Source organism: Coloeus monedula (genome assembly GCF_965178545.1).
Source record: "Coloeus monedula genome assembly, chromosome: 24".
In the NCBI taxonomy this organism is placed as follows: Eukaryota; Metazoa; Chordata; class Aves; order Passeriformes; family Corvidae; genus Coloeus; species Coloeus monedula.
The window spans coordinates 1194142-1263549 of record NC_138804.1 but is presented as its reverse complement, the minus strand read 5'-3'; the positions used below and the strand labels follow the sequence as shown (position 1 = coordinate 1263549).

Sequence of the window (69408 nt, the reverse complement as noted above, 5' to 3'; positions counted from 1 at the left end):
CCGGCTCGGCACGGAGCGGCCCCAGCCCCCGGGGCTGTCCGGAGCTCTCCGGGCACCGAGAGGGAGCCTCTGGCCCTGTCTGGGGCAGGGGATGGTGCTGTGCTGCAGCAGCGATGCTCTTGCATCAGGGCAAATCCCATTCCCTATCCCAGCCCACGCCCTTTCCATCTCATTTCATTCTGCCCTTACCCAGCAACAGCCGCGGAGGCAGAGGAAAGCCTTCCTCCGGTCTGAAGGAGTGTTTGACCTGCAGGAAAAGCAGAAGGTCAGGGCCTTCCACTGCCCCTTCCCTTGGGTGATTTGACAACCCACACTTCTGGCCTTAAATCTCTCCATGTAAAACCCTCCATGAACGTATTTGAGGAGAGGAATGTGGCACTGGTTGCTGCAGCTTCCCTCTAGTTTGAGCCCAGAGGAGAGCAGAGTGGAGCAGACATGGAAGCAGCCATGGGCTGTCTGTTGTGAAAGAGGATTTTTAGCAGGCGAACCTGTAGTTATGAAATGAAGCCTGCCTCAAATGTAAGAGAGGAGGATCACAGAGGCAGTTACTATAATTACTCCTAATGATACTGACACTTAGCCATACGTTAGTTCCATATAAACCTTTTTTATTCCCAGTGCAAACAATGAATAATCAGCACCCTCCATCAGTGCCTTTTGCAGGATTACATCATGTTCCCCGGGACAAAGACCATCTCTTTGAACACCACTTGCACCCACATTTCCAGGGCGTTGAGTGCCACTGTAACAAAACCTTGTCAGAATTGCCAGTGGATTCATTAAGATCAGGAGGGACAAGTTATCTGTAGGGCAGAACTGTTCCCAGGGACCTTTTCATTAGGTTTTTATTGGAGTGTGATTTTCTAGGCTGTCATTTCACTTTATGGAGGAAATCTGTTTTAGGCTTCTTTCTTTTGCCACTCAAACTGTAGGGCACAAGTTTAGGGGCTCTGCCGGGAGAGTTTTGCTGTTTCTGGATGTTTTGGCATCCACCTGCAGTTGTTTCCCTGTGAAATACCTTTCTCCTACCTCTGTTCTGGCACTTGCTCAGCCCTACGTGAGGGAAATGCCTCTCTCAGCCTTGATTAGGCATCAGGCATTTGCTTGTGAAAACAACAGCTCCGTTTGCCCTTCCAACATCATTTTTCCTCCAGACAAAATTGGATTTATTGCATAAACAACGTGTTCACTGTAGCTAAGGTGAGTTGGTGGTTAAAAGCAGCTGTGGTTTACATCCCTTTTCAGCCCACCAAAGCCCAGCCCTCTGGTTTGGGCTGAGGCATTCCCGCTGACAGCAGTAATTTCTAGTGACAGATACAGAAATGTCCTTAGGGAAAATACAGCAGTGATGGAAGTTTCCTGTGGGAAAAAAGTTCTTTTCTTCTACTTTTTTTTTTTTTTTTTTTTAAAGTGCTTTCACCTTTTCTTTCTTTTCTTCTTTTTTCTTTAAGGACAGTTTCATGACCGGTGTTGGAAAGCTTTTCATCCTCTTAATTCCCCTCTGGTTTTCCCTGCACCTTACGAGGAACAATCAAGTTCTTTTAGGATCAAACCTGAAAAATTGGCTGTGCTTTCCAACTGTATTGGATGTAAGTGCCAGCTGTGGCCTGCATTTGCTGCAATCACTGCAAAGGCCACACCTCTGTATGAAACACTGTCTTTTGCATAGCAAGTGATACTGGGAGTTAAGTTGGATTGCACAATTCTGACTCTAATCTTGACAGCACCGATAGCATCAATTCTGAGTCAGAACCCTGTTTTCCCGTATCTCAGAGCCAGGATATTTTTTGCACAGCAAATGGCAAAAATTTACATGTATGTAAATGAGTTTAATTTTGATCCCACCACTCTTGAGTGAGTCGTGGGTCAGGGAAGTCTCCCACTGGATGCAAATGGCTCTTTATGAATCCCAGGCGGAACAAAGGTGGTACAGCCCCGCTTGAACCATCCCAAAATCTGAGGGATTGCAGTAAACAAAGGGGAGGAGACTCCCAGGGGAGGAGGGAGGTTACAACAGCACAGATCCTGAGATTCACCTGTTGTTCTAAAGCATTTGGTTGGGTTATAGTCCAGAACCCGACAGTTTCATTAAAACAACATTGCAAGGTGATAACATTGTACCTACTTAGAGCAGGGTAAATTAGCAGCGTGTCAGAGCACGGAAATGAGTAAGTGAAGAGCTGCCCACAGCTCCAACCAGTAAATAACTGCCCAGCTCAGGCCACGCTGCCTGAGCCTCTCCTCGAGCCACCAAAGGGTGCAGCTCTCTCAGCCTGGGAGTCCATCAGCCTCATGAAAATCCCAGGAGCTTGTGCTGACAGGAGAAAACTTGGCACAAACGTCCACCACTTCTTCTCTCAGTTTGTCTCACTGATCACCCCAATTTCACTAAACCCAAGAACGATTTTCTTGGCCTGAAAACAGCTTGAAATTTGTTGCTTTGAGTCAGATGTAGATGAGTGTTTGAGTGCCCAAAAGCATCTCTGTTTTGCAGGGGTTTAGGGAAGATAACGCTTCTCACTTGGACTCTGCCTCCCTGAAACGCCCTGTGAAATCCTGGAGAGGATCACTGCTCCTCGTGGCCACACACAGTCAGGATTTCTGATGTGTAGGGTATGTGCTTCAACATCACATCCTTAATTCTGCCCTGAAAATTATTGATCTTGTTAACTGATTTAGCTCCTGCAGCCTTGATGCCACTCCCAGAATGTTCTCTTTGAAGCAACATGGAAGAAAATCATTCATTGATACATTTACTGCCTTTGTGTATTTTGCTGTAATAATGGCAACTATCACCTCTGCTAATGAGGAACATGTATCTTAATGGGAGCTTAATTGCTGTTGGAGCACAGGACCCCTGTCTGGAGCTGGACCAGCTCAGAAATCCCTATCCCAAAGAGCTCAGCTACTATGGGATGTGTCATCCATATGCTCCTGAAGCTTTCTTGCTTCTCCTTGGAGTGTTCAGTGATAGAATTCCTGGGTTTTGTTTTGATCAGGCCAGTGACTAAGATATTTATGCTGTAATTGCTGCTTGTTTCTCTCTGATTACAGTGTGTGTGATGTGAGGAGCAGAAGGTTGATGGCACATGGAGCAATCCCTTGTTTTGGTTCTAATTGGTGAAGCTGTGCAGGGGAAGTGACAAACACCCCTCTGGGAGTCTGGATTAACTCTCAGCTGTGTCATTGTCTCCACAACTCCCTGGCAGGAGGGGGCAGCCGGGGGGGGGGGGGTCGGGCTCTGCTCGAAGGGAACAGGGACAGGAGGAGAGGGAACGGCCTCAGGCTGGGCCAGGGGAGGCTCAGGGTGGATATTTGGGAATTTCCCCATGGAAAGGGTGCTCAGGGATTGGCAGGGGCTGCCCAGGGAGGTTTGGAGTGCCCATCCCTGGAGGTGGCCAAGGAAGGGCTGGAGGTGGCACTCAGTGCTCCGGGCTGGTGACAAGGTGGGGATCAGGTACAGCTTGGACTCGATGACCTTGGAGATATTTTTCAACCTTAATGATTCCATGATTTTGTGATTCTGTGGTTCTAAGCTGGGTCTTTTTTTTTTTGAGACATTTTCAGCAGGATTCCCTAGGATGTTTTTTCTCAGCAGACAGCCCATGGTGGATCCTGTAAACTTTTGGATCCTGTTTGCTTTACATCTGAATCATCCCCGCATTTTGAACAAACTTAGCTCCAAATAAACTAGTTGGGATGGAGGGAAAGAGAGTTTTCCTCAAAGACCTGTATAAAATGATCCTCAGAGACCCTGGGATCTGGGATAATGCTGCAATTCCCAGGTTTCTTCCTGGCCACGAGATGCTTTGGGCTGGGATCTGCGTGGGAGGAGCTGAAGGGACGGAGCCGCTGCTCAGGGAACACTACAGTTACTTTAATTGGGACAACTGTGCTCCAGGATTCTGATGAGGCCCAGTGTGTTCATTAGAAATGGATGGTTATTACAATTAATAATACACTGAAATTAATTACTGGGAAGAAAAATGATGGCCGTGTTGATCCATCCATGAGAATGAGAGCAGAGATTCCCTCTGTGGCACTTTCTTCTCTTGCTGTTTGTGCTGTTTTCCAGGAGGTTCCCAGTTAATTCTTGGAGTGACAGTTGAATGTATTTATCTGATGTAATTCGTTCCCCTCTGCAGCCCCATCTCCAAACAACAAAGCAGGAGAAAATAACTGCTCAGCCACCCCTTAATCCACCCCAGTCAAGGCAGAGACGCTCTGAACTGGCCTGACAGGAATGATGAGCGACAGAGCTGGGGGCCCTGCAGGGAAACCTGGTCCCATAAACCACCTAATCCCTCTGGATCTCGGTGTCTTTGGAGCTGCTGGAAGTGTTCTGGGGCAGAAGATGTTGATGGGCTCTTGAGTCCTGATGTCTGGGGCTTTATCTACGTATTACAGGGGAGCGAGTGCCTGAGACCTCGTGAAAATGGGATTTGATTGGGATGTGGAAATTCACCCAAAGCAGGCAGGAAAACTGAGGCAGAGGGACTTACCCCATAGGGAAATGTTGAAGGCACTGGGCAGGAAGGAGGCTACTTCCAGAATCATTTTTGGCCTGAATTTTATGCATTTTTTTCAGTGTGGACTGATAAAATCTGCCGACTCTTATCCGGATTTTATCATCAAAAGCAGGGGAGGGTCAGGGCATTCTCTGGAGAGAGCAGAGTCACCCTCAGGACCAGAGCAGCAGACGACACAGGGCATTCAAAGCACAAAAATGCAAATTCAGATGTTCAGGGATTAATAACTGATCAGCTACAAACTGGGGATGTTTAATTTGAAGGCAACAGAAGCAGGGAAGGGCCTGGGTGTGCTGTGGTGATCTGTGGGCACCAGGCAGGGGGAAAAGACACTCTTCAGAGGAAGGACAATAGTGACAATGAATTTAAAGTGAATTTAGGCTGCCACTGAGAGATTTTTCCTTCCACCAGAAATAACACATTTTGGGGACATCCAGCAAACTTCCTGCCCTCTGTGTGTGAGATGAGGAGTGTTTCAGGAGGAAGAAGAGCCCAGATCCAGCCACAGATCCAGCCTTCAGCCACCAAAGGTGGGAATTTAAAATCAATTCCCCAACCAGTGGCTTGTCCAGTGCAGGATCTTCGTCTTTTACCTGGTATTTCTATGGATGGTGAAACTCCTGCAGAATGTACCCAGCCACTTGAGCAATGCTGTGAATGGGAGGAGAAATTCCTCCCTTGTCCCAGAGGCCCCCAGCTCGTGCCCTCAAGCAGGAGCTTTCATTGCCCCCATTTTTTCCCCTTGGGTTATAGCACTGCCAGTGTTATTTGCAGTTGTAAAATTTTCCAACTCAAGTTTGAAACCCAAACGTTGTTTGTCTCAGTCTCCTTCCTGCAGCTGCAAATTCCTGTGCTCTGGACACAGCTCCCTGTAGGAGCCCACCCTGTCAGGAAACCCTGTGGAAATTGTGGGATTAATTTCATTTTATTTGTTCTTTGGTTCTAGATTTTATATTCGTTTCCAATAAACAAGGCTGAGAACTTCCTTCCACCCTTTCCCTTCCCAGCTGAGGGGTTTGCAGGCTCTGGGTCTGGAGAGAAGCATGTGAAATGTTTTTATTCCAAAGGAAAAATACTATGGAAAGCAAAAGCATCTACTACGATGCTCTGGTAGAAATGGGAAGCACGAGCAGCTTCCTCAGCACATGGAAAGTCCTGTGGGCCAGGACTGGCACTCCTGGCAGCACACGTGGCAGGGGAGGGCATGAGTTGCTCTGTAGCAGGTATTTCTCTGAAGTAACCTACACAGAAGGGAAAGCAGCAGGATGGAAAAAAGGAAGAGATCCAGAGATTTAGGAATCCAGGGATTTGCTCCCCATGTCTCCCCTGAGTTTCTCGATTCACAGGGGCAGGGACTGGAGCTCCTGTAGGCGCCCCCAGCAATATCCATGTTTGTTCTCCCTTGGAGAGCCGGATTTGGGAAGCACCAGGGTGGGAAGGGGCTCGACATTGAGTAAAGGAAGGTCCTCAGTGCCCTGGGATGGAGGCAAAGCTGGGAATTCCTGCTGGAGATGCAGCGGTGGCAGGGCCCTGGCAGCCCCAGCAGGTTATGGCTGGGAGGCAGGTACCCACCTGCCAGCCCTGCTGGCACCCACAGCTCCACAGGCTCACTCAGGGGCTGCTTTATTCCATTTTTTTCTTTTTTTTAAGTCTTACTTTTGTGTTTTGCTGCCCTGCTCCCCTCCTGGCAGTGGCAGTGAGGGACTGGCTGGGTCTGGTGCTTTGCTTTTTGGCACCAGCAAAGCACCAGCATCGGCTCCTCAAAAGCAAAGCCTGGCAGGGCTGCAGATGCAGAGGACACAGAAGCATGTGAGGAATGATGGATTCGGCAGACCTGGGCTACCCTCATCCTGCAGCAAGAGAAGGCTCTGAGACTTCTCAGGACAGGCAGGTAACTCCCAGAGCCCAGCTGAAGGCTGAGGATGTTTTTCCCTGCACGGCTCTGTCACCATCGCAGCCTTTTGCCATGGCAGGGGCATCCCTGAAGCAAACCAGGCTGAACCTGGCCATGGTTCTCCCCTGAAAACACAGGTTCAGGGTCAAGGACGTGCTTTGGGAGCAGAGGAACCGAGTGCTGGTGCAGAGGGGGTGTGGAAGAGACAGAGACTCTGACCTTCAGTGCCACGAGCACAAACAGAAATCCCCGGGTGCGATGTTTTTACTTTCATCAGGACTCTCCAGATGTGGAGGGGCCCCTCTCAGATGCTTGGCAGCGATAACTCGGAACATGTAAATAAATCCATCGCTGTCTCTGCAGAGATCCCGGCTCAGATGGTGCGGGCTGTAAACGGCAGCATTTGTAGCTCTCATTTACATGATCAGATGGGGAAGGCAGGCAGGTCGGTAACAAAGGCTGCAGCTGCCTGCCCCACAAACTGTCTCCGAGATCAACAGATTCCATCACCCCCCGAGGTGCTGGAGTCTTTAATCTCCAGCTCCATGGAGATGCTCCATGCAATTAGCACCTATGCTCATTACTCCCTCTTGCTCCATTCTTACCCAAAGCCCTCCAGATAAAAGGGGAGACGTTTAAAGCCCAGTTTTCTGTGGCAGTTTCCTACTCGGTGCAGTTTTACCCCGCCTCTCCTTTCTCCCCGGCTCTGAGAATCTCCCAGATTTGTTTGTGGTTTTCATTTTTCACAGGAAGTTCAGACTCTCCTTTCCCTTATTAGGAACGTCTGTAATTCCGTCTCCTACACATCCATTTTGCCATCCTTAAAAAACTTTTCCTACACACCTTTCTGCATCCCAGCCCCAGCTGGTTATGATCTTGTTCCCCCACTGGGTGGCTGCTCATGTGTTTATTTGCAAAACTGGATGCAGGTCTTTTAAGAGGAAGATATTTTCATTTCATTTCCAGCTGTCATTGCTCTAAAGAGAGGCAGAAACTTTGCAGAAGGAAGATCTGAGGATTTTTTTTCCCCAGTCCCAACCAGAATCTGAAAACAGGAGTTGTTATCTTGGCTCTGCTCCCAGTTATCAATAGAACCAATAATTGATAAATATCCCAGGGATGCTGGAATCTTGAATTAGGTAGAGCATTTCCAATAGGCAGCTCTCTGAGGCAGAGCTCGCTGGTATTATCCAGAGAAAAAATATTCTGGAGGAAGTCCCGACTCTTCCCAAGAGAGAAGGAATAAAGGGATGGGGATCAATTCCTTTGAACCACAGGCTCCCAGGGGATTTGCATGGCTTCTGCAGATGGTAACTGGGAAAAAGAAGGTTGTTGTCAGTTGGCTTGAACTGGTTTTATAGAGAAGAGTGGAAAATTTAGAGAGCTCCTCATCCAAGAGAGGTTGAAAACTCCTGATGGCTGGAAATGGGTCAACATCGGGGTGGAAGAAGTCAACAAAGACTTGCTCCAACTTTCATGTCAGTTCCTTTGTGACTCTACCCCTGTGGGGTGTTCCGGGGATGGGTCAGCTCCCGAGAATAATCCTGGAACTGGTGAATTTTAAGGAGCTCTGATTTTAATTCATATAGTTTAGTTTCTGTGGTTTACATCAAAAGACACCAAAATGCTGGGAAAACCTCGGGAGCAGCCACACCTCAGTTTTGAGCAGGGCAGTTCATTCACACCTCCTCCAGTGCTCTTCCTTTTAAGCTGTAGTAATTGTTTTAATAAACAAAACAGTTCTCATTCGAGAGCATTCTGCCCTTTTAGCTGCCAGTCCCTTGCTCTGTCTCCCTGTGCTATGAATTGTTTTGTTTTTTCTTCCTCTGACTCTGGTTTTAGATTTTTATTGAGTTTGAGATGGGTTTTTTTGGGAGTCCAGGTAATTCAGTCCTTTCTCAGAGACGTTCACTACTCTCAGCTCTCCAAATCCCACAGCTGGACACCCAATGGGGCAGGGAGCCCTAAAAATAGGGAATTGCTGTCTACTTACCTGATCTACGTGCACAAATTGACATTTTTATGTGCAAATGCAGCTTCTTAGATATGTAATTGGTCAGGTGTATATTTAATTTCTCCTTCAAATACTCCACGAGTTCCTTCTGCCGCTTTCACTTGCTGCAAATTAGGGGGTCAGTGTAATTAAACTGCGTCTTCAGTGAAAACTGGTATGAGCAAGGAGAGAATTGAGTTTCTTGTCTGTGTGCTGTGCTGGGGTAGTTGACTTTGCTGCATATTTGGGATATTTCCCGTTGTGAGTGTAGGAAATACCTGCACAGAACCAACCCCAGTGCAGGCAGCAGGAAGGTGCCACCACCAGAGCCCCGCGTGGTGCTGACGAGTGAATTCCAGATGGAGCTTGGAGAAGTGATGATTAATTTCCAGCAGTCCCAGAGAGGAAATTATCCTCGTTAAATCAATCCAGGCGAATTTCAGCCCTTGCATAAAAGGCAGCCTAATTGCCTTGGTGAATTGAGGATGAACTGCAGGACAGTGACAGGAAGTTCACACACGCCTCGCGCTGTCATTAACCATTGCACAAGAGCCTGAAATGTTTACTCACTCGGCCAATAACATGTTTGTGCTCCCTCTTTATTTGGCTTTTTTTGACCTTCTTTAATTGCAACGGGAAGGGGGGGAAGCATCCAGCCTCGATGCTCTGAATAAACCCTGCCCGGCGCTGCCGGGTCTCTCCCAAATCCCTGCCGGGTGTTGAGCCCCAATTCCATGGAGCAAAGATCCGGCTCTGTCTCGGTGCTTGGGAACACCAGGCGAGGTTTGTTGTTATTTCCACCCTGCCCTACTTCGTGCTGTCACTAATCCTGGCCAGGAGCTGGAATGGGGCTGAGGCTGGAGACTCCTTTGGTTACGAGGCGCAGCTTTCCCTTGGCTGAGCCTTTCCCAGGCACGGGGGCAGTGAGACATTTAATTTATTGGCTGTGCAGGGTGATTTACTGACATCACATTAATCGCAGTTAAACTCACGAGGAGCCCGTGGAGCAGAAAAGCAGCTGAGGAATGAGGCAGCGAGTGTTTTGTGGCTCTGTGACTCAGCGGGTTGCAACTGGGTCATGTAGGGGAAGGAAGGGGTGGCCGCTGTCTCTTCCCGCTGGGGACAGCAGTGGAGCTGCCTCGGGTTCTCTGTGGGGTGTTAATTCAGGCTGGATGAAGATTTTTCCATCCCCCTCTGTCCGGGAAGGGCCGGGGTGGGGATTTGTCAGTGTCCAGGCTGAGTGCAGAGGGTTGCGTGTGGTCCCTGTCGCTTTATGGGACTTGGGTAAACACCCGTGGCTTTGTTATGTGCTGAATAGGAAAGTCAGCCCCAAATTAGCGCTAATGTGAGGTCATTTAACCCTTATGGGAGGTCTTTTGAGAAATCATAATAGAGCCAAGCAGGAGTCAGCCCAGCCACTCACAGACCCTGCAAGGCTGACAAAGTGCACCATTATCGTGCTGAGATGAGGTCACAAATGTAAATACCCTCAAGAGCTGCGGAGAAAACCTTCCCTCCTGCTGGGCTGGTTATTCCCAAAACAGGTGCTGCTCCCAAATCCCCGTGCAATGGCTACAAGCTCCCCGCGTTATTCCTGCAGGAGAATTAAAAGTGAATCGGAGCCGGGCTGAGCGTCAGCATCTCTCAAAGCAGAGATTTCCTTGACACAAGGAAAGGTCAGGGCAGCTCTTCCTCCGATTTCCTTGTCCAGCCCTGGAACCAAGAGCTGTAATTGCCATGGACAATAACTGTGTGCGGCTTGGTTGGGATGTGGGGCAGCCTGGCAGGGAATGGGAGCTCCCACAGTGGGTGCAGACACTGCTGCCCTCCTTTCCCGGGCATGGATGGGCCGGGCAGGGGCAGATTTCCAGCTTGCCTTGCTCCTGAGCAGTGGGAACAGCGCTGGTCCTGACGTCTGATGTGGGGTCTGTACATGGGGGGGATTTTGATTCCAAGCAGGGTCCGCCCTGGGTGAAAGCTGTGATGATTTGTGGGACTAAAACTACCTTTAGGAAGGAATTCTTCCCTGTGAGGGTGGGCAGGCCCTGGCACAGGGTGACCAGAGCAGCTGTGGCTGCCCCTGGATCCCTGGCAGTGCCCAAGGCCAGGTTGGACATTGGGGCTTGGAGCAGCCTGGGACAGTGGGAGGTGTCCCTGCCTGTGAGAGTGCTGGGAAGAGAACACATTAAAATGTGGGCCACTGCAACAGGGCACCTGATGGGATCAGAGGAGATGGAGATCAATCAGTCCAGACCCCTGGAGCCCTTATCTGTGCACTGGCAAAGGGAAGAACTCAGCCTTACCCAGCTGGCTCCTTCCAATATTGAGCCCATTTAAAGCTTCCATACTTTAAATCCAAATATCAGGAGAGAAACCTTGGTCCCTCTTTCCTGGTGAAAACCTGGCTGTGCTTCCCTGAGCGCCAGTGAGCTCTCTAATTCCAGCCTTCCCAGGAGGATTCTCCAGGTTGTTGTTGAGAAATCCTTCCCTGCCAAGCAGTCAGCAGGACCGGAAGCTCCGGATACCTTCCCATCTGGAAAGGCAATCAGACAAAATGCCAAGCCCAGGGGGCAAAATTTCAGTCTTGGTGCCAGTCTTGCTTATTACATATCTGGGTTCTGCAGCCTGCTAGACTTTCATCATATAATTTATTTGCTTCTCAACATCCCTGCAGTTATTAAAAGCACCGTGCTCGGAACTGCCACCCAAGGTTGCTCTAATTGGTACATCTGCCTTTCGGGGCACTCCAGATTGTTCACTTCACAGCCTCCCCTCCGGCCAGAATTCGATCTGGGTTCCTGGTAGCCAGGGGGGCTGCCTGGGGTCCTTGGGACGCAGGAGATCACAGGGACAAGGATCAGATAGTGCAGGGACTGGCTCTGGAGCAGTGTCAGCCAAATGTCACGCTCGGGCCAAGGGGGAGAGTCTCTGAGTACCCTCACCTGCCACGGTTTGTCCTTGTGTGGAAGGAAAGGATAATCCCCAACCCAGAATCTCCCTGGAGAAGGCTCACAGGGCCCTGCACTGCCCTCTCTGGCCTTGTCTCCACTGAAGGTTCAAGGCTGGGCTCCCCAAAGAGCATCTCACAGGATGGGATTAAGTAGCTGGCAGCAAGGAAAGCTCCTCAGGTCGTGTTGTGTTCCCCATCCATGGTCCTGGGCAAGGATAGGAAGTGTAATGCCATTAGTCCCATCCCTGGAATGCAAAGGCAGTGCAGACCTGAGGCAGGGAATATCCCATTCCTGTCCCCTGAGCACCTTCAGGTGCAGGAACCCAAATGGAGACACAGGTGGGAACCTCAGATCCCATTTCTCTGACCTTTTATTCAAGAATGGATAAAATACATTTAAATTCTTACAGTAAGGCTTTCAGCAACCACCTGGCATCCTTCACCTGAACCCAGTCTTCAACTTTCCCTCTCCACTGAGCTCTGAAGGTTATGTGTTGTCCTAGGTCTGACTCAGATTAGATTTTTCTAATTTATCCTAAAATGATTTCATTCTATGCTGAAAATCAGAGCAGCAGGCACTGCTTTCACTGGCAGTGATTAATCCTAAAGCTGCTGTGGGAGCTCACAGGAAAAGGTCTCACTGTCAAAGCCATAAATCCTCCAGGCTCAAGTGAAATCGGAGCTTCCTTTTGTGCCTTTTTAGGACTCAGCTGTGCTTGGGTTTTGGCCAGGAGCACCAGTTCCTGCTGCAGCAGAGACACAGTTTGTGCTGGTGCAGCCTAATTTGTTTGATCTAGTTTCAAACTGGGGTAAAAATGCATTGCTATAAGTCACATCTCCCCCAGTGGTTTGCGTGGGTGAGGAGACACTCAGGGTAGGCAAATTCTCCTAAGACTCGCATGAAATTACTCCCAGTAGGGTCAGGACTGCGAATCCCATGAGAGCCCCGGGGGTGGCTCCTGTCCAAGGGCTCCATGTGGGACTGCCCAGACAGGCCTGGGACTGGAACGGGCTCAGAGGTGCTGGGAGGCAGAGCCCAGGCACAGGGACATGGAGCAAGCAGAGCTTGGGGCTCCTGATTCCCACTGCAGGGCCTTGGTGACAGCCCATGGCAGCAGATCCTCAGATTCCACAGCTCCCAAAGCTCCCAAAGGACAGCTCTGATCTCTGGGACAGGGACAGGACCCAGGGAGCGGCTGGAGCTGTGTCAGGGGAGGTTTAGGTTGGATTTTAGGGAAAGGTTCTTCCCCAGAGGGTGCTGGGCACTGCCCAGGCTCCCCAGGGAATGGGCACAGCCCTGAGGCTGCCAGAGCTCCAGGAGTGTTGGGCAGCGCTGCCAGGGATGCCCAGGGTGGGATTTTTGCAGGGCCAGGAGCTGGAATCCATGATCCTTCATCCCTTCCAGCTCGGGATATTCTATGGTTCTACCTCCCTGAATATCACTGATGCAGATAAATCAGGGGGTTTCCATTCTCAGGAGTCCCACCTGGGCATCAGATTGAGGACCATAAAACTGTGGGGAAAACACGACAGAGTCAGCTCAGAAGGGAGGCAGGTTCTCAGATCATGAAGTAAAAGAGGGTTGATTGATTTATTTAACAAAGCCCAAGCAGCAGCTGGTTTTGTAAGAGGCATGTGCTTCTTGCAGGAGGCATTTTCTCCGAGGAAGGAAAATCCCCAGGCCCCGAGGGCCAGCAGCTCCCATGTGCTCCCTGCCACCCAGGACATTCTTGGTGCATCTCTGGAAATGTTGCAAAATACCTGTTATTTTTCCACTCCACGGGATAACTGGTACCTTGCAGTGAACTTTCTCTTAATCCCACAACAACAACCTGCCCCGAGAAGCAAATTCCAGCCCTGCAGAGGCTGAAAAAACTGAATTTACCTTCTGGATTTGCTGTGCAGGAAGGCTCCCGGGCTTGTACATTTGACCTACATGCTGGGCAATCCAAAAACAATCCAATAAGTTCCTACAAGCTTTGGTTAGATTTGTTATCTGAGCAGGCGATGCACTGATAGGATTTGGATTTAGGCTTCATTTCAGGGAAGGTTTTTCACTGCAGATGTTGGATTCTGGCCTGGCCAGGAAGACGAAGCAACAGGAGCAGGTCGAGTGAGTCCGAATTAAGTGGGCCTTTATTTGGTATCAAATATGACAGACAGGTGCCAGCGAGGAAGCTGAGCTTGCCCACTACCAGAGGGTGGAGCAGATGGGTATCTGGGGCTCCTTCTCTCCTCCAGAGCCCTGGGCAGGATGTTTGGGAGGGAGGATGTTTGGGACAGACGATGCTGGGAGAGTTTCAGCTCTGGCAGGAGCCATGGGAGCAGAGCCTGGGTTCCCTCCAGCTTTTGGGCTCTGGGGAGGAGGTGCCAGCAGGAGATGGGTTGAGGGCTGTGGGCTGGGATCCCGGGCTGGGATTGCCTGGATCACACCTCGTGCATGGCTGGATGCTCCTGCAGTGTGGATGGAGGGGCTGGAATGGCTCCAGAGGCCCTGGCACTCCCTGATAAAGCTTTCCCTGAGCTGGGCCCAACCAGAGCCACGGGCTCCTCATGCTGTCACACAAAGGTGACACACTGCAGCAGCTCCCTTGAACCGGGACATAAAACCCAAAAGTCGAAGTTTGCCCATTCTCCAGCCCAGAACTGTTAATTTTTTCAGGAGGCTTCAGCCCTGCTGGCTTTGCTTGGGCTTTCCTGCATCATCCCCACGCTGTCCCTGCTGGTGACTGCAGGCTGGCAGGACAAAGCTGGAGCCCCTGGGGGGGAAGGAGCAGGACCAACACTGGGCTGTTCCCAGGGGATTTTCAAAGGGAAATCCAATCTCTCAGTGCCTGTAAAGAGCTGGGAACTCCAAGGACCTGGAGCTTCTCCCACGTGGGCTCGGCCAGGAGCTGGGGCTGTGTTCCCTGAGCGGAACCAGGACAGCTCTGACTCACACAGGCCTTTGGGTTTTCCAGTTTCCCACTGGGAACGAGATTCAGTTCCCACAGGTGCTGTCCCCAGCCCCTGCCCAGCCTCTCCCCTCCCTCTGCCTTTGCCTTTTCATTTGAATGCTTCAAGAGCAGGGGGTGTCTCCAAACCAGGCCTGGGATCCAAGCTCGGAATCCCAATTCCGGGGACAATTTTAGAGTCAAATCAAGATTGTGGAGCCAACTTCTTCCTCTTCTCTACAAATAATCAGGTCCCACAGCTGTTTTCTCAAGCTGTTGTGGGAAAGTCAGCTCCTGCAAAGTGCTGAGGCAGAGAAAGGCAGGATGACTTCTGCTGTGTGCCCATTCTGGCCACCCCAAAACATCCCCTGGTCCAGTATCCCATGAGTGATTCAGATGAGTAATGACAGGTGGAGAGCTGAAGTGAGAAATAATTAAAATTTGCAGTGCTTTGATGAGTCCAGTACTGACCAGCACAGCACTAATGTGTCCTGAGCCCTGGTTCTGCTTGGAAACCACAAGCCAGGTCCTTGCTAGGTGGAGGATTGGCTTTAAAATTGCTTCACTTTGTGGGGTGTGTGAGGGAGTTATTTTCCTTTCTGTCTCTTCATTCCTGAGCCTGTAGGAATTGGGGCTTGGAGCGTTTTGCAACGATCCTGAAGGATGGAGATTTTTGTGTAGGGAACACTTTCACATGATGGGATGATTACAGAAAGCCAGGCTTGAAGAGGCAACTAAATAAACCAATAACAGCAAGTATCAGCAGATTTGAGATGAAACCAGGGAGGCTGGCAGGGTTGAGATGTTATTAGTTCCAGATGTTGCTCACAGATAAATATCTCTGGCCTGAGCTTTTCTAATTACTGACAGAAACTGAGCTGCCTCTCAAGGCTCCCTGAGCACATTCATTATAGTCCAGGGCAGACTGATATCCATTCATATTTCCTTTTTAAAATTTGTTACTTAGGAATTTGCTGAATGAGATCCCATTTCTGTGCTGTGCTCGGATTAATTGGGATCCACAGCTGGGTGAGGGGAGCAGACACAGCATCCAAACCCTGGCTGCTTCATCTGGAGCCCGAACCTGAGCCCAGCTGTGCTGCTGGGATCTGCCACGCTCCTGATAAGGGTAATTTATTCTGAGCAGCCCAGGACACCTCTGCCAGTGCCATTTCCATATCTCTGCTCACCCAGGGCTGATTAAGGAGGAGTGGAGTCAACTGAGGTACCCGAGACCAAACTCATCTCTGCTGCAGCGTCACTGGCTGACATCAGATAACTTCCTGAGGGGAGGCAGCTTTGATCAGGCTGCACAGTGGGGGAAATGGTTGGGAGCAATCCCTGATGTTTTGCATCTGGTCCATTTTCAAAACTGTTTTCATGTTTATAAAAGTTTCTCTCGGGGAGGAATGGCAGCACTGAGGGAAGTGTGGGCCCAGCCCTGAGCCCTTCCTGGTGCTGCTGGCACCACTGACAGCACCTCCTGCTCCTGGCACAGGGATCACAGGGGGGGAATCCAACTCCTGGTTTTTTCTGGGAGGAAATGTGCTTTTGTGTTTGGAGTTGCAGGTGTGAGGCAGCCGATGGGAGGGAAGCCCTGTGAGCTGGGCATGTGCTCCCTGGTGGTTGCTGGGGTTAGAAAACAAAGTTTCCTTGGAGCCAGGCCGAAATCCCTGGTAGAAAGGACAGTTCCCCTCTGTGAAACCTTCCCCTGGCTCCTTCCCTGTGCATATTTGGAGCTGAACATCACAGGAAGCCTGGGCAGCAAATTGGGCTGGAATGGGGAACATCCTTGTGATGTCTCCAGCCAGCTCCCTCCCCTGACAGACTAAACTGGGACAGCCACTTCCCACTTTCCTGCTGGGTTGGGAATGGCAGGTGTCAGGTCAGCTCCAGGGAGAGCACGGGATGAGCTCAGGGCAGAGAATGCAGAGGAAAAGCGAAGTTTCTTGCAGCAGGAGAAGGTGGCTGGGCTGGGGGGTCATGTTTGTTTGTTTAACTGCAGCTGCCTGCCCTGCAGTCCCTGAGCTGGGTCAGTTGTTTGCAACCCAAACTCGTTACTGTGTGAGAACTGGTAGAACTCGCTAAGGACAACAGGAATTTTCCTATAGCCCCCTGGGCTACAACAGATAATAACAAACTGGCCTGGCTCTATTAAAAAGACATTTCAGCATCAGGTCACGTTGTTTAGTGGTACTGGGATCCAGCAGAGCCAGCTGGATTCCCAGGAATCCTGCAGGTAGAGCCTGGAAAACGGCTGCTGGGAAAAGGCCAGTGAGGGGTTTGTCCCTCTTCATTTCTCCAGAGTGCCAAATCCTCCTTTTCCTTTTCCTCATTATTCCCCTGACACTGTAGAGGCACTTGTGGAGCTCTGCTGTGCCTGTGCTGTCCAACCAGAGGGAAGGGCAGTGCTGCCAGGCTGAGCCTTGCAGCCCAAGGAAGTTTTGGTTCATCTTTTTGTTCTGCCTTCCCAAGGAAAAGGCTCTGGGAGACACAGGGTGTCTCAGTGGGAAAGATGATCTGGTTTGGATATCAAAGGTTTTCGTGGCACAAGGTGTGTTTTTTTGCTGGAAAAGCACCTGAAGCAGCCCCAGCTCACTTTAACCTGCTCCAGGCTGCTTCCTCTTGCTGTGTATTAATTGCTGAAGTGTTTTAATAACCTTTGGTCAAAGACAACTGCAATTCCTGGCACATCACAGGACAACTGGAAAGGATGTTTGACAGCTGTCAGTGGGAAAAGCCGTGTATCCTAAAGGGATTAGAGTCCTTGCTTTGAAGTTCCTTACAGGTTATACAGCAGAGAAGCCAGACTGGGAACAGGGAGTGTGGAATGGCTTAGGTGAGGTCACACCGCAGATCGGTGGTGGAGGGAGAAACAGGAACATTGGGATGTCAGGGACACAGGGCCACGCTGCACCTGGGATGATTTAAACATCCAGGAGCAGCCCCAGCTGGCCCTGCAGGGCTGGAGACCCTCTGGGTGATGCTGTCTCCATCCTGGAGCTGCTGATGTGTCCCTCACAAAATGCAGCTAATCCCAGTCTGCCCCTGGATGTTTAAAGAGGGTTTAACAAGCCAAACACAAGAGCAACCCTGTTGCCTTAGAGAGGGTGTAGCTGTGAGCAAAATTTGGCCTTCTCTTTTAAACTTTGCAGTTTGTCTTGACTGCTGCATGCTTTATTTTTAGAGCATCATAAAAGGCTTTTGTTCCAGGGTATATTTAACAGGGGAGTGGAAGGGAAGTGGGAGGGTTTTGTTCACAGAGAATGTATCTCTTGGTCTCTTTCTTCTATCCCACCCCCTCACCAGATACTCTTGGAGGGTGGAGAATAAATGAAAAAAAAAAAAAAAAAAGAGAGAGAGAGAAAATAATAATTAGAAATACTGAAATCATAGTCAAAGGGATTGTCTGGGCGTCCAGGCCTGGAGGCCTCCAAGGCGCCACAAAAGTCCCATTATCACAAAAAAGGCACAAAAGGTGCCCAAGAGGATGGAAGAGGCAGGACAGGGATGGTCCTGTCTGGCAGGAGCTGTTGGAGGTAGCAGTGCCCAGTGACACATCAGAGCCAGGCTGTGTGTGAGGGCTGGGCTGTCCTGAGCCTCCTTCCAAGGGTGGCACCGAGGCTTTGCCAGCAGAGGAGAAGGGTCTGGAGGGTTTGTTCTCCTGCACCCTGTCCTGGGGGAGCAGACAGCACCCTCCCTGCTGCTCTGCAGAGGGCCAAGCCTGAAAAGCTGAACCAAATCCAGAGGTGGCACAGGACACCTTTCACTGAGACAAAACCTGGCCCTGCTCAGCTCTGCCAGACACATTTCTCCCTCTCTTTTCTTTGTCTTTCTCTTTTCCCCGCAGAGGTCAGAGCCCTGTCCCTCCCCTGCATGCTCTGGCAGTGTTTTCTCCTCCTTCACTTTTGTTGCTGGAGTCTGTGAAGTCTCACTGCAAGGCTGGAGGAAACTCGGAAATCCCCCGAGGGGATGTTGCAGCTCTGCAATAGCCAGAGCCAGTGAAATCCTCTCTGCGTGGATGGGGTGAAGGACAGGGACTCAGAGCTGCCGCTGTGGGCACCATGAACTGGGCAAGGCTTCATTAACGTGGAGATACAATCAGAGCATTGATCAACTGCTGCCACAGCTGCCTCAGATCAGTGCTTTCCTTGGCTTAATAGGACAGGGGGCTGGGACTGGGGGATCTTTAAGGTCCCTTCCAGCCCAAACCACTCCATGATTCTCCGTGGGTTCTTTCAGCTGACTTTTGGCTGTTGCTGTCCCCTGCTCCTGGTGGTCTCCAGCAATCCCCAGTGGAGTTTGCATTGCTCCAGACCTTTGGTTTTTCCTTCCCAGGAGCAGCCTTTGCCCAGCCCCTGGATCCCTGGCAGGCAGGATTCCCACAGCAGAGTGGAGGGCTCGGGCAGAGCCCAGCCCAGCACGTCCTGCCCTTATCAGCAGATACCCCAAGGTCATTCCTCATCTGAGCCAGCAGCCAGGGAGGTGTTGGAGGGTGTTGTACCCAAATTAAAGAGCTCTGTGCTCTCATGTGCCTGTGTGGACACGACTCCTGCCCGCCCCGCTGGGCTGGGAGCCCCCCAGGGAGAGCCACGCTCAGTGCTGGGTGACACCTCCAAAGCTGTGACACCTCCAGAGCCGTGCTCAGCGTCGGGGCAGGAGCTGAGCGGCCGGCAGGAGTGAGACACGATGGGGGGTGAGAACGAGGGGTGGAAGCCTTTCTTTTTCCCTTTGTTTTAAGGCTTGTATCAACTTGCCTGGCAAAATCCTCTCCTGCCTTCCAAATCCAGTCACCGTGAGTCACCGCTGAGCCCATCCTCTGCCTCCTCATTGCAACACGGATGACAGAAACCATCCAGCAAGAGGGCTTGAATCCCTGATGAGGTTTGTTCTATTGCACAAACCTTTTCCCCGTTCACAGGTGAGTTGCTGCAGAGGTGTTGCCTGGGTGGTATTCCCGCAGCCCATTCCCAAAGTTCCCGCTGGAATAACGCTCAGCAGAGAAAGGTTATCCGCACAGCCCTGCTCCTGACAGATCCGGAGTAGTGCAGGGGTTCCCTGAGCCAGGATATTTATGGAATTACTTGGTACCTAAAGTTAGGGGGGTTAAAGTTCTTTTTTTTTTTTTTGAGAGGGAGAGCCAAAAAAACCCCCCACATTTCTGGAGTGAGCAGCTCAGAGAAGGTGAGGAAAGGCAAGGAAGGGTTTTCCTGTCAGTACAATTACCACGGAGGAATGAGAGGAAACTTTCTCCTTCCCTAATTCATAAATCCCTTTATATATAAATACATGTATAAATATATAAATTATCTCTTTATAAATACATGCATTTTGTCAGTGTATTTATATATAAAGAAACACCAAAAGACGACCCAACCCCCAGCTCCATATAGACGACATCTCCTTGGCATGGCGGGCGATGGAACACATCCACCAAACTGAAACTCATTATCCGCGCGATGAATCCCTGATCCCACCCCTTTATCCTCTCTTTGCCCCGGGGCTTTTCCCTGGGCGGCCGGCAGGGACAGGGTTACGCTGCACCTGTCTGGGTGTACCTGTCCCAGGGCACCTGTGCCGGCAGCCAATCCCGGCAGGGCCGCCCCACCTGTGCGCGCCGCTCGCCATAAATCAAACACCTCGCAGGCAATGTCTGGCTGAGGCACCCGGAGAGCGCTCAGCGGGATCGCTGCCTCCTGCCCCGGACACCGCGGAAATATGTCCAATGAGCTGGAGTAAGTGGAAAGGGTTTGGTTGGTTTTTTTTTCTCCCCTCTTTTCTCGCTGCCGGGGCTGGATGGGATTGCTGGGTGGCTCCTCTGCCTGTCCAGCTGTTGGCAAGGGGAGTAAAGAACGGGATGGGAGCGTTTTCCTGATTTTCTGTCCCTGCCTGAGCTGGTGCTGCTCCGGGGAGGAATCGCTTCTTAGGAATCACTTCTCAGCTTTTTTTTTTTTATTTTTTTTTTTATTTGGGAGTTGTTAAAAATCACGATCCGGGTTACTTTTTTATTCCCAGCCCAAAACTGACACATGGGGTTTCTGTCTAGAGGCGAGTCTGCTCTGCCTCTGTCCAACAAAATCTAACAAGAGCTACAGGAACCTGGTTTATTTTTTATACATATTTATTTGAGAAAATAACTTCCAAAGTATTTACCAGCCTCTAGTTTTTCGGGGTGGGGATTGTTGTGTGGTGTTCTTTTTTGTTGGGGTTTTGATGGTTTTTTTTTCCTTTTTGTTTGTTTGTTTGGGTGGAGGTTTTTTTCCTTTCTTTGGGTTTTTTATTTGTTTTGATTTTTGTTTTTTTGTTTAGTTTTTTTTTCCAAGTAAATGGATTCACACTATGACCCTATCAAATAATTTTTTTAATGAGAAAAAGCTTTTAAACCCTATTGATCCTGTATAACTCTCGTTTCTAATTTTGTCACCTCTGAAATATTTTGGAGTTTGGATGCTGATGGTATCAGCACAGCACCTCGGGCCTCGCACCTCTGAAATAAGAGCAAACAAGTGTCAGACTGGCGTGACAGGGGGTAGGGGAGGCTGCAGGAATAGTGACTAAAGCTGGTGAGTGCTGCTGTCAGTCAGTGCTAAATGTCATCCCAGTCTAGAACCCTGTCCGAAGGATTTGGGTATTAAAATATTAATCAAGAAATAGGAAATAGATAAGTATATACGTGGATCTGGTGCTTGGAAGGTGTTTTTTGGGAGAAAACCGCACGCCTGTGTGTGTTTACAAGCCTGACAGAGCTGCTGTGTCAGCCAATCTCCTCCTAATTAAGAACCTTGGAAAGGCGCAGCAGTAATTACTATTTTATGTAAATAGTGGGATCAATCTGCTCCGATTGATTGAGAATCCGTGACTGAAATTTTCGCTTTCTGAAGTTTTTGAGTAATTTACAGCTGATGCTTTTTAAGTTTGGCAGCGAGGGCTCTCGGAACGCACGGAGCGTGTGAGCGAGTGTGCGATTGATGGATTTATCGCTAATTACGGCCCGGGGAATGACACGGCTGCCTGACTGCCCTCGCTAGCGGGCTCTTAACCCCTGAGCCCTCCCGTGGGAGGGGAGCCAAGGGAGCAGCACCGCTTTGGGATTCCCATCTCTGCTCCGGCCCCCAGCACAGACCCGGGATGGGGCTGGGTTTGGTCACCCTGAGAGCGAAGGGCTCCGCGCGAGGTTTTTCCATAAATTGATCCTTTGGCAGGACACGTCTGCAGATCTTTGAAAATTCCAGTTCCGTTCACTGGGGGAATGAATTCCCTCGGGACGAGCGTGCGGCAGCCCCGTCCCGTGCCCGGCCAGGGGACAGGGGCGGGCAGCGCCTGGGGGAGCATTTGGGATCACGGTGGGCCTGGAGCGCCTCGCCGAAAGCTCCCCAGGGCTCCCGACAGGAGATAAGGGAGCTGGGAATTTCGTGGGACTAAAGGAAGAGGGAAGCGTTCAGCCCTGGGTTTACTCTGAGGGGAAAAGGTGTCAGTGGGGAACAGGAACCTGAGAAGAGGCTGCTAAAGCCCCTCAGCGAGCAACGGGGCTCTAAGGAGCTGCGAACTTCGGGATAATCACCAGGGTGGAGCTTTCCAGGCACCGGGAGCAGCTTTGGAAGCTCCGGAGCGGTGTCGGTGCCCCGCACGCTGCTCCTCACACCCCCCAGTCTGAGCCGTGAACATCTGCCCAGATGTGGCTGATGTTTAGGAGCTGTGACATCCCCACGGGCTGCTCCTGTCGCCCGAAATGACAGAGAGAAGAATCCCACCTGTCCCTTTGGGACTTTAATTCCCCAGAGAGGACTGGGAAGGGACCAGCGGGGCATGGGAGAGGGAGATGTTTTGCCTATTGTAAAATATTCTAACTGCTGATTTCCATAGTCTTCTAAACTGAGCCTGTGTCTAACTCAGCCGTGCGTGGGCTGGAAGGAGTTAACCAGGAGTTACTCCCAGTTGTGGTTTTGTGGTCGAAACCATGATCGCCAGAAGCAAATTTTTGTCATGCATAAGGTGTGTTATTAAAACTTGAGTTATGCTCCTGGTGAATGAAAAGTTAAAGCCCTTTTATAAAATCCTGGCAGCAAAGCACACAAGGGATAACCGTGCTGGAGCGAGGGAGGCTGGCTTGGATTTTTATTTTTTTAGAGTTATGTAAAGAGAAAGAGAGATTTGTAAATTAAAGAAACAACAATCAAATAACTGCTATGCAATTCCCAACAAAGGAGTAAAAGCCCTCTGAATAAACTCCAGACTCAAAGCAGGGGTGAATCAACATTTGCACAGTATCTCTGCTTTGATGCTTTGGGTCACATTTTCGGCTGATTGGTCCATGGGAATGATTCCAGGGAAATTTGCAGAATAAAGACAGTTCCTGTGAGGAGGATCTGCTCTGGCTGGGGTTTGAATTGTTGATCAGTGTAAAGAATTCATCCAAAAATGCACTTGTACTTGGATTGCACCTGCCAGCCCTTGGGATCAGCTGATTGGCAGGAACAGGGAGCCTGGAATTGCGTGTGCTCATGGAGGGAAAAGGCAACAGCTGAAAAATGTTCATCAGTGGAACTCATTATTGAACACACGATTAAATTCCATTGCTCATAGCCAAGTTTCCAAGGCTTGGAGGATAAGAAATGTGGAAGACAGTAGGGTTAGATGGGATACTGGGAAGGGATTCCTGGCTGTGAGGGTGGGCAGGCCCTGGCACAGGGTGCCCAGAGCAGCTGGGGCTGCCCCTGGATCCCTGGCAGTGTCCAAGGCCAGGCTGGACATTGGGGCTTGGAGCAGCCTGGGGCAGTGGGAGGTGTCCCTGCCCATGGCAGGGGTGGGATGGGATGGTTCCTTCCCACCCAAACCACTCCAGGGTTCTGAGATGGTTCATTTCTTGTCCCTTTAGCTGTCAGTGCTGTTCTGGCTGTAGCTCTGATTATGGGGGGATTGAGGCTGATCCAAAACCCATCCCTGTCCCCAGCATGTTCATACCACGAGTGCTGAGAGCACCAGAGCAGCTGGCACTGACCCAGAGCCTCCTGCTCTGTCCACTTCTTGTTTCTTGTCATCCCTCTGCCTTGGCAGTCTGAGCTCTGCAGAAATGCCTGCTTTTATAGGGCTGTGCCCACGATGGGATGAATCAGGTTGGTTTGGCAAAAACATTATGCTGGGGTTGGTTTTTTATATGAAACAGCAAAGCAAAAGGCTGCTGCCCCTGGGCCCTGTGCTCACAGGACACTGAATCAGAGCACGTGGAGGGCATGGGCAGAGTGCCCCTTGTAGAAGATCTGGGCAACTGAGAGTGTTCCAGGTGAAAAGTCCCTCCAGGATGGGAAGAGAGAGGGAAAACCACAGGGGGAGAGCCCACCCTGGCTGTGCCTCAGCAGCTCTGCAGGGTCCGTGGTGCAGCTGAGGGACAGAGGGACAGGGTGCAGCTCTGCTGGCAGAGCATGGAACAGGGACAGGCAGGCGAGCAGCTGCTCCATGTGAGGCTCCTGTCAAGTGTCCTGCCCTGGCACAGCTACCTGGAGCCTCTTGGGCAACAGGAGCCACCTCTCCCACCTTCAGCAGGGCACAAACCCCATGCCAGGTGTGAGCTCTGGCTGAACTCGGGCACTGGGGAGAGGTCAGCACATCCCAGCCTGGAGTGGAGAACCAACTGTCCCGAGCCTGAGCACAGAACTCAGAGGCTGAAGCCTCCAATCTCTGTTCTCTCTGTCTCACTGCTGCCTTAGAAATGTGTGACATCTCTGTTGTGTCACTGCAGCAGCCTCTGGTAGGGTGTGCTGAGGGAAGCAGAGAAACCTGAATAAAACTGGGCTCAGTTCTCAGCACAGATAACCCATAATAGCTGATTCCTGGCTTAAAAAACCACGTTACCTGAAGAGCAGTAAAAAAGAAACAAATTTTGTTGCAGAAGTTTGTCTGTTATGGCTACCATTGGCGAGTTTTTAATTCAAGTCTTGTAAAACTGTGATTTATTTTTTAAATTTAATTTTATTTAAAAGTTATAGCTCTTGGAGTTACTGAATATACAAGAATTACCTGTGTAATCTTCCTTTTGGTGGGTGAAGGAGTGGGAGCTTCAGTGCAATGTGTTTGTGTCCAGGAATAACTGTACATAAACTTCTTTATCTGTCCACAATGAAAATAGGAATTACAGCAATATTTCAGAAGTGCCAGGTGGGATGCTCAGGGCCTGGTTTTGTGTCTCCCTTTGGAGTCAGATATCCCTGAAACTCAGGACACCCCAAAACGGAACCATCTGACATCAGAAACGGCTTCTGGAAAAAATCACCTGTAATTCCTGAACTGCAAAGGGATCCTGAGCTGTAATTTGTTTTGTTAGGCAGGGGAGGCACTGAAGCAGGACTCGTTTGTGCAATGGGAGGGGGTGGGTGGATCCCTCCGGGGTGATGTTATCGGGTAAAGCACAACCCCAGCCGGTGTCCCCCAGACATCAGAGCCTGGCTTGTCTCAGGAGCCCTCCCGGCTGCAGAGGCAGGAACCAGTCCAGTGCTGCTGAGATTTACAGCAGAGGTTCAGGGCTGGTTCTGTTCTCTCCTCTTTGCTGAGCAGCCCAGGATGAGGCATTTTAGTGTCAATCCCTGTCCTCGGGTCCTGCTGTGATAATAAAGAGCTACAAAAGCAGGAGTTAGGATGAATATTGAGCTGGGTTGGGCTTTCTGGTCCTAAAGAGCTGTAGGTGACCCAAGATGGGGAATCCCTGTGTATTCCCCCAGGCAGCACCTGCCCCTGGGAGGTTTGTCTGGCTCCACCAGGGATTGCAGAGCTTTCCAGCTGGATCTGCTGGAGAGCTGGGCTGGGGGATCCAGTGCCCACCCTGCCCCACCCCACCACATCCCACCAAGGGCTCACCACTGAGCTCCACTGGTTGGCATCCACTGAGCCCCTTTGGGGACCAGGAGCCACTTCCCAAAGATGTTCCTGGTGGCCTCTTCCCTTCCCATCCCAGCCATGGCACATTCCCACAGGGGGTGCCCTGTGCTGTGCAGGGCCCAGGCTGGGTGCGATGGGAGACCTGGATCCCACCTGTGTCACACAGGCCACGGAATCCAGGGACAGAGAAGCTCCTGCACTGCCTGTGGGTGAAGCATTGCTGGGAATCTTCAGGTGGCTGTGCTGAGTTAACCCCGGTGCTGCTGAAATGCCCCTGCACAACCCCAGTGACAGAGGCCACGTTGTCACCCAGCTGCCAGAGAAAATATCCCAGTCCCGTAGGCAGAGCAGGTCAGGGCCATGAGATAGACTCAGGTCTCAGGGCCTGTGGATTGACACCGTGTTGTGCTTGGCACCCTGGCTGCGTTTTTCATCGTTGCTCTGTGTTTGTTGTGTTTCTTTCTGTGTTTTTTTTCCTGGTTCTGTCTCTGTTTGGATTTTTGCCCGGCCGTGTGAGTGGGCCGGTGACAATGCACTCACTGCTGGCTGTGCTGTCACCTTGTCTTCAGGTGTGCTTGTTTATTAAACCTGCAAAGAAATTACAAAATCGGGACTTAGCTGAGAGGTTTGGCTTCAGTAATGAGGCCACTCTGTGGGATGCTGTTCTTCCTGATGAGGATTTACAGGCTAAAATCTCTGCCCCAGAAAGCAGCTGCTGGCCTTGCCCTCTCCAGGGCAATGCTGACCCTTCCCTGTATTTCTGACAAGAACTTGGGGAACACCAGGGTTATTTCAAGAGGCAGGAGAATGCAATGCCCAGACCCAGAATGATGAAACCCCACAGTAGCTGCCTGGGGCATCCCTGAGCTCCTCAGGCTGGAGTCTCTGTTCTGTGGCTCTGAATTCCTGCTGCTTTGACAGTGTGACGCTGCTCTGTAGCCACCAGCATCTGGCATGGCCAGTATTTAGGTTGGAGGCTTAAACAGTTGTAGGGGAGAGAACAAAGACAGCAACACAAAGCTCAAAGGCCGGCAAAGCCTCCCACAGAAACCCAGCAAAGGCAGAAGGAATACCAGGGATCTTTCCTGCTTGGCTGATGTCCCCACCCAGACCCTTTGGGCACATTCTCCTGTTCCAGCGTAGCCCTGAGTGTTTATTCATCACCAGGAGAAATCAGTCGGGGAAACAGAGGTGGGGTGGGCTGGAGCGGGAAAGGGGCTGGGATCACCTTGTGTCACACTCCCTCCCGACTGTTTGCAAACAAACACCGTGCTCCCTTCCCCACACTGCTCCCTTCCCCAAATCCTGCTCTGCGCATGGCCCGAGGCTGCAGCACCGAGTGTGCCAACAGGGGGGAGGCTGCCGGTGCCAGGCTCGGCGTTTCCCTGGCCTGGCAAAGGAGCTCTGGCTTTGCCAAACAGAACAGGGAGCTTGGAATGGGCAAACACGGCCCGACCACGTGCAGGGGGCATCACAGGCAGCGAGGAAAGTAAAGTTCAGGTGTGTTTGGATCCGGATTTGGATGGCTCTGCCCTGCAGCTGTGCTTCACAGGGGTTGCTGATGGGATCTGTGTGCTCTGAAGTGCTGAGGGAGCAAACTGACGGGCAGTGTCCTGTAGGCCCTGATGTCAAAAAGGTGCCTGAGACGGCACCACGTCTGCTTATCTCCTCAAATCATCCTCTCTCCTCAGATACTGGGCAGCCCTGGTGCCCTTCTGCAGTAGGGTCAGAGCAGGGCTGACCTCTCTGGATGAGTAAATGGGGTGGATGTTCCCTCACTCCCCTTCAGGGTGGGTTCTGAGGGGATGCACGAGGCTCCAGTCACACGTCCCAGTGCTTACCAGGGATCCTGTGGACTCTGGAACAGAAACGAGGTGGAATAAAGGTGCAATTCCTATCATTTGTGCCAGTCCTCAGCTGGGTGAATCCCAAGCTCACTGGGACCAGTGCAGTGCCCAGTGCATGGAGGAGCTGCTCAGACTTTCAAGGACTTTGCAGGTTCTGAGCACCTCAGGGTCCTGCCTGAAGCTTTTTATGCCAGGCCGAGGGCAGGGCAGGTTCCTCATTGTGCCTTTTTCCATGGTTTCTCCCAGCAGAGGTGAGGGGTGGGGGGGTAGAAGGGAATCACACAAGGAATGCTTTAGTTGAGGCAGAATAAAGCTCCAAAGCATTTTTCCTCATAATATCTGTGCTTTTTTAAGCTCCTGAATGCTTTGCTGCTCCGTCCTGCCCTGGTGTGTTTATCTCTGCTGATTCCAAGTGATAGGGGCTGAGTCTCACCCTGAGATCGAGCTCTGCTGCTGCCTATTCTTCCTTGAGAAGATGGGATTGAGAGCGGGTGAGGATTCCTGTCCAGGCAGGACTGAACAGCCCCAGCACCGAGCGCTGAAATCTGAGTCATTCCCATCGCGCTGCTCGGAGATACTCGGCACTGAGGGAGGGAGGAGGGAGAGAGGGCTGCGTGAGAAACGCTAAAGACAACGAAACTCCCCAAACACCTGCTGGAGTTTCAGGTGCGGGGTGAAACCGGGGAAGAGGAGCGGGCTCGGCGTCCCCGTTATCCCGGGCTGCGATGGGAGCTCGTGCCAGCCCCAGCTCCGCTGCCACGTGGGCACAGAAAGCAGCGGGAATTGGGAGCCTCGGGCCACCAGCAGGGCTGGCACAGCGTGTGCTGATGTGCAGCTCGGGTGTGGAGGGAAAAGCAAAGTATTCCTTAAGGAAAAGGTGACAACGACAGCAGAGGCAGCGCTTGGTGGCCTCATGGAAAAATTCAGCTGTAATTCCTGAACTGCAAACTAATTCTGTGCTGTAATTTGTTTTGTTAGGCAGGGGAGGCACCAGAGCAGGAATCTGAGCCAAGGAGAGCTCTGGAGTCTGATCCAGGGGCATCCCAAAGCCATCCCTGCATGGTTTAATGTGTATTTGATGCAGGCTGGCAGTGCCTGGTGACAGAGCACCCTTACAGGGAGTTTCAGGGATGCCAAGTTCTTTCCAAGAGGAATTACTGTTCTTGGAATGATTCACTTAAAAGTCTAGACCAGGACTTATAAACACACAGAGAGTGGCTTAATGAAAATGACACATTCCTTATGAAAATGCCATTAAATTGTAGCATTCATTGCTGTAATTCCTGTCGAATTTCTTTGCCTTTCCATGGAAAAACATCAGCAGGTGATGTCATGGTTTAACTCCAGTCAGCTCTTGGCAACTTGGGAGATTTAAAGAAATTTTTAAAATCTTTTCTGCTAATAAAACCCAGTCTTGCCCTTTCTGGAAATTTCCACTTTGAGGAAAAAGGAAGTTTTTTGTCCACGGAGTTCTTATTTTATGGTGAATGGTGTGAGCTGTGATGGTGACACCACGTGCAGGTGACAGGAAGGTGTGGCAGGCTCGCTGTCACACCTTCCACGTCACTGCCACACGTCCGCTGGCTCAGCCTCTGTGGACGTGGTGGGATTTGGTCAAAGGTTGGACTTGATGATCTTTGGGGTCTTTTCCAACCTAAACAATTCCATGATTCCAACCTCTGAGCCTGGAACGCCCAGGGAATGCAGGGAGGCACTGCTGGGCTGGCTGCTGGCAGGGTTTGCTGGAGGAAAAGGAAAGATGACCAATGTTTGGGTAATTAAGTGTCTGACAGTTTATTAACATAAGATGGAGAGACCTGGAGAAAGTGCCAGAAGAGAGGACAGGCAGGGCATTATTTTGGTGTGTTGCTTCTCACGTAGTCCCACAAGCCTCACCTCAGTCAGGAATTTTCTAGTGGAAGGGAGGGGGTTGTGATTGGCCTGTCTGCTTCCCTCTGAGTAAAATCGTCTACAAGTTACTGGGAAAAAATAATTTGGATTGGAACTAAATTTCAAATTCATGAACTGCAGCAAAGGAAAATGATGAGGTTTGGTTTCACTTGGGCATTGAGTGACTGTGTCTGATTGTGGGCTGCACTGGCCTGGAGCTCCACATCCAAGGGAGAATTGTGCCAGTTTTCCTGATCCCTTTGTGACTGTGCAGGATGTGACTGGAGGAAGAGCAGCTGATGGGGTTTTGCCACCCCAGGCAGGAGAGGGGGCAGAGGTGCAGCTGCCCCTGGAGAGGCTCTGGCCTGATTTTGTGCCCAGCCACAGCAGCAGAGGTGGTGATCCCAAAGGCTGTGGGAGTTCAGGACCAGGAGAACATCCCTCCTCCACTCCACAGAGCCTTTGGGAAGCCCTTCCTGTGTTCATGGAACTCTGTGGGAAACGCTCCTCCCTCATTCCCGCTTTCCCCTGTGCGGCTCAGTTTTAGATCCGTGCGTCTGATGAAGAATGACACCATGAACTTCCAGAAATTCCCCTACACCAGCGAAGATGAAGCCTGGAAAACCTACCTGGAGAACCCCCTGACTGCAGCCACCAAGGCCATGATGAGGGTGAACGGGGACGACGACAGCGTGGCTGCCCTCAGCCTCCTCTACGACTACTACATGGTGGGTGTCCCTGGGCTGGGACAGGTTGTTTATCCAACACCCTCCCAACACCACACGGTGCCACCAGTATCCCCAGTGGTAAACTGAGGCACAAACCAGCATTTTGAGGGAATTTGTGGAAAAACTGAACCCAGGTGCCTTGAGCCTGGGTTTTTTACCCATAAGGAACAGCAGTGCTTTGAGGGCTGTTGGGCTGGAACAGCCTTGCACACCCCACCAGCTTTATTTTTCCGGAGCTGCTGGAGGATGGAGCTCCGAGAAACGTGGATCTGATTTATCCCTGAGTGGAAACAATAGCAATGATGTTTCCACTCACTTGGGTGCTTTTAAGGTCCTGCCCAGAACAAGCTGCTGTGGCTTGCCCAAGGTTACCTGGGAACTCAGCAGCAGCCCAGGGGAGAGCCCAGCTCTGCTGTTTTGTTATTCACGCAGGGTTTTGTCTGGGAGGCTTCACCTGCTCCCAGACAGGGCTAATTCTGCTCTGTTTTCCATTAATAAAATCTAACAATAAACAAACTCTTTGCTCTGCCTTGTCCTAGGTCCCGAAGGAGAAGAGGATTCTCCCAGCTGGGATGATGGCACGCAATGAACTGGGAAAGAGGTTGGCTTCAGTTCCTGCTCTCTGGAGCTGCCTCACTCTCCTGCAGCTGCTGAAATGCAGGATGGGGCTCTGAGCTTGCAGAAAATAGACATCAAAGCACGGTGTTATTACCAGCAACAGTGCAGCTCATTAACCCTGAGACACACATTAAAATTCTTTAGGCCAGGTCCCAAGCAGGTATAAATGGAGCTACACCCATTTACAGACCTGAGCATCTGTCTGGCTGTGCTTGCAGGGGTTGTGCTGATTTGCAGCAGCTGAAGAAATTGCCTTTATTTCCTATTTTGTCACAATTGCAAAGGACAAAAGGATTGAGCACTGGCAGCAAGAAGGGAATGGCCAAATCCTCTTTCCTTCCCTGGGCTGATGACGGTTTCTGTTCCACTCTCCCAGGATTCTCTTCCAGTGACTCCCATTTGTCCTTTGAGGTTTTCAGATAATTAACTATTAAATTAATGGCTCATTTGCCACTGTGAGTTCAGTTCCCCTTCCTGGATGCTGTGTACTTTGGCACTGTCAGTTTGTAACCACTTGACAGAATAAACCTCAAGTGGTACTTCACTCCTTCAGAAGCAAACTGAGTTAAGCTGGTTTTGGTTTTTGCTTCCAAAGATGCTGGAGTTCATTAATTTGTACAACAATTGTTTTTCCTTAAAAAAGGGTATTAAAAAATCAACTTTCAGCATCACTGAGCCATAAAAAGACTTATGATGGACAGCCCACACAGCAGTACCTTTCTCATCATCCCTGCTGCTCTGTTTGATGGCCTAAATAAAGGAATAGTGGATGTAGGCCCTGGATGTGCAGCCCCAAACCACGTCCAAACCATATTCTCTGACTCCCTGTGATCATCCCTTATCTGCTGAGCACCTCTGGCTCCTGCTGAGTGCACTGAGAGCTGTGGGTGGAGATCCCCCAGGGGCCTGTCAGCTGTCCCAGACCCAGCAGGAGCTGTGCAGGGCTGACTCAAGGTCACCTGGCAGCCAGGCCAGCAGCACACTGAGGCACTCCTGGCAGTGACACTGGGGCTGCCCTGCTCTGCCTGGCCCTGAGACAGGACCTCTCTCCAGCAGGCACTGCCACGGGATGGATTATGAGCCCGAGATCCCCTCCTTTGATGGCTCAGCCCATCTCATGAAGCTCCTGTCAGAAAACGTCTCCATGGCCCAGGAGTTCTGTGAGCCTCCCAAGAAGAACGGCCTCAGTCTCGAAGGTGTCCCTGCTCCTCACAAGCCAGCCCTGCTCCCTCCAGGCACCAGCAAGCTGGAAGCCACCCCAGACAACTTCCTGGTGCCCCCGGGGGACGTGTACGACAGCAGCTCCTTGAACTCCCTGTTCGAGAGCCTGCCCATGGCCCCGGCGCAGCAGCGCTGGCAGCCGGACAGCACCTTCAAGGAGGACCCGCAGGAGGTCAGGGGCTGCTCGGGGCAGGGGGGGCACTGGGAGCTCTGCTGTTGTGTTGGAAGCTTGCTGCTGTTCCTGTTGGATTTCCAGGGGTCTGTGTTGAGTTTGGAAGTAATGAGGGTCCGTGTTTTGTCTGCTGTGGTGGCTGGGAGAAGGTGGATGGACAAAGCAGTGAGAGATTCTAGTTCTGATTTGTGTTTCCTCTTGTGTGCAGACGCTGCTCTTCAGTGACATCCTCAAACCCCAGCCAGAGCCACCCTGCCCTGAGAGCTACCCCACGGAGGGAGTGAAGAGGTAACAGCAATCCAGGGCCTGGGGGTTCCAGGGAACTCTTGGCTCTGTCTCTTTCCCGGGAAAAGGCTGCATCCCTTTCCTCTCCCCAGTCCAGCCTGGCAGTGACCAGTGCAAGTCACAGCTCCCGTGCTTTTGCAGAGACCAGTTGTGTCTCCCTGGTGTTTCCAGAGCAAGGTGCTGCTCCATGAGCTCTTAGACCCAGAGCAGGGATTGTTCTGTGCCCAGACTGGGGTAAATCCAGAGCCAGCTGCTGTCACATCTCATGGGCACCCTAAGGGATCCAGGTGGCTGCAGCATCTTCCCACAAGCCACTTGGAATGGGGTAAATGATAGAGAAAAGGAGGCTGGCAGTGCATGAGGGTGATCATCAGCCTCCCCTAATCTAAGGTTTAGGTTCTCACTTAGCACTGTTAGTCAGCCTTGATTTTAGAGGGTGCCACTGCCTCTCATTCCTAAAACACGCGAGGGATTTCTTCCTCCTTTCCACCCCTCTGCCAGGCAGAGCTTTGCTGCTCCAGATACTGCATCAAACCTCCCAGCAGGTAACATTATTTCACCTCCCACTTTTTATTTGCCTCCTGAGTCAGCTGACTGGGTGACTCAGCTGTCAGACGTGGGGATGTTCACACAGACAGCAGCGTCTCCCCAAGCCAGAGGCTCCCTGCTCACTGTTTATTTGTGCACTGAAGTTCTCTGGCTCTCCTGGCTCCAGATAAGAGGAGCTGCCAAGCCCATCTTCAGAGATGGCATCACAGGAGGTGGAGCAGGAAGAAGATGGGTTGGTGACTAAACAGGGCACTTGAAGGGTCTGAGTGAAGACTCCTGTACAGGTGGTGGCTTGCACGGATTCCTCACAGCAGAAACCAGCTGTGGCCTCATTGTTTCAGTGCTCACAGGTGCTGCTGAAGGTCCAAGAGCTTCTGAGTTCAGGCTCTTCTTTCAAATTCCCTTTCCAGCAGTGACACCTTCTCTGTGTGACACTACAAAGCTTTTCTGTGAACACTGAAGTTGCTGCCCACCACACTGAGAGTTCCACGAGCTGAGCTTCTAATCCAGTTCTGTGTGTCCAAGCAGGTGTTGGTGTCCTGCAGGTCCTTCTTCTACAGGACCATTAGGGGAGAGTCTTCCTGGCTCAGCCAGTTATGGGTATGGATTTGGAGACAGGAACCTGGGTTTAGGGTGTTGTAGAAGTCTCATCACAGGTACCTGGTTTTCTGTGGTTTGCTTTAGGCTGCTGGCTGAGCAATGGCTCTGTTGCCATCCACACAAAAATACTGGCTGCAGTCACATCCAGGGGTTTTAAGCCAAAACCAAGGGGTAAAATGAGGCTGTTGGTGCAGTGCTGCTCCCCAGGGTGTTGGGGAGGATCAGAATGTGCTGTGCTGTGTCAGGGTGTGTGAGGTGGGGAATGGAGCAGAAACTGGAGCCTGTAACCCGCGGGTGGAGGCTCTCAGGCCTCTGTTTTGCTTTTGCAGTGAAACAGCAGCGTGTGCTTATTCATCCTTCTCTCTTTGTTCCATGCAAGTGACTTTGAATACACTCTGGGGTCACCCAAAGCCATTCACATCAAATCTGGGGACTCTCCCATGGCCTACCTCAACAAAGGACAGTTCTACCCCATCACGCTGAGGACAGCTGGAGACAGCAAATGTTTGCACTTGTCCTCAAACAAAGTGAAGGTAAGAAACAGACAGGCTGACAGCTCTGCTGACACACGCTGGAATGGGACATCCTGGGACTGGGAACAGAGCTGAACATGAGCAGTAATGGCTTTGTGGCTCATGTTGGCTTAAAGTGATGAATGGGATGGATTCAGTCCCACGGGATAATCCTCTGCTGCACTGCAGAGCCCCCGTGGCAGCTGGAACCTGTCACAGGAGCTCAGGGATGCACAAAGGGCTGGCTGGGGCCCTGCTGGGAGGAGCTGTGAGCCAGGGACAGGGTCCCCATCCTGCTCCTGGGATGCGTGGCCAGGCCTCAGAGCCACCCCTGAGAGGAAAGTGCCAAATGGCTGTGCCCAAATCCCTTCCCTTGCCCACCTCAGCTTCCCCAGCTACAAACTTCCATGTTTTACGTGGCCCTGAGGGCGGTGCAGGGTGGAAGGTGAGGAAGGCACTGATCCTGCTCTGTGCTGAGCTGGGCTGGGCTGTGTTGCAGAGCGTGGTGATGATTGTGTTTGACAACGAGAAGATCCCCACGGAGCAGCTGAAGTTCTGGAAGCACTGGCACTCCCGGCAGCCCACGGCCAAGCAGAGGGTCATCGACGTGGGTACGAGGGGCTGCCAGGCCTGGGGGGCTGGGGAGCTTCTGCCTCCACTTCAGTGCATCCCAGGGCTTCTCTTGGTCTGGGAGTCAGTCAGGGGCAGGATTTTGGGGGTGGGAGGCCTTGGGAATGTCACCAGTTTCAGCCCCAGTATGAACTGCTCCTTCACTGCCTTCCAGCCGACTGCAAGGAGAACTTCAACACGGTGCAGAACATCGAGGAGCTGGCCTACAACGCCCTGTCCTTCGTGTGGAACATCCATGAGGAAGCCAAGGTACAAACTGCCCGTGGAGGGGAGCTGGGAATGGTCCTCAGCAAAACTGCAGCTCCTTCCTGCCATCCCAGACACTGCCCCACTGCTCAGCTGAGACACAGAGAGTTTCAAATGAAACCCTGCCACTGCAGCGGCCCCAGGCAGTGTTTGCCTGGCAGGACAGCAGCGGGACACTGTGCCTCAGTGTGTGTTTAAACACTGCCATGAGCTAATAAACACTCTGGGTACAGCCCAGACTGGCTCAGGGATGTTTTCTTAGTGCTGATGGATAACTCTGAAGAAAGGTTTTTGCAGCAATTCCGGGCTCTGCTCACGTGTACCTGCAGCCTGTTTAAATAACCCCCAGCCCATGGAACAAAGAGCCCCCGTTCCAGGCAGGTTGGTGCAGACATGAGTGACCACCCTTCTGTGCCTTGTGGGATGTAGAAGGGAGCCAGGCAGGTCTCAAGATCCCTTCTCACCTTAAAACCTGTGAAGTTTACTGCAGCAAGGTTTTTGCAGCTCTGCTGTCTCTTCTGCATCTCCTCAGAGTTTCTCATTAACACTTTGTGTCTAGTGGGGATTGAAAACCAGATGAAGTAACAAAGAAAAAAAAAGAAAAGCGTAAATACCCCAAGTCTCTGAAGCTTGGGAAAACCCTGCCTGGCTTTGGGATCTCAATAAGCCCAAAGGCAACCTGGGTCTTTTACAACCCAAGAGGTTAACAAATGTCTTCAAGGCAAAGCTGTCAGAAATGGAAATATGTCAGGTATGTGGCGAGCCCTGGGGGCACCTCAGCAAAGCTGGATTTAACTCTTAGCAGAAACTCTGCTCATGCACTGGCCTGAGGCAGGCAGAGGTGAGACTTCAGAGAGCTGCGAGGGCTGGGAGTGAGACAGGAGGGGTCAGGGGCTGGGAACAGGAGGGGTCAGGGGCTGGGAACAGGAGGGGTCAGGTATTTGGGTGTTTGGGTTGGCCATGGCACCTGTTACTTCTCTCCTTCCAACTGAACTTCACCCCACAGTGAAGTGGTTTTCTTTCCTAGGAACTGACTCGAGCTGACATCAGGTTTCAGGGCTGAAATCCTCAGCTGAGGGAGCTCTGGGAACTCCTCCAGCTGCAAATCTGTCCCTGGGGTCCAGGGGAATTCCAAGGTCACACCAATGAATTGGCAGCTTGGAGATACAATTTGGATTAGAGCTGTGCTCAGCTTTTCTTGCAGAGTTCCCACTGGAGCTAACTCCCTCCTGGTGATAAGAGAGCCCAGTGTGTGATGAATATTTATTTAAGCAGCAGCACTGCTGTGCAATTCCTGAGGCTGCAGCCTTGCCCTCCTCCCTCCCTGCAGGGCTTTGCTGTCTGAGGGTCTCTTGTTCAAATGAAAGATCAGAAGTATCAGCAAGAACATCCCCAGGCAGGGTTTTGGGAGTGGAGAGGCTGAGTCAAAGAGCTGGAATAGGTGTGGGGGGAGAGGCTCAGGCGGGAAACCGAGGGCTCCCCTGCCAGGCTGGCCCGGGGAGGGCCGGAAGGAGCCTCAGCAGCTGCTTTTGTCCCTGCCCTCTGCTCCCACTGCTGGCTGAGGAGGAGCTTTCCAGCACCAAGCATCCCTGTTCCTGTTTGCAGGTGTTTATTGGGGTGAACTGCCTGAGCACGGACTTCTCCTCGCAGAAGGGAGTGAAGGGTGTCCCCCTGAACCTGCAGATCGACACCTACGACTGCGGCAGTGGCAGCAGCCAGCTGGTGCACCGGGCTGTGTGCCAGATCAAGATCTTCTGTGACAAGGTACAGCACCCCTTTCCCACCAGGTAAAAACAACAACTGGTCAGGGGCCCCAAGAATAAAACCAGAAAGGCTGTGAGAGCCTAAACAGCCAAGACCTGTGACTGTGCCTCACAATAAACTCTATTTTTGACTCTCTGTTTTTGACAAGTTGTTAAATATCAAAAGAGATGAGAATTTCCTTCTAGGTTATCCCTCAATCTCAGATATCTTCCCATGGAAAAATTTCTCACAGCTATTTTTGTCTGTGTGTTTCATTTCTAAAAGCAAATTTCATTTTTGTTTTTCTAATTTCTGAGTGTCAGAGAGTCCTGGCTGGGCTGTAGAAGGTCCCTGAGGTGACCATTTCTGAGCCCTCTCTTGCCCATGTTGGACCTGCCAATGTCCTAAATTTTTCTGGATCTTCCCACAGGGAGCAGAGAGGAAAATGAGGGATGATGAAAGGAAACAGTTCCGAAGGAAAGGAAAATGCCTGGACTCCAACAACAATGGTCAGTGCTTGTGTTTGTTCCCTGCTCCGTGTTGAAATCCCTGTCCCTTAACTTCCATGGATGTGGCTGTTCCCAAGCCTGCTGCCCTCAGCACCCTTGGGAAGCAGCCTGGCAGTCAGGCCCTCGCTGGGCTCCTTCCCAGCGTCCCAAAGCCCTTCATGGACACTGCCCAACCCTTGGGAATCGTTCTGGGCTCCCTCGGGCTGCCCTGGAGCTGCTGCAGGCTCCTGCCCTGTTCCCAGCATTTCTGCTGGGAGCCTTGGGAAGGGGCTCCCCTCTCCCAGAGCTGTGGGAGCTGAGATGAACTGGACTCTCCATCTGTAGGTCTGAAAGGCTGTTTGCTCTCTGGCTTCAGAGGGAATGAGATCACGTTCCTGCGGCCGGAGAGCGACCTGGAGACGCAGCCGGTGCTGTTCATCCCCAACGTGCACTTCTCCAACCCGCAGAGGTGTGGCTCGGTGAGTCCCCCAAAACACAGCCAGCCTCTCAGCCCATCCTTCCCGGGCTGAGCATTCCCCCCACAGGATTTGTGTTATGGAAAAAGCCCAAACCACAGCACAGCTTTTTGTGGGAATGAGGCCCCGGCATGCAGCAGTGATGGGTGAGAGAGCCTTTCCAGGCTCCTTCCAGCCTGATATTCCTGTGCTTTACTCACCTGCAGCTTCCACAGAGGGCTGCAGTGGTAGCAAAGCTATCAGCAGAAAATAAATGATAGCAAAATGTCACCATCTCAGTCCCTGTCCCTGTGTGGTTGGGACGTCCCTCCACTGTCCTCTGTCCAGTGTCCTTCAGAGCTCCCCAGCATTCCCTGCCTCAGAAACCACTGTCTCAGTTTGTCAAAACCAGGGAATCTGGAGAAGTTCTTTATATCAAATTTCATTTACTCTAAGAAACAGATGTTTGGGTGTAATTGTGTGAGGGGCCAGGAGGAGGGAAATCATGTTTAAAGTGTGCCCAAGTTGCCACCCCCCAGCCTCTCTGGCACACAGTGATGCTGTGCAGACTCACAGATCCATTTCCTTTGCATTCCAGGTGCTCCCTCCTGCTGTTCCCAACTCTGCAAACAGGTGAGGATGCAGCAGTGTTTATTTCCCATCCATTGGGAATGGCAGGGCTGTTTATACCCCCAGGGGCAGGATAGCACAGCTCAGCGTCTCCCTGACGCCCTGAGAGCCAGAATATGAGTTACACTTTGTCCTGGAAGGGACTCAGGGCTGCAGAAACACGGCCACATTTCTGTCCCTGTCAGAGTCACTCCAACATGAGCTGCTCCCTGATTGTCCTGTTGTTCTCATGGAGACAATGTTTGAAAGGGAAAATCAAAGACCACAACTGTCACTGAAGGGTTCAAATACCCAGAGGCTGTAAAATAAACTGGAATGAAGTGGAATCACAGTTGAAAAGCAGAATCTCCCCCAGCCTGGGCCCTCTGTCTGGGGATACCAGTGGGGAAGCAGTGCCATGAGGGTGCAGAAGGCTTTTGGGTTCAGTGTGACCCCAAACCCTCTGTGGGCCCTCCCTGAGCTCCCCGTGTGCTTTAGGCAGGAAGTTACAACTCTGCTGCTATAATTACAAACCAATACTTAATTGCTGGATGGTTCTTGGAGTAACTGGTTGTTCAGTCAGAAGCTCAGTAGCTGGAATTGTTTTGTTTGCTTTTCCTGTTCTGTCCTCCTGAGAGTGTTGTGTTCCCTCGGCCCAGGCTGCCCCTAAAGCGGAGCGGGGCCTCCTTCACCGACGAGTTCGACCCCATCCCTCCAAAGCAAACCAAGGACGAAGATCCCCAGAGAGGTAACCCCCGGGATGGGAACTCATTTGACTCAGTTAACCTTGGGTCTTGAATTCCATGAGGCCACATGGCTCTGGGAGCACTGGGAATGATCCTGAGCAGTGCTGCCCCGTTCCCTTGCAGTGCTGCTGTACGTGCGCAGGGAGTCGGAGGAGGTGTTTGATGCTCTCATGTTGAAGACCCCGGATCTCCAGGGCCTCAGGACAGCTGTAAGTGTCCCCAAAACCTTGGGGAACGAACAAACTGCTGATAAAAGGGAATGGGGTTGGTGAACAGGGAGCTGGGTATGGGCTGCTCATCTCTCTTGCCTGCTCTCCCTTGGGAATGCAAAGTGGGAGCAGGAGCTGAGTTCTCCCAGCAGCTCCTGGCATGGGCAGTGCTGGTGCTGCAGAGGGAGGATCACACTTCCTTCCCTGTCCACATCCTCATGGAAGTCTCCTCTTGTGACAGCACATTCATATTTTCCACTGTCAAACAGCTTTTCCATTCTCCAGGCTGGAGATGGGTGATCCAAAGCCCTCCCTGGCCTCGTGCTGGAATTCCCTGGCTGTGTTTGAGGAGCACACGGACATATTTCTGTCATGATTATCAGCAGCATCTCTGATAGCCCAGCTCTCTCTGGAGACGGCTGGGAAGGAAACAAACAATAAACCTCCCAGATTTGGGGTGGCTTTATGGCTGCACTTTAAGCTCTGTTGGTTTTACAAACTTTTAAAAATAGGGAGTTTGAAAAATGTCAGCACAGAGGATTCTTTACCATCTTGTCCCTCTCCCGTCCCTCACCACAGAGAGTCAAAAACCTTTATGGAAAATGCTTGGCAAAAAGCTACAAAATTCCTGCCACTCTAAGACCAAAAGAGAACTTGCCCAGGAGAAAGTTCAGGTCATGGTTTTGTTCTCTGGAGTAAAACTGAGGAGGAATCCTTTGCTGCTGAACACCTGGCCTTGGTGTTATCTTTGATTTTGATCATGGGAATTTCACTTTACAAGTACAAAGATTTGCCATGTTTTCTCTCACAGATTTCAGAAAAATATGGGCTTCCTGAAGAAAGCATTTATAAAGTCTACAAGAAGTGCAAAAGAGGGTAAGCTAATCTCTCATCTGCTTTTATGCTGGGCCTCCAAACCTGTCCTCTCCAACCCCTGCCATTGGCTCCAAGAGCATTTTAACAAGATAATAAAAGGTAGAGCCATGTCAGGCTCTGCTATTTGGAGCATATAAAACTCAGATCTTTCTGGGCTTTAAAGATTTGGGATAATGCTTGTTCATATTATATTTGTTTGGAGGGTAAAGTCTCCCAAGGAGAGGAAGTTGGGTGAAGGAGGAATTGTTTGGGGAGTCTAATGGTGATCCTTTGTGCCTCAGTCTAAAAGCCTGAGGTTATGGAGAACTTATCAGAGAGGGATCAGTGTTTGCTTCTCCAAAAAATGCTGGAATGTCCCTGGCTCAGGATGAGGGATGGGCCATAGTGAGTCTCTGAATTTGTCAGGAGTTCCTCCACCTGTTGCTGAGCTCAGGGCCCTCAGTGCTGTCAGATGCTGCTCATCCATTAGCCCCAGAAATGGGAATTTTCTCCCCAGAGGTAAAGACCAGTGCTGGTGGCTTCAGGGGAGAGGCCACCTTGACTTGGGTTGGCTTTGGTGTTGTTCATGCCTTGATCTGATAAGCAGCAAGTGTTGTTTGGTGATGACTGGGAGGGAAAGCAGGCAGGTGTCCTTCCAGCTCTTCCCAAAGTGCAGGAGCAGAGAGGTATCTCATGAAAAGGAAAGGCCACGCCTGGAAAGGAGATTAAATAAATAATTTTGACACCTGGTTTAATGAAGGCTGGACGTGACCCATGCCAGCAGCTACTTCTGAACCATGGGGAGATTGAAGATATCTCCACTCTGGCTGGTGGCAGGGTCAGGCCCAGCTTCCTGCTCCCCCAGATTTAATTTTCAATAATTTTATCCTGTTGCTCCACCCTGAACAATCTTCTCCTGCTAATTACAGCTTGAGGGGCAGATCTTCATCTGCTGTGAGCCAGTGGGGCTCCGTGGGGAGCAGGGCAGGACCTGCCCCAGCCATGGCCCTGCCACAGGGATGAGCTCAGCAGGTGAACTCGGTCCCAGGGTGACTCAGGAGCAATAATGAGCAAGTTTGGATCTTGGTGAGGTTTGGTCTAGAGAAACAATGCAGGGCTCAGATTCCTGATCAACGCTCCCTGTGATAGTTTGTGGTTGAGAAATCAGATGGGAGCACAGCACAAGAGGCACAGGTGACTTCTCTGGCTTCCTGCTCTGAGGCAGGTGGAGATAAAGGGATCAGCTCTGCTGGTGAAGCTTTTGGGTACCCACAGAGTCTCTTTGGGGCACCTGTTGGAGGCCAGGGCTGGGATCCAGGCTTGGGGGTGGTGCTGGGGGTGGGACGCAGCTGGGAACATTCCGATTCACCGGGCAGAGCCTGGGCAGTGCCAGAGCCTGGGCAGTGCCAGAGCCTGAGTCCCAGGGTCTCCCTGAATTCCTGACTGTGCCATGACAGAGTTCCCAGTGCTGGAGACTGATTTGTGCTCCAGAAAGGTAGCTCAGCCCTGAGCCCTGGGCACAGCCCTCACCACAAGAGCCCAGCACAAGAGCAGAGCTGCCACCTCCACCTGGGAAATCTGGGCAGCTGTGCCGGGGCTGTGCCAGTCCCTGCACCCCACCCTGGCTGCCCTGATCCCCAAAGTGTTCCCTGGGGACACCAGGGCCCCCTGGTTGTGCCTGTTGAACTCTTGGATTTATCAGGTATTCTGCTTTTCTCCTTGTTGTTCTTAATCCTGGCTTGAGGAGCATTGCACAATTAACGCTCCTGCCCCATTAATGACCCCGGTGGGAACCTGGGGGGGATGTGCTTCCTGGAAAGAGAGAATTTGTTCTTTGTGTCCTCCAAACAGGTACAATTTCACAGTGGCTCATGGGAGCCCCCGGGGTGATGCCAAGCCCCTTTGTTCCCGTTACAGTAATGAGGGGCTCTTGTCTGGCACTGAACCAGGGCCTGGGGTTTAATATCCACCCTTGAAATGTTTCCTTTTCCTCCTGTCTCCACAGAAGTGATTCCAGGTCAGAGAAGATAATCTGCAGCTTGGCTGGATCTTCCCTTGTGTTGTGCCATGGCTTTAATTACTTAATTAATTAACAGTGGTTGAGCCCCTCAGCCTGGGGAAGGTGAACTGCTTTCAATGTGCTGCATCTGACCCAGCCGTTCTTTTTCTCTGTAGGATCCTGGTGAACATGGACAACAACATCATCCAGCACTACAGCAACCACATGGCCTTTCTCCTGGACATGGTAGAGACAGAGAACAAGTTCCAGATCATCCTCAAGGAGCTCTAAAGAGCTGCAGGCAGCACTTCCTGGGACTTCTCTCCAAGCTGGAGACCTGTGTGACCCCACAGAACTCAGCCCGGTGCCCCCTCTTGTTGCCTTGACTTGAACCCCCCATGGCCCTGGGGCTGGGCCACAGACTGCTGTGACATCATCCTGTGAACGTTGAGTTTATTATTATTATTATTATTTTTTATTTTATTCCCTTCTGGTGCTGGGCCTGAGCTGCCGTTCCAGAGCTGGGCACACAAAGTGACACTGCCAGGCCTGGGCAGAGAGCAGAGCTGGTGGCCCTGGCAGTGCCTGATGCCAGCCCACAGACCCTCCAGAGCATTCCCAGCAGGGCTGAGCCCAGCTCTGAGCTCCTCTCTGGCACAGAGACTCTCCCAGATGCAATCACAGCTCCTGTTGAATGGACACTGCCTGTTGAACACCCTCCCCTGCCACATCTCTGACTGTAAATACCACGGAGGCCTCCACAACCCTTGTTTATACATTTCTGTATTGTTCCTTTTGTATTTTATATGTTATAAATATGCATTGTTTTATACTGGACTCAGTATGGTGACACAGAGCATTTCAAACACAGGCTGCTTCACATTTCTCCGTGAACTCCTTTTGTAACTGTGTTGTTGGTTGTGTTGTTTTGGATATTCCGTAGTAATAAAGGCTCAAGGACTGAAAAGGATCCATTTTCCCCAGCTCTGGAGTCGGAGTTGGGATGGGCTGTCCAGGAGCCAGGACAGGGAGGTGACCCCAGAGGCACCAAAAGGACTCGAGGATGTTTTTGGCCAAGGTCTGTCCCACGTGCAGCCACCGTGTCCAGCTGTGGCAGCAGGTGTGACAGCACTGGGGGCCAGGGGCCCTGAGCAGTTCCAGGCACAGCCCTGTGCTGGAGGGATTCTGTCACACAGGGCTGGGGACACTTTAAGCAAGTGAAAAAGAAAAGCCCAGTTTGACTTCTGAGCAGAAGCAGTTCTGCCTCTCTGTGCCCCTCCTCCCGTGTCCCACATGGAATATTCAAACTCCTTCCACTCTGTGCTAAAACTGCCTGAAGCTGCTTCCCATGTAGGCAATCAAATGCCAAGGGGAGCCCTGTATTTTCTAATTAATCCTCTGGCCAATGAAAACCAGGGCCTTTCCTCCTCCCTCTTCTTCATCCTGGGCTTTTCCTGCCCATGCTAAAGATGCACCTGAGTCCTGTGAGTGGGGAAGAAAGAGCAGCTCCACGCAGACTGGGAAGAGGATTTGGAAATGTTGAAATGTGTCAGCTTGGTGAGTTTTGGATTACTTCAGTGTTGTTTGAGGATGGCCTCTAAGATGAAGCAAAGATAAGGGGGAGGCTTATCAGCCTTTGGGATCTCCCCAGCACTCCTTCAGATCACAAACTCCTTCTTCAGCAGGGTGGCTCTGATTCAGTGTTGATTCTGTGAGTCCTCCTACAGCAGAATTTCAGCTCCAGTTAAAACCAGTCACACCAGGAATCCCCCAGTGCTCAGTGCCACCAGCTGAAAGCTGCAGGTGCCCTGTCCCCTGCTGTGGCAGGGGGGTGTGGCGGCCCTGCTCTGCTCTGGGCCAGCTCCGTGGCAGGACTGGCTCCAGGGCTCATCCTGGCCAGGGTGACCCTGTCCTGCCCGGCCCTGGGACAAGCACAGGCTGCTCAGGTGGGGACAGAGGTGTTCCTCTGCCACTGCCCTGGGGGAGCCCTGGCAGTGGGGACAGTTTGCTCTGCTGTGCAGGACAGAGGGGGAGGGCTGCAGGCAGCCCTTCGGTGTTGTGTGCATGCAGAGTTGGGGGGTTTGGGGCACCTCTCACCCCTCAATGAGTTGCTCTCAAAGTCTGATCTTGGGGTTAACTGCCTGCCAGATAAACACACTGTCACCCATCTGAGCCTCAGCCACTCCAGCCTAACTCGGGACTCCAGCAGCACTACTCCTAATTTACAACAGCAAAAGCCATCTCAGTTGTAACTCTATGTTCCCAGCAGAACAAAGATGAATTTTGCTGGATTTTATGGTGTTGCCTTTCCCACAAACCCATCCTAGGTTTTGCAGGGTAAGACCCACCCTGGCTGCAGCTCCCTGAGCGCACTGTGAGAACGGCTGCCCCGTGTGGGGGTGGGATGGAGGCAGAGACCCAGCAGCTGTTCCTGTGCAGCTTTGGGTAGTCCTGGCTCTGCCGGGGTTGAAGTCCCGGTGCCTGCTGCGTGCAGGGAAACGCTGCTGGGGCCGAGTCCCCACCCCTGCCCGGCGAGGTGGGTGTTTTGCTGACTGGCTCAGTATCGCTCATCCCTTCCAGCCAAGGCGAGTTGCTGGGAGGTTGCGTAAAGCAGAGCTCCCAAATATGTGAGAGCATTCCTGACTCCTTGCCCGGAGCCCACCAGTTCCTTTTGAAGATCGAGATAGGAGCGATGAAGGCGATCTTCACCCCGAGCACCAAAGGTCGTGTGAAAGCACCGAGTGTTTTGCAAAGGGCTCCCTCCCTCGGGAGCTGCCCGGACCCTGCTTTGTGCTGACTGCAGCCAGAAACGCTCACCCGAGCTGTTCCGGGAGCTGGGCCTGGCAGGGGGGTGGCAGAGGGGGTGTCTGGACTCGTGCTGAGCACAGGGTGTGTGACAGAGCCCGGTGCCAGTCCCTGAGCCAGCAGCAGCTGGCCCTGCCCTTCTCCCTTAGTCCTACCCTGGTCAGCACAGACTCCCCTCCAGGGTGACTCCCCAGCCTCCAGCACTGGGAGTTCTCAGATGAAAACACAGTGGAGCCCATTGGTTGTTTTAATTACTCAACATCTACAAAACTGGAAGCTTTCAAACCAATTTTAGCTAATGATCATCTTCCAATTCTTAGAACCAAGTACCACTAATTAGCTCCTGGTGAGCCAGCCCTGGCAGGCCAGCACAGGCCTGCTCATTGTGTGCAGAGTCTGAGGGAAATCCTGACGCAGGAATCCCACTCTGGCATCCCAGCTCTGCTGCTCACAGGCCGGGAGCTGCTTCCTCCCCCAGCTGGGGAGGAAGGAAAACTTCCTGAGTGCTCCCGGTGAAAAAGTGCCCACAGAGACAGAGATGCATAAAAAGGAGGAGCAGCAGGCTGCGAGCTGAGTTGTGCAAGAGCTTTGGTATCCCCAGCGCTGGGTGGAGGGCTCTGCTCCTCACTTCTACAAACAACACCCAGTTTCTGTGTCTTTATTCGTGCTTATTCACTCCTTGCATCATCAGGCAGGCAGCTGAGGAGCCTGGTGTGTGGTGTGGCTCTGCAGGGCTGTGAAGGGAAAAACAGCATCCTGTGTTTTGTTAGGACGCCCACGCGCCGTGTCCGGAGGTGCCCTGGTGCTGTGCTGGGCATGGCAGGAGAGGATTAAAGTCAGGGAAATCAAACCCTGCCTGCATCTGTTTATAAGTGTGCAAAGCTTTAATAAAGCTTGCTGAGGGTTCCCCCAGTTCTCTCACTTATTTCCCCAGGTAGTGCCTTGGATTTATAGCATTAAATTTCTAGGTGAGATGGGCACTAGAACACCCAGACTTGTGGGAATGTCCTGGAATCATCAGCTGGAAAGTGGCCACAGAATCAGAGCTCAGTGCTCCCAGCCAGGGTGCACAGACTTGGGCTTCACCTCAGTGAGTTGAGGGTTGTCCTGGTTGTACATTTGACTGGGAGTCCTGGGAATGCTGAGCCCCTGGCTCTGAGGCAGCCCAGAATGAAGTGCTGAATAAGCAGCCTTTGGTAAAGCTGCTGCTCTGTGTCAGCCCCTGAGTGACTTAATTGTGATTTTGCCTTGCTTAGCTCTGTTCTTTGGGGCACAGCCCAGAACAGCTCTGTGTGTTCATGCACTGGTGTGGCATTGCAGGGTTTCTGATCCAGTTGCCATAAAAGACTGAGGAAAATGAAAGGAGGATTTCTCCACAACCTGCAGAAGGTATTTCTTCAGTTAATTTGTAGCCATTGTGGGCCTGACGTCCAACCTGACCACCCTGGCCTGGCTCTGTTCTTCTAAGAGCCTGGCAGGATTTCCTGGCAGGGGATCCCAGCTGAGTCAGGAGCTGCTCTGGGAGCTGGCACCTTGGTGCCAGGCTGGGATAGGAGCTGCTTGTGGCTCCAGAAAAGCCCATTTCCCCGTTTGTGCTGCCACAGGGGCTCAGGACAGACCAATGGCACCAGGGTGTCCCCTCCCCTGTCTGTGGCTGGGACAAAATCTGCAGCTGGGTGAGTTCAAACGCTGGGAATCACAGCAGGAACTGCTCCTGTCTGCTCTCCCAGCCCTTCATAAACTCCCACAAGGACTTGGGGATCTTAGAAGGAATAAACAGGGCAAGAAACGAGTGTGACTAACTGAAAAAGCCGTGTTACTTGAGCCTGGCAACAATGAGCCAATGGGCACTGAGGGACGAGATCCCAGAGCTCCGCCCTGGATGAGCCGAGCTCTGCCTCCACCCCGGGATGAGCTTGGCATCCAGGCAGGGAAGAACTGTACCAGGGGATGGGTTTGTGGCTGCATCTGCCTCTCTCTTACCAGTGCTGGTGTCAGGGCCAGCATCCAGCTCTGCTCCTGTCCCACAGCAGCCGGGCAGCTGCCCACTGGGCTGTGTTTAACCCATTCCTCTCTGAGGGTGGGTCCCTCCTCCTGCGTCCCCAGGCATTTCCCGATTCCAAGCCACAGGATGTGTTTTTTCTCCCATTTCACTCAGCTTTAGGTCAGGAAGGCTCTGGTGAAGCCAGAGCAAAGGGGTGCTGGCAGTTCTGATGCTGCTCTGTGCCCCCACGCTCTCCCCTGCAAGTGCTCCCCTCTTCCCATCAAACAGAGGACTTCTGCAGCTGGAATGTGTTGTACCAACAGCCAGAGTGATGTGAGTTTTACACACACACAGAACTCACAGAACCTGTTTGTCCAAAGCCCTGACAGTCAGCGATGCTTTAATGGCCTTTACACTGCAAACATGCTTTTATTTTTTCAACCTTACCTTTAAAAATAATACTGTAAAATATGAACCAGCCAAGCTGGACAAGGAGCTGGTAGTGAGGACTCCAGAGCTGCTGTGTGGCCCTCAGGGTGACCCCAGACCATCCAAGGGTGCCAGGAGGTGCTGTACTCTGTTCCTAGGAGGATTTAGACACTTGGTGTCACCCCAAACCCTCTGTCCCCATGTGGCTGCCCCGTGCCCTGGGACTGAGCTGAGCCCCTGGGCAGCAGTGCCTGTCCTCAGGTGTTCCCAGGGGAGCTCTGCTCATTTCCCTGCTCCATTTTCCCTGCTGGGTGGGCAGTGGGGCTGCTCAGCCCCGTTTGTGGTTTGCTATCTCTAATGCTCCAGAACAATCTTTATTTTTACCTGGCCCTTCCTGTGGTCTGTGCTCTGTCTCTGCATCCACGAGGTCACGGAGCCCAGGAAGAAGAGGATCTTTACCAGGTGGGATGGTTGGAGCAGAGAGATTCCAGCAGAACTTCTGGCTTTTGGGAGAAAAAGAGATTTGAGGAACTTGTTGAGGGTTTATATCTGGAAATAGAAGCTGTGGTTTCTGGGGAGGTGGATGCTTAATCCTTCTCAGCCAAAATCTTTGGGAAATGAAGTGCTTTGGGAAGTGGAAGTGCTATGGACTGTGATGTTTATTGTAAAATACATGGATTTGCCATGGTCCAGCCTTGCAGAGACTTGGCTGCTCCCCTCTCCAGACAGTGCTGGAACCAGGGCAGTGATGCCAAAGAACTCCAGCTGGGAGTTCCTCGTGCTCTCTCCCACTGCCTGCAACAGCAGAGGGAGCAGGCTCTAACCCCAGCAGCTGGGTGTGGAGTGTTTGTGTGTTTTCTGATAACACAGGCTGGGGATCTTCCCTCCTCATATTTAATTTGCCCTTTCCTCCAGCCCTCTGTCCTTATCAAATCCCTCCTGGCATTGCTTCCCTCCCAGCTTCCTTTTTCCCAAACCCCTGTTATGAGATCCAGCTGCTGAGAGATGTAGTAAAGATACCCCTGTTGGGTAAGGAGAGCCCTGGGCTTTCTCATGGGCTCATTCTTTTCCATGGTCAGGAATTTATTGTTGATCTTAATCTCAGGCCAGGCAAGGTCCCTTCGTGGTGACAATAAATGTTCTTGAACAATCTGCTGATGGATTTATTTGTCTTCCCAGAAGGATCCCAAGGGGCAGGAGGGCTTGGGAGAAGGGAGTTTCTGCTCATGCCTTTTTGTCCCTCTGAAGTGGTGGCAGGATGGAATACCTGGGAATGGCAGCTCTGGCTCGAAGGAGCACTTTTACAAGCCTCTCTCCAGCTCCCACTCCCAGCCTCAGCAGGGGCTGAGGAAATGGCCAGGTTTTATCCAGCAGCTTCCTTGGGATCCTGTGCAGCCACGGGTGTCCTTCAGCATTCCTGCCCAGGGCTCCCCAGGTTTGAGTCTTTCTCCTCAGTGTGTTCCTCTGGGGGTGAGTTCAGCCACCAAACCAGCCCAGCCTAAAGCCTCTGCTTGGGATATGAGGAATCTTTTTCCGGGTCAGGTGTGCTCTGGCTTCTTGCTCTATACAATGGGGACAAGAAGTGGCCCCCACATCCCGGGGTGGTGCAGGGTTTAATTACTGTTTGTAAATGTCTGGGAGATCAGCTGATAAAGGGCCCCTGATCCACTGCTCCAGGCTGTTCCCAACCCACACTGCCCTTCCAGGCACTGCCACTTCCTGGGACAACAACTGTCCCCTCTGGAGCAGCACACAGTGGGACACTCTGGGACCACCCTCCTGTGATGCATTTTCATATATCCCGTGGAAGTGGGGTGTCTTCCAGACTGCACTCACCTGGAAGGAGTTTTCTTTGTTTCCTTGGTGGGTTTGTGTGGCTGAGGCTGCAGACTCTGGAGTAAACCTGCAGTAAATCCATAGTTCCTTGTGAGACAGGAGGTCTTCAGCTGGAAGGAGGATGTTATTCCCTTGGGAGACACCTTGGTGAGGGAATCCATGTTGGGATGACCTACAAGACAAACAGGAAAGGGATGTAAATACCAGCCCAGGCACTGAGGAAGGAGAGTGCATCCAGCAGGGAATGTGAGAAAGGAAAAGAACCAGTGTGACAGGACCGTGTGGGGAAGCTGCTGCTGCTGGATTGGAAAAGTCCTGGGCACAGCTGATTTCCAGGGACACTGAACTTAGTCCTGAGCACAGGAACAAAAGCACCATTAGCAATTTCAGGGAATCAAACAGGAGAGCTCCCAGCTGGTGTCAGCTGGAAGATAAACTCCGTGCCCTCACTCCAGGTCTCACCCACAGCAGGCAAAGGGCCAGGAGATGTTCTGGAGCTTGGTACATTATGCACCAATGTGGCTCCTCCTGAAGCCTCTGGCATTTCCACAGTTGTGGGGTGTTCTGGTGATTCCTTACAGCTACTCCAAATGCCCAGAGTGGTTTCTGGATGGTTCTCCCAGCAGAGGTTCAAAGGGACCTTCTCAGAGCTCCTGGAAGGCTCCTGTGGCAGTTCAATCCACCATGCCCTAAAAGCTCTGGATCTGTGTGTGAAGGTGCTCCATGGAGGAGCAGAGCCAAAGTCAGCAGCACCATCCTCCCTCCCAGCTCCGGGCTCATGGAGAAAGCCATTTCCCAAATTTTTCCAAATTAAATCCTCTTGTGGTTTGGGCCATAAACACTGTCTGGGCAGAACTGGTATTGCTTTGCTTGCAGAAATGGTGAGTTTCAGCAAGAAAAAGGGCTTGGGGATGCCTTTGAATTGCCCTTACCTGTGGGTGATGACCAACAAAGGCAAACCCACATTTCAAATCCACTTGTCTCCCTGTGAGTGGTTACAGCTACCAGCAGCACTCGGACCAAAAGCTGGGAGAGCTTCCCAAGGGCAGGAAGGTCTCTTTGTGACTGCCCAGGACCTGAAACTCTGGCAGGAAATGTCTCTGTGTGTGACTGCTGTGTCCAGCATCCTCCATCACCTCTATGAGTCTGATTTTGTTCAGGGCTCCAGAATTCCAGGTGGGAATTGCTGTCCTTACAGTCAGGAATCTGTGGTGCCAAGGGTTATGTGAGTTACCCCAAATCATAGAATAGATCACAGTGACATGGGGACAAAGTTCTTCAGATTGCCAGGATGCAGCTTTACCTCCTGGAACATCCTCTGGGATTTAAAGCTTTTATTGGTGACTGCTCAGATTGGCTTTTCTACTGGGCTGTAGGGAGAGGAAACATCTGATGGGCAAGGCTCACTCAGTGATGTGAGAGAGTCCAGTTCAAGGTGGAGAGGAGAGGAGCAAGAAAACCACTGCATTACAGCTTCATACACAAAAAGTTGATGCTTTTTCTCTGTCTTTATTTTCCTTACATTTCCTATGGCAAGCTGGTGAAATGCCGAGATGTTGAACTGCCTTTGTTGTAACACAGGGTTTGGTCCCAGAGCTGAGGATGGCTTTGAGGACTGCTTGGGCACTTTCCTTGTTTCTCACTACTTTTTTTCCCCCCTCAGTTTTAATCTGTCACTCAAAACCAGATCCTCTAGTGACTACACAAAAGCTCCTTTTTGCTGAGTGAGAGCAGTGACCACGAAACTGCAGGATCTGACCACCTTCTTCTTCTGAGATGTCCCTTTGTCTATAGTCATAAATTATCAGCCACTGCCATCTTTTAAATAGATAGTTTCCTGTTCTGCCTCTTGTAGGTTAGATATTATCTCCCCCAGTAAATCATGAGTCAGTGATTAATTCAAGAAGGCCGTTCCCAGAAGCAAATTCTTACAATGTTAAAATTAATACGATGCGGAGCCATTATACCATGATAGAGAAAATAATTATGGCCTGCAAACCAGTTTAATCAACACAGAACATGCTGGGGCAGGTGCTCAGCCTGAGTGAGTCACTGCAGGAGAGTTCAGAGTCCCAGTGGAGGGGGCTGTGTGAGTGAATAGGATTGTCCCGTGTCAGCTGAGCCCCGGGATCTCTCCATGTGCTCTTTGCACACCCAAATTGGGAGGGAAAACACCTTTGCTGGTGTTTAAACAGCATCAAGTGACTATAAAAGCATGAATTGCTTCAGGAACGTGCATGCAGCCACTTAAGATGTCTCAGGCTGATGAGTGGCAGCTTATTAAGCTGATTAAGTTGTGTCTTCACTCTGTGTTAAGCAGCTGTGCAAAGTCATCACATATTCTGGAGTCAGCAGGCTCTGCCTCAGCACAGGGATGGGGCTGCTCTAGGAGCAGTCTGAGAGGGGACAACTCACTGGGGAATGGCTCAAAATCTGGGGAAAACTCAAAAACTCTCTCTAGAAATAACAAAACAAGCCCAAAGCAATCACAGCTACAGCAAGACACCACAGAAGGCACAAAGCAGCCCGGGAGATGTGTGTATGTTATTATAAACCATCTGATAGTGGGTAATAACACTGGGTGTTCTGTTAACAGCTCCCACATCTCCAAACACCCTGAATTCCTGTGGATCAAGGCTTACAACACCCTGCTGCAGCCTGGGCACCCTGCAGGGCTGGGGAGCAGGCACAGAACAGTTAAGTGACTTGCACAAGGGTGAATCAGCAGGACTTGAGGGACTGAACCTGAAGGCAGGTGCTGAGCTGGAGGAGCTGGCACAGCTCCCCAGCAGTGCCACCAGGCGTGACCCTGCACCCCCTGAGCCCAGCAGTGCCACCAGGTGTGACTTGCCAGTGCCTTTTTTAGAGTTAGGGTGGCCAGAACTAAAGCCACCACTCCAGCACCACCAGTGATGGCATTATTGTATTTCCTGTATTGCTTTCCAAGTCACACGAATTTTATGCCTTAATTTTAACTGGGCATCGAGGTAGCTGTCTTCACAGTTTCAAAATTTTAATCCTTTAATGCAAGTCTCCTGTTGCATGGAAAGCTGAGTATTTCTGGGGATGAGGAAGATGAAATTTCTCTGCTGTTTATGGGGCAATTTGTATAGACTGGGAGCCACAGCACATCTAAAATCTCACCTGGAACTTCTGAGCTGGGCCTAATTAATTCAGCATGTGGGCAGAATGCATTATTTGCAGTACCACACCTTTCCTGCCTCTCTTCTTTTCCTGGGCTTTTCAAAAAGAGAACTGGGCAGGATTCTATTTATAGAGCCAAATAAATCCAGCCCTGCCTGTGTTGTACGTGATCCCTCCAGCTTTTCAGATGTGGTCCCATGAAGGGCTGAATGCCCTTCATGTCCTACTTCTGCCAATCCCAGAAAGAAAAAACAGTGGGAATTGCAAGGTCTGGGACCATACAAGATAAAAGAAACAGCTTTGTACTAACACAAATGTGAAATTATTCCAGTGTGTAGGATGGGAAGAGCTGAAGTTCCTGATCTTTAAGAACATTGTGTGAACTTCATTAATTGTCTTGTCTGGCAGTTACCAATGGAAAAGATTCTGGAGGTGCCTTGGTTCCTGTTCTGGTGACTTGAGAGTTGGATTCTGACAGTGATCAGATGCCCCCTCCCCAAAATGGCACAGGAGGGAAAGAGAACAGGGAAAGGCCTGGGACCGAAGAACAAGACAATGGGCAGTTGAGAGGAGAAAATTAAGTTGGGGCATTATTCTTCTCATACAAAGACACGAGGATGAAGGGATTTCATTGTGTTTGGCAGGAGCAAGAAGGAGCAGGGAAGATGCCAGGCTCAAAGGGTTGAGAAAAGGGTTGATTAAAAACACCATCCAGATGGAACCTGTGCTTGGCCACAGCAGCAGCAACCCTGGAATGACTTGACCCCCTTAAGGAACAACCAGGAATGGCTGGGAGAGGAGTGGAGGCTCCTGCTCTGCTTGGCCTTGCAAAACACTGAAGGGAAGAGTGGCTGGGAGTGGGCAGGCAGTGCTGGCTGCTGCAGAAGGTGCTGATTTATTGTGAGATCACGGGGAACTCTTCCTGCTCTGTTTTCCTCCCTCAGCTGAGCTGTTCCCTGCTGCATGCACGGACAAGTGGAACGGTGCTACTATGGTGCTAAAAATAACAAACACCAAATATGGGCCACTCCATCAAAATTGGGAGAGCTTTGCAAGGAATCAGTCCCCAAGGAATCAGTCCCCAGTTCCTGTGTGCACACACAGTCCTGGTGAATTCAGCCTTTCCTGTAAAAATGCCCCCTGAGTTATCAAGCAGCTGAGCACGGATCATCTTTTCCACTTACTCTTCTTTGTAGGAAAATGCTTCAGGACAGACCAAAATTTGAGGTGTGTGATGCAACTCTGTGAATTTCAGCAGAACTGCTCTGGCTTGGGCTGTTCCAAAATTACAGGAGATTTCTGAAGATGTGGTCTAAGGGCTCATCCACAGGGAGGAGGGATCCTGAGCCAGCTACTCCTTATCAACAACCAGAATCAGAACAGACCCTGCACTGCCCTGGCCACGGGGTCCATCTCCACATGGCCCTGCCATGTGCTTGAGGTTGTCCAGCCCGTGCTCTGTGGTCAGGAGGGTTGTGCTGAGGGAAGCAGGACCTGCCCAATTCTGCTGGAGCTGATTATTAAAATTGCAGCAGGTTTCCAGAGCAGCTGATAAAAAACTGCATCCGCAAGCTCCTTCTGCCCTGGTGCTGCTGCCCAGCCTGGGAGGGTTGGATGCAACCCCTGCTCCAGCAAGGGCAGTTCCTGCTTGGGCAGCACGTTCCTGATTAGCACCTTCCAGGACAGCACGTGCCAGGGAAACAGCTCCAGAGCCCTTCTCCCATCCCATGCATCCAGCTCTGGGTTTGGCACGTCCATCATCACCTCAGTGCTGCTGAGGGTAACTGGAGATTAGGCACCTCCACACCCTTGGAGATTTAGGTCCTGGATGCCTCAAAGTGCCCTCAGAGTCCCTGGAATTGTGTTTGGGTGATGCAAGGGTCACCGTGCTGTGAGGCAAATCCACCAGGAGCAGCTCCCAACCCCAGTGGCCTGGATCCTGCAGGGATGTGCGCAGACAGGGGTGAACTGGCAGACTGACAAGTGGGTCAAGTCACCTGTTGGGTGTTCTAGGTCAGGCAGTGAGAAGCAAATAAGCTCTTTCCACTGCCTAAATTACAAGTGGGTAACCCTGCTCAAGGAATGTTCTCCAGAATGGCCGAGGAGGACACAGCCAAGTGCTTCAGGTAGAGGAAGCCAAGGCAGCAGCCCCCAAAAGGTCTGGTGTTGATGGGTCCAGTGCTTCCCCTGCTGAGCTGCTGCAGGAACTCTTCTCCAGGGATAAAGCCTAGCAGAGAAGCAGCCAAGCCCTTGTGTAGTTTGTGGTTTGGCCTCCTGCCCACTCTGCCCTTCAAGCAGGAAATTCTCAAAGCGAAGGGAGTGCTTTGTGAAGCTCCCTGCAGACTCTGCCTCCTCTCCTTTAGTCACACTCTGCATCAGGTCAGCTGGCACTGCTGGAAGCTGACCAGGCAGACTGATGGCGCCTACAGAAAGTATTTAAGCAACTTCTCCACCTTGATCATTTTTCCCTCATCTTTTTTTGTCCTTTACGTCCTTGATTGCTGTTATTCAACCCTGAGATAATGCACTCCTGATATCACTGAGATGGGAGAGACAAGCAGGGAGCAAGAGATCAAAGGAAAGAGAAGAAAGAGAACATGCCAAAGGCAGAAGAAGAAAGAGGGGAAGATGCCAAACACTTCCTTGATTTACCTACTTTACATACCCAGCACAGAGTTTCAGAAATCCTTCATGTACGTAATTTTGGGAGTTCTGGGGTAACCACGTAGTCCCCAGACAGCAGGAGGCTGTGGAAGGGCATCCTCCTTCCCCCAGCTGAGGAAGCAGCTGGGAAGGTGGATCCAGAAAGCCCAGGAGGCCCTTGGCACCTGCGAGTGTTGGCTGGGCTTGAAAAGGAACCCGGCCGGGAGCAGGCTGGGAAATCACGGCGGGTTTAACGCATCTTTCTGCTTCCCTCTGCTGGTGGAAGGAGGGTGTAATTCCTGAAAATCAGGGATCAGCGAAAAGGGCAGCAAAAGGCAGAGAGAAGGGTCAGCCGGTGGTATCCCTGCACAAGGATTAACTCCACTGATTGCTTTGAATGTGCTCCTGAAGAAATGCAACGTGTCCTGGAGGGCTCAAAAACATGGGGAAAACAGGGCCAGAGCTGGGTGGGTGGGAGATGGGGAGGTGGCACAAGTGAGATGATGTATCTGGAGTCGTTTCCAGGTCTAAACCACTCATACTGCATTACCATTTCTCATTCCATTATCAGTTGTGATTACAAAGTTAATTTAATGACCTTGATCTAAACTTGGTTGCTATTCTTGTCACAGAACAGGATCAATATCAGTAGGAAAAAGAAAAACAAACTTGTGAACTTCAAACATTTTTGTTACTCACTTGGTTGTACTGAAATCCCTTTGATTGAGACTTAAATCTCTCTCTTTTTTTCCCCCCTCCAGTTTGAGTCACCTTCCTGTGGTGCTTATAAGGACTGGAGGAAATCTGGAAACCTAAAAAGAACAGCCAAGGATAGCAACACTGAATATGGAGATCCAGGAAACATGTGAACTCAACACCAGCTCTCATTTGAAATGGGATGTGTAAGATAAAGGCAAATCCAACATTCATGCAGTGTTCCCATCAGGAAATCAGCAGCCACCCCTGCATCTCATTTCCCTGTTTTATTTAAAAAACCCCTTGGAAACACTGCTGTTGATGAATGTGACTCAGTGCTGTTAAATCCCTTTTGCAGATTTCCTCCTTTAGCGAGTCAGGGACTCGAACAACTCCATCACAGGGTTCTGACCCTCTCCAAACTGCAAATCTGATGGCAGAGGCTGGGCACCCCTTCAGCTGTCAGAAATACGGTGACAAAACCACTGATACCTCACCTAATCAAGCTCTCAAGCCACAGAGCTGCACTGGCATCAGGAAAGTGTAAATAGAAATTCCATGGATTTGCCCCACCACCGTGAGGGAGCAAAGATGAAACTTTCCCCTGCAGCACATCACGATCTGATGGCATTTCTTATTCCCTTGTGCTGGTTTGGCCTCAGGAAGAGGATTTTGGACCTGGAATATCTCTAACCCACTGTGGCTATAAATAGTTCCAGCTATCCCTTGATTTGCTCCAGTAACGATCCCTGGCTGTGCTTTGACTGAAAAACCTTGATGTGGTTGAGGTTTTCCCCCTTCAACTCTGCACTCACTGTGGTAAGTGCTGTTTATTTTTGGAACATGGCACTGAACGGTGCTTTTCTGCTTGAGGTACCTTGATGCTCCACAGCATCCCTGAGCTGGAAAGGCAGGGATCCAGTCCCAGCCCACACGTCCAGTGTCACGACTCAAGTTAGAGCCGTGATTTTGTCTCTAAGCTCAGTCCCAGCTCGGAACGTGCAGCAGCGCCGAGGCTCCCGAGCTGGCCCAAGTCAGCCATGGCCTTTGCTGTCTCCACTGAGTGAACCTGGCGCCCCGAGGTGGAGCCCCGAGGTGGAGCCCGCAGGTAACGCCCCAGGTACGGCCGCAGGTGAGGCCCTGGAGGGCGCGACCGGAAGCCGCCTCACGGCCCAGCCCCGCCCAGGTGCGGCGGCGCGGTGCAAGCTGCGAATGGCGAGTACCTGAGCGGCCGAGGCAGCGCGGGGAGCATCGGGGACATCCCCGTTCCCCGCTCAGATGAGATATGCGGCCTTTATCCGCCCGTTCCTGCCGGTACCTGTCCGTTCCTGCCGGTGCATCCCCGGCCCTCGGCAGCACCGGGAAAGCGGACACCCGGTTGCCGAGACAACAGCCGCCTCAGCTCTCCTCCAATCGCCGTGCCTGTTACTTTGAGCACTGCGGCAGGTGCCCAATCACAGGCGAGCTTTCAGCGCCGCTGCGGCTGGTTTAAGGTGGCTCGGCGGAGGCGCTTCGCCGTAAGGCGGCTCTGGCTGCTTCTCGCGCCACCGAGAGGCGCGCGCACACCGGGAGGGACGGATCCCACCCGGGCAAAGCGACGCTCCCTCGTGGGGAGGCGCCGGGCCGCAGCTGTCCGTGCAGCCCTGGGCCGGGGAGCGCCCCGGAGCTCCGGGAGGTGCCCGCGGGACCGCCCCGCCCCAACCGAGCGGCGGAACGCAGCTTCTTCCGCCCGGCCCCTCAGAGCCCTGCACCCATAGGCTGAGCCAGGCCCCGCCCTTGCGCAGCAGCCAATCCGCGCTATCGCCTGGGGTCCGGCTTTGATTGACAGTGCTGGCGGCCAATCGGAAGGGCCGGGCAGGAAGCGACCGCGGTGCTCGACCGGGGGCCGGAGCTGGGGCCGGGGCCGAGCGCGGGGCAGCGGCGGGGCCGGGCCGGGGGCAGCGGCGGGGCCGGGCAGCGGCGGGGCCGGGCCGGGGGCAGCGGCGGGGCCGGTGAGTGGCGGGAGCGCTCCCGGGGGAGCAGGGGACGGACAGGTGCACCGGAGGGTTTGGTGGGAATAGCGCAGGTCCCGGCCCGGGGGTGTGTGGGTGCTCTGCGCTGCCCGGGCCGGGTTTGCTCCCGATGGGAGCGGGATTTGCTGCCCCATCCCCTCACAAATGGGTGGTTTTGCCCTTTCGTGGCTGTTGTGCCCCCACGCTGGGACAAGCCGGCAGTTCAGGGATGATGCTGCTGCTCCCCGAGCTCTCTGGGGGTGCAGGGAGCCCGTGTGGTGCTTTCCAGACACCTCCAGTGAGTTTGGCTCCGAGGAATTCGGGCTCTGAGGAATCCAGCCTCCAGACTGCTGGCAGGGATTCCCCTGGATTGACCTCTGCTTGCCGAGAGAGCAGCGCTGTCATCCCCAGCACGTGGGGATGGGGTGACTCATGGAGCGCTGGTCCTGAGCAAACGGGAGGTTCCGGGAGGAGGGAAATGAAAAGCAGAGCTTGGAGGACTTGAGAGCCTTTGTGATGCTGTTAAATGCCAGCTGAGTGTGTCACCCCTGCGGCCCAGCCAGTTCACAAGAGCTTGTAAAGCAAAGTCTGTGTGAGTTTCTGTCCAAGGCTTTCTAAGAAGACATTTAAAATCTGCTTTCTTGTTTTCTGTGCAGCTGTGAGTTTGATTCCAGGGGCGTTTCTGTGCCCTATCCTTCACTGCAGGTTTTGGATCACTGATTTATTTGATCTAATTCTTTGGGTTTTCTTTCTTTTTTCCCTTAGATTCACCCTGAAGGAATATAAGCTTGCCACTTCACTGACTGGCTGGTAATAGTGGCTCATCCACCCTCCTTCCTGCCTGTGGTGCCCACCCTGAGACAGGGCAGGGGAAGGGAAGCAGCAGAACTTGTTTGTGCTTCCCTGAACTTATCCAAGGGAACAGGATGGATGGCAAGGAGCGCTACCAGAAGTTGGTTCCAGCAGGGTCCAAGTCTCTTCTTTAAAGAGAAATTCCAGCATCGAGGAGGCTGAAAAGCAAAAAAAAAAAACCCCAAAATGGAAGGAGGCAACAGCCCCAGCCTGCAGCTTCAGCAGCTCCCGTTGGCTACAGCAGCAGTTTCTGTGCAGCCACACACAGACTCCTTCTCTTATAAGGTCAGCTTTCCACCCCAGTGTGGAACTTTCCATCCCCAGAAGGCCCTGATGGTTGGAATAAGCTGATAATGGTGCTGGATTGGGGTTATTTTCTGCAGAAGGGGCTCTGTCTTTGTATTCAGCCATTCCTGGAGGCCCTGTGGTGTCATATCCTGTGTACAGTGAGAGAAAGAGAGAAATTCTGTGTCTGCAGAGCAGAGGAACTGGAGGGAGGAGTGGCAGTGGCAAGGTGTGGATGTGTGAAGGTGTTCAGGTGCAGTAATTCTGAGAGGTGCCTTTTCAGCCTAAGCCATGCAGCAGTAACAGAGCAGAGGTTCTGGTTTGCTCTGTGCATTCAGGTGTTTGAATTCCAGCAGGGTCAGCCCACACCAGAGCCTGCAGCTGGGGTGGGACATGGGGCTGTAATTCCTCCTTGTTCTGCAGCTGGGAACAGATAAATTCTGTTTGAATCCCTGATTCTGAAGGTGCTGTTGACTTGAGGCTGTCACAGCTCAGAAAACTGCACTGTGGTGACACAGTGACATCCTCCTGCCACCTTCTCCGTCTGTCCTGGGATCATCTCTCAGGTGGTTTTGAGTGAAGCTGTTTGGGCAAATCCTATTTTTGTGCATTCTGATAAAGAGGTTTTTGTTCTGTTGCTAAGGCTTTGAAATCTGAAAGTTCTTCTGTGTATGAGAAAATCAAGATTAGTACATTTATTGATATAAATAAATATCACTCTGAGCGTGAGCTGGGTTATCCCAAATCACTCCAGGTAAGGACTGGACTGAAGGAACAGTGCTAATGACATGTAATGAGATTTAGACAGTTTTGGAAGGACACAAATGTTCAGTGGCCTGGCTTAGCCTCAGGCTCTTCTCTTCACTCCTCTGTATCTCCTTTGTGACTCAGCCTGCTTGACATTCTTTTTTTTTAATTTCAAATTCCATCTATAGAGCGTGAGAATTGTTGCTGAGCTGGGAATGCCAGTGCAGAAGAGGTTGGGAGCTGGCTGGGAGCTGTCAGTAGTCTCCTGTGACCTTGGGAATAACTAGTTTATATAAAAAGCAACCTAAAATCTGTGATAATTGTGCTGCCTCATCAGATGGGCTGAAGTAGTGACTGAACCAGCAGCTGTCACAAGTGGAGAAGAGCAAAATAGTTGGGAAGCAGAGGTTCCTGATCCGTTCTGTGTCGAATTCCAGGGCAATAAAATCCTCATAAAGGAGTTTTTCAAAGGGAAGAGTGAGTGATGGTGTGAGGTTTTTTAGCCTTATCTTCCTTCTCTCTGAGAAACTGCAAACTAACTGAAGTCTCTTGGAGAAAGTGGCTGTTGAGGCTTATCTTCCACCTGAGTTCACAGGTCTGGAGCACAGCCACAGCACTTATCTGAATTGCCTCCGTTTGGTAGGAAGGGAGGAAGATAAACAGGGTTTACTGACAGCTGGCTGTTGGACCAGATGACCTTTAAATGTCCCTTCCAACCCAAACTATCCCATGATTCAGAACAGTTTTAGAAGTCTGCTCTCCTCCAGAGTGTGCAAACCCCTCTGAATTCCTTGGCTAAATTTAATCATTGTGTGTTCCCTTTGTTTTTGCAGGAGAACTTGATTGGGGCATTACTGGCTATTTTTGGGCATCTTGTCAGCAGCATTGCACTCAACCTCCAGGTGAGTGTCCTGAAGCAAATACTCATCCTGCACTGAAATAAACAATCCAACATGACAAAGCTGCTTTATTTCTGTTTTCTTGCCTAGAAATACAGCCACATCAGGCTGGCTGGCTCCAAAGACCCCCGGGCCTACTTCAAAACCAAGACCTGGTGGAGTGGATTCTTCCTGCTGGTGCTGGGAGAACTGGGAGTGTTTTCCTCCTATGCCTTTGCTCCTCTCTCACTGATTGTGCCCCTCAGTGCAGTGTCTGTTGTGGGTAAGGAGGAGAGAATCTGAGTGTGTTCCAGTGGGAGATTCCTGACTCCATAATTCACTGTTTCTCTCTCCTTTTCTTTTTTTTTCATAGCTAGTGCAATCATAGGAATTATATTTATCAAAGAAAAATGGAAGCCCAAGGAATTTTTGAGTAAGTGTCACAGTTTCTTTCATTTTTCCTGTGTTTACAATTCAACACTCATAGCATGGTCTCTCAGGAATTATAATTACAGGCATGGCAAGGTTTCATTAGCACCTCTTGGAAGAAATGTATCATCTCATCCACTGTTTATTACAAATGGATATTTTTTTCCTGGCTTGTGCCAAATCCCCTGAACCTCACAGAATTTAGAATCAGGCTGAAGCTGCAGCCCTGATTCTGCAGTAGCACAGGCACAAGGGAATGAGCTGAATTCCATAAACGTGGAGGTGTTTGCAGAGGTGGGAAAAGGGCTGTGGGCAGTGCCAGGCAGGATCAGCCCCAGACACAGATCCTGTAGCTTTATTTATTTAGCAGATGCCACCTGGTACCAACTTTGTCTGAGCTTCCACACCCCCACTGCCCCTGGTGGCTGCAATATTTTGGAAGTGGGGCAGGAAGAGCACCCCAGAGTCCCCCAGAGGAACATCCACGACATCACTGGTGGTCCTGTGGGATTCATTCATTCATGCCATGCTCCCCACTGCCTCACTAACCCTGTCCTCTCCTGTGCCTGCCCAAGGGCGCTACGTGCTGTCCTTCGTAGGCTGTGGCCTGGCAATTGTTGGCACTTACCTGCTGGTGACATTTGGACCCAACAGCCACGAGAAGATGACAGCAGAAAACATCACCAGGCATTTAGTGAGCTGGCCATTCCTGCTGTACATGGTGAGGGGGCCAGGGAGGGTGGGGTGGTTTTCTCCTAGGGGGGGACTTCCATTTCCAGCATTATTTTTCCTTCTGGTTGTTACCAATGTTCCTTGTGTTCACTCAGGAACCTCTGCCAGCTTTTCCAGGTGTCAGACACATGAACAGCTCCTTCTCTTTATCTGAGTTCTGTAGGACTAAATATCTTTAACTGAAAATTGACTGTGCCTGAATCTGGGCTTTTGCCATGCTGACTTTCTCTGGAGCCATGAATCTCTTACAGAAAATCCCCTGAAATTTGTGTTTTAATGAAGACAATCTTGGCCATTTTTCCAGGGATCACTTGTGGAACCCCACTGCAGAAAGCAGGCTGAGGTCTCTGCTGTGAATGTTCAGGCAGGACCATTTGATTTGCAGCTTTACCAGAAATCCAACACCAAAAGTGCCCCACATTTCCTGTTCTGCAACAAGCTGCTGAATATCTCCTCTAACTGGAATCTAAGATGATGCTGAATTTGGTCTATAATTGTGTGGGATCCCCATTTTCCTTTGATTTCCCCTATTCTATTTGATTGGCTCAGAACCTCATTTACTGCCAACCCTATGTGCTCTGCATCTCTAATATTCTCATTTCTCTTTTTTTGTAGCTTGTGGAGATCATTGTTTTCTGTCTGCTCCTGTATTTTTACAAGGAGAGAAATGCAAATTACATTGTCATTATTCTTCTGCTGGTGGCTTTGCTGGGTAAGTTGATATGGACTTGTAAGAACTTTAAACAGTAAATGGAGGCATCTACGGCATGCAGGGGATTATATTGATTTAATTAATGCCATGAAATGCACTAATTTCCTCCAGAAATGTTCCTGAAGCTGATGTTTAGGATCTCTGCAAAACAATTAAGGCTTGTTCTCCATCAGACAAATAATCTGCCAAGCACAGGAAGTGCAGGTTAATTTATTAGTGTTCTTAATTTTAATCTGGGCACACAGAGGGTGGCATTCAGTGGGTAAGGAGGGCTGAGCCAGTGGGTGAAAGAGAGGATTTGACCTACAAGAGTAATTTGGCTCTGGGGAGATTTGCCATGTGATTAAAGAAATGAGGAATCCTCTGCCACCCCAGCTTGTCCCTGTTAAACTGAGTCCCAGATGGTTCTGATATCCCACAGTCAGATCCTGCAGTGACTCTGGATTGACACATTTAATATTTTTTTTTAATCTAGAAACTGTAATCAATTAAACTTCTAAAAGGATGAGTAATGGCAAGTGTGCTGTGCTGAAATCTGTGTCACAGCCCTCAGTTTTTGCTGTTTAAGCACCTTCAATTCCTGCAGTGTCTTTTCTTTTACTCTTTTTTGATTTTTTGAGATGTTTGGGGCTGGGTTTCAGTGGTGCCTCAGAGGCTCCATGAACTACAAAGCAACTGCCCTAATTCTGAATGGCCCAACTTTCAAGAAAGAGAAAGGAAAGCTCTTCCTGATTCTTGTTCTGGAGACTTCCTTGGCTTTTTTAACCAAACCGAATGGAAACCTCTATCCTCCCATCATGTGATTGCACAACACTCCTTAAACACTTAGAAAACCAGTAAATGCTCCCATTTCTGACAGAGAAGGGTTCAGTGATCCGTTGGAGGTTGCTGTGGTGGGTTTGTTGGGAATAAAACAGGCAGAACTGATGGAAAGCAGGCAGTTGGCATCCCTGGCAGGAGGAGGGTCAGGTTTTTGTGGCTGTTGGGGTTGTTTGCAGCTTCCTGCAGGTGCCCCAGCTGAGTGTGGTGACCCCCCCAGGTTCCATGACTGTGGTGACAGTGAAGGCCGTGGCTGGGATGATCCTGGTGTCCATCCAGGGAAGCCTGCAGCTGGACTCACCCATCTTCTACATCATGTTGGTGTGCATGATTGCCACAGCCATCTACCAGGCCACGTAAGAACTCCTCTCTTTGTCTGGAATTGTGCAGGGTTTGGGTCAGGAAGTGTTTGTTACCATGACAAAAATACCTATTAAAATTTAGGAGAATTATCCATTATTTCCTGTGACCTGTCCCAGGAGTCTGGGTGGTCTTTGTTTTTCCACAAAGTGACACTGCCAAGTGGTTTTAATCCCATCATTCCAGTATTTGCCAAACGATTTTAGGACTGAAATGGTGGCCAATCAAATGCAGTCTCTGTGCACTGGCTAAAATCAAAGTGTTGTTGATAATGTGTCTATTTTTAGGGGTTTTTTTTCCCCTTTGTACTTGCAATAACATAAAAAGCTGGTAGCAGTAGGGATAAAAGGCTTCTCAAAATATGAGGGACACTCTGGCCCTGAGGTTGGGGCAGTAATTTCAGTGCCTGCAGTGAGTGCAGCCATAAACCCTCTTCTGTCCTTTTTATTCATTCCAAGGCTTGCTGCTGCTGCTGTTCAGTGAGCAAAAGAATGAATTTCATTAAATGTATGCATCACTTTTGAAAGGTGTTTCCAAAAAAAGGATCCTTCCCAATCAGCCCCTGTTGCCTGTGATTGTGTTGCAGGTTTTTAGCTCAAGCCTCCCAGCTCTATGACTCAGCTCAGATCTCCAGCATTGGCTACATCCTGTCCACCACAGCAGCAATCTCAGCAGGTAACTGCACAAACCTTTCTAAAAAATGGGCAAGAAATTTTGGAAAATAATCCTCCTGAAGAAGGTGAATACTCAGCAATGTGATAACTTCAGTTTTCTTGTCGTCTGTTGTCTGCACTGGCTTTGTTTGGGTTTTTTTTTTTTCCTTTCTAAAAATGTGAATTGTCCCATTAGACTGTGTTAAAATTTTCTGTTCAGTGCTGTCATTTTGTTTGAAGTGCAGGGGAATTTATGTTTGAGACTGTTCCTCATTCCATGTGTGTTTTTAGATGTTCAGGTAAAATGTTTCCTTATTGAACTTACCTGGATTTTGTTAAAATGTGTGACCAATTTGCTTCCTCTGCTCGGAGGTGTTGGGATCTCTTCCTGACAATCTTCTTGTTGTATTTAGAGTGAGCAGCTCCCAGCTTTACAGGCTCTTTTCTTTCTGGATTTCTCCCATTTCAGCCCTTGCCCACGTGGAAAAGCTTTGTCTGCAGGAACAAAAAGGAGCATTTTCAAGCCCTGGGGCTCAGACCTGAGGAACAGCCTTTGAGAGGTTTTGTTTTCCTCAGACACAGGAGCAAAACTGGGGAAAACAAACACAAAAAACCCCAAGCCCAACACTCAAGAAATGCATCTGCCTGGCAGTGCTGTGTAAATAGCAATGCCCTGCCAGCTATAGAGGGCAATAAATAAATACATAAATTACACAGAGCCTTTCAGTGCTCCTCTTCAGTGTCATCAATCTGGCCTGCTCCTTAATTGGTATTTATTTCCTGTCGTTTCCCAAGCCACAGGCTGCTCTCAGATTCAGCAGCTTATTTATTTTATTTTTATTTTTATCTTTTATTTATTTTTTACCTTTTTTACATTTTTAAAAATGTAAAGAGCAGGAGGCAGAATGTGTGTCCTGCTGCCACCCAGCACACCGAGGACACTTCTCTTAGAGGTCTGAACTGTTTGTTGTTGTTTGGGGTCAAGAGTTTGTATCTCTTTGTAGTTAAATCCAATTTGTTTCATCGTTCCAAAATAGTCCCTCTTGTTTATGCTGCACAGGTTCACTTGCATCTCTATTAGTGACACCAGCAGAACTATTTTGGTCGTGAAACTCAAAAAGATTTGTCAATAATTTGTGTTAAAATAGAAATCAGGACACCTATTTTAAGATCATTAAATAAACAGAGGTGCTGCTTATAAAAATAGGAATCCTGACTGATGTGGGTTCTGGAGGGATGTGCTGAAGGTGGAATTGGGAAGATGTAATGAATTATTTCCTTTTCAAGGAGCAACTTTTTACCTGGACTTCATGGGTGAAGATGTTCTCCACATTTGTATGTTTGCACTGGGGTAAGTGCTCCAGGTTTCCTTGACAGAAAACTGTTGCTTCATGTGACTCAAATTTTAAAAATACAAATCTGTTTTAAAAATATCTCTCTGTGTGAGGGACAAACTGTCTTGGAGAAAAGAATAGGCTGAGAGCACTTTGTCAGAGCAGAGAGTGGCTCTTAGAGCTCAGTGTTGTGTCTGGAAAAAATGATGTAACCCTCAGTAATGCACAATTTCACAACAATTAATCACTAAATCCTGGAGATCAGCTCGGGTGTTGAGCATATGGCTTGGTTTTCAAGATGCTCATGAATCTGGAAGAATTGTAAAATAACCCAAAGAAACCCTCTCTGGGGAACCTTATTTCAGATTTTGCACTTTCCCTGAACTGTGTCTGACTTCTGGAGTTTTTAGAGCATGGAGAAGGCACAATGCAGATCTGATCAGTAGAACATTTCCTGTGTAACTTAGTGTTTTGGTGTAATTAACTCTCCATAATCAGGGGAAATTCTCAAATGCCTTTTAGATAAGTACTGAAAAAAAACCCCCGAACAATTGGGAGATCATTGTTCTGAACTGCACCTTGCTCTGTAAAAATCCAGGTCCGTGGTTGTCGGGGTGTTTACAGGGAGCCTTTCAAAGGTCAGGCTGCTAAATCCTGGAATTCCATCAAAGAAAAACCAAATGTTGATATGCTTCCTTTCCCCTGCAGTTAGTCAAGGTTAATTAATTAATTAATATGTCCCTGTGTTTTGATAGAGAAAAGGTGAAGTTGTGCTGGTTGCTGGGGGTGTTGCAGTGCTGGTCCAGGGGGCTCAGCTGAGACAGTGCCCTGGAATTCTGACTTGGCAGTGCTTGAACTCCAGCTCTGGATTCTGTGTGGAGCAACATGGAATGTTCTGTGCTGGCCCTTGTCAGGGACCTCAGTGATGTTGTTTCCTCCCACAGGTGCCTCATAGCATTCCTGGGAGTCTTCCTGATCACCAGGAATAGGAAGAAGCCTGTCCCCTTTGAGCCCTACATCTCAATGGATGCCATGCCAGGTAACAGTAAAAATCCAGGGCTTCATCACTCTGTTAAAGGCTTGGGCTGCACAGGGAGGGCTCAGGCTTTGGCTCTGTTCAGAACTGGGTGGATCAGGCAGTTGTTATCTGGGAATATGAACTGATTTGAGCATATGCTTGGGATTGGGCTCGGTCCAGCAGGGAGAACTGATTTTGAGGGATGGCTGAGAAGTTCCAAAAGGTAGAGGAGCAAGAAATTTCCTTTGGGAAGCACAGCTAAAGTCTCTGGTGAGCTGTATAAAAGATCTGCAGCACTTGGTGGATAACTGAGAGCCATCCCTCGTTCACTTGAAGCTTATTTCTCAATCAGCTGCTCCAGTGCTGAGCACAAACCCATCCCATCTTTGATTTAACACGAGGAGCTGATGAGCCTCAGAGACTTCTCATTTCCTGGCTGAACAGAGAGCAAGAAAAATGCACTTTTGTCCCTAATCTGTGCCTCTGCTCTTGCAGGCATGCAGAACATGCATGACAAAGGGATTGCAGTGCAGCCTGACCTCAAAGCCTCTTTCTCCTACGGTGCCCTGGAGAACAACGACAGCATGCCAGAAATCTACACTCCAGCCACGCTGCCCATCGTGCAGGAGCAGCACGGATCCAAAGGAGTCTCTGCCCCTCCCTACAGGGTGCTGGAGCACAGCAAGAAGGAGTGAGTGACCTTCAAAGACTGATTTGAGTTGCCAGGAGTTTGACCTTTATTTATTTACCTGTTCAAATAGAAGCAAGCATGAAGCTGACCTTGATAAGAGTTCCAAGCTCGTCTCGAGCTGAACTTTCCAGGCTGGTTGTTAAAACAAACAACTCTTTCTAGTTGGGAAGTTGAAAGCACCCATCTTGGCAGGAAGCAGATCCCAGTCCTGCTTGGAATTCTGCTGGCTGGGAGTGTGGAATGGTGAATGCAGCACCATGGAAGTGATGAGAGAGGAGATGCTGTGGAAGAGAAGTGACTGTGCAGTTTCAGCCCTGCTGGGAGTGGTTTTATCTCCGGACAAGTTTTCAGGAGCTGCTCACAGAGAGAGGAGGACAGGATTTAATCTTTCATTTACAGGGACTGTGACAGATTTTCCAGGAAGGCTCTAAATCCTGGTGTGACCACGGAGCTCCCCTAACACGGCAATAAATGGAATTGTTTTGAAGCACCAACACTGGAACTTGCGGTGTGGTTAGAGCAGCAGAACTGGTGAGAGTGAACACTTCATCCCTTCAAAGCACGAATTTTGGGCACTTCTGTACAACTGTTCTGGTGTTGAACATAAGCACAGAGGATGGGGGTTGTTTTTAGAGCACCACTGGATTATATGGCTTAGAACAAAGATTATTTTCCAGTTTTCTGATTTCATAGCAGGAGCTTCAAGTTGGATTAAATGGTGCAGAGGGAGCACTGTAAAGGATGAGGACATGGAGAAATGACAATGATGTGCCTGTATCTGGTGGGGAATTGATGTAATTTTGGACATAGTCTTAATTCTTTGTCACATTTATTTATTTTCTTTCTGACTGAGGCAGGATTCCCAACTTTAGTGGTCCCAAATACTGAGAGGTGGTGACGTTCTTTAGTTCAAAAGCTCAGTTTAGGTGATGTAAGCTGGGGTGCTCTCTTTTTTTTTTTTCTTTTAAAAAAATGAAAAAAACCCTTGTCTACTATTGTGGATGACCTAAGGAGAGAAGTTGCACAGCCCAGCACTCACTGAAGCCTGTGAGGATAATGCAGCTTTGTGTACTTTGATATTTATCTTTCCAGCTTCCAGGAGATGGCCAGGAGCTGATATGGAGGGAGAATGGGGAACTGTCAAGTGAGGAGGACAAAGTACAACGTTTACTGGTAGATGCAAGTTATCCTGGCACTTTGGTAGCACTGCCTGCTCTAAAATCGGGGCTTTTTGCTGTGAAACTGAATTTTAAGTCCACTCAGTGTGGCTTGGGCTGTCTGCACAGTGGAGTCTCCAGTACCTTGGAACTTTATTTGAAAGGAATAGTGCTCATGTTCTGTGTATTTTTAAGTGATTCCTCTAACGCCAGGGGGTTTGGGATTATCTTAGATTTGGAACAGAGTCTTTCTGCTTTATTTATTTTTATTTGTTAAATTGACTCATGGCCAGTTTCTGTTCCCACTGCCAGAAATTCCCAACAACTCCCCTGACTTGTACATGATTATTCCAGGTTCTTGCTGTTGTAAATGACAACAGAACTGTTCCTTTGCATGTATTTGCTTTGCCAGCTCTGCAGACTGATTCAATCTGGGCATACTTTGGATTGCTTTGGCATTTTTGTGCAGCTTAGAAAAATAACCTTCCCCCCTGCACGGGGGAGGTGCCCTGGGGCTGTACCCAGGCTTCTTCACCAGCTGGACACAATTCAGATCTTATCAGTGGCATCCCCTGCACTGGAGCTTAGGAAACCTCAAATAACAGCTTTCCTTTCACCCTCAATACTTTATTTGTGATTGAGCAAGACAAGGATGTTAATGGGCTCCTGCTGCCAGAGCATTCATCTTGCTGGGGTGCAGTGACACTGACTTACTGCCTTTGGATCTGGTCATCGATTGTTGGTGAATTATGGGCAGCTTTTGTTCATTAACAATGCAAAATGAAGCAGTGCAGGGAGGCTGAATGGGAAGGGGACAGGAATGCTGCCTTTCCTTATCTCTTGCATTTAATCAACCTGTTTTGACCTATTGGTTCTGCAGCCACAGAACAGAGAGTCTGAAAACAAGCTGTGCTGACCCACACGCTTGTTCCGTGGCAACATTCTTTGTGGTTAATTATGTGCTACAAAATAATTCATCAGCAGGGCCTAAATGATAGGATGCTAACATCCAGATCAGGATGGCCCTGTGTGTAACAGTGCAGTTGTCCCAGTTCTCACAGGATTTAAAGCCAGCAGGTGACTGGAGCACAGACTTTGCAGCCATAAATGCCTGGTTTGGGTTTTCCTCCTCAGCACAGGCCCTGACATCCTGAAAGATGGACACAGCCAGGGAACAGAGCTGCTCTGATGTGGCTGTGCTTCCCTTGCAGGCTGCTCTCTGGCCTGGTTCAGGGGTGTTTGTGCTGTAAACTCCCCAGTTCTCCTGAGCCTGATTCCTGACCTTCCTCCCTGCACAGAGCCCTCAGCCCTTCTCTGAGTGGAACTGCCCCCAGCCATGAGCTGAGCTTTTGTGGTATTGTGTGGGTTTGGCCCTTTCTTTTCAAAGATTGTAAAGGCAAGTCTTGCTCCAAAGCTTTACATAACCATGTTTTATTTACACAGTCTCTGTGTGCTCAAATAATTCTACTTAATAATGACTGCTCCCTTTACCTGCAGTGACAGGGAAATCTCCCTTTGTTTGCTGCTGGAAACTTCCTGCCAAAGGCCTCCACTGGAGGTGGTGTCTGTTTCTACAGCACATAAATCACAATATCTTTGATTACTGTGCCACAGCAGTGGAGCCTGGGGTGTTGCTTGGGCCG

At 50.7% G+C, this 69408-nt stretch overlaps 2 protein-coding genes across 4 annotated transcripts; both read left to right on the top strand.

Moving 5' to 3' along the window:
• The first annotated feature begins 29552 nt into the window (after window positions 1-29552).
• Window positions 29553-41882, top strand: GRHL3 (grainyhead like transcription factor 3). 3 transcript variants are annotated; one of them, XM_082296539.1, is made up of 15 exons: window positions 29553-29633; window positions 30173-30234; window positions 31308-31644; window positions 31853-31932; window positions 33458-33611; window positions 34090-34201; window positions 34375-34469; window positions 36072-36230; window positions 36640-36718; window positions 37043-37176; window positions 37751-37785; window positions 38421-38509; window positions 38631-38716; window positions 39528-39592; window positions 41747-41882. In XM_082296539.1, exons 1-15 carry the CDS (start codon window positions 29568-29570, stop codon window positions 41859-41861), a joined length of 1668 nt encoding a protein of 555 aa, XP_082152665.1. In that variant the 5' UTR covers window positions 29553-29567; the 3' UTR covers window positions 41862-41882. The 3 variants fall into 3 exon arrangements, with proteins under 3 accessions (XP_082152665.1, XP_082152663.1, XP_082152664.1); XM_082296537.1 differs by having other exon boundaries at window positions 31305-31644; XM_082296538.1 differs by lacking the exon at window positions 37751-37785 and having other exon boundaries at window positions 38398-38509.
• A 16254-nt stretch (window positions 41883-58136) lies between these two features.
• On the top strand, window positions 58137-66683 carry NIPAL3 (NIPA like domain containing 3; the record flags this gene model as incomplete). The annotated part of the gene is made up of 11 exons (XM_082296773.1): window positions 58137-58235; window positions 59816-59884; window positions 59972-60143; window positions 60234-60293; window positions 60865-61010; window positions 61637-61733; window positions 62773-62908; window positions 63499-63587; window positions 64853-64916; window positions 65844-65938; window positions 66413-66683. The coding sequence occupies 11 exons, from the start codon at window positions 58137-58139 to the stop codon at window positions 66610-66612; spliced, it is 1227 nt and encodes a 408-aa protein (XP_082152899.1). The 3' UTR covers window positions 66613-66683.
• Window positions 66684-69408: the final 2725 nt, after the last annotated feature.

What these genes read in the sequence shown, in the direction of transcription:
- GRHL3 (XM_082296537.1), top strand. Translation starts at nt 29,568, where the DNA reads ATGATGAGGGTGAACGGGGACGACGACAGCGTGGCTGCCCTCAGCCTC. An exon ending in TGTCCTCAAACAAAGTGAAG is followed by an intron (nt 33,612 to 34,089) that starts GTAAGAAACAGA and finishes GCTGTGTTGCAG; the next exon opens with AGCGTGGTGATGATTGTGTT. An exon ending in ACATCCATGAGGAAGCCAAG is followed by an intron (nt 34,470 to 36,071) that starts GTACAAACTGCC and finishes TCCTGTTTGCAG; the next exon opens with GTGTTTATTGGGGTGAACTG.